This window comes from Seriola lalandi, unplaced genomic scaffold (genome assembly GCF_002814215.2).
Source record: "Seriola lalandi dorsalis isolate HSWRI2012SDOR001 ecotype SW California unplaced genomic scaffold, Sedor1 jcf7180002054285, whole genome shotgun sequence".
In the NCBI taxonomy this organism is placed as follows: Eukaryota; Metazoa; Chordata; class Actinopteri; order Carangiformes; family Carangidae; genus Seriola; species Seriola lalandi.
In genome coordinates this window covers 633248-704366 of record NW_019524838.1, presented here as the reverse complement: position 1 = coordinate 704366, position 71119 = coordinate 633248, and the positions used below count along the sequence as shown (strand labels likewise).

The following is a 71119-nucleotide window of genomic DNA, read 5'->3' as shown; positions in this document are numbered from 1 at the left end:
GGTAACTTTTTGGATCTCAGGAGTTTCCAATCTTTGTGGTAAGCTAAGCTAACCAGCTGTAGCTTCATATTTAACATGAGAGTGGTATCAATCTTCATATTTAACTCTCACCATAAAACTGAATAAGCATAATTCCCACAATGCTAATCTATTCCTGGAATAACTGTTGTTTTCCATTCATTATTTATCAGTGTGTATGGCTTTTGTACCATCACTTTCACAGAACTGCAGCTGTGATCTGAGGATGGAAGATTTTTGGTTCCCTGGCTTGTAATGATAATGTAGCTGCTAAAGTTCAAAAGTCTTCACACATGGGCTGGCGGAGAGGCACGTCGGACATGAACTAGAGACGTTATTTTTTTCTGAGCATCTTATTCCTTTATTAGAGAGCAGACAGTAGAGCTGACAGGAAATGAGTGGAGAGAGATGGGGAATGCAACGAAAGTCCCCAGCCAGACTCGAAAAGGAGGGGTTGCAAGTATTAAATGCATGAGATACGTGAAAAAGTTAAAGTGGGTTTAGAAAATAAAATGGGAAATTGTTTGTTAAAGGATTAACCTTAATTACAACAAAAGCTTAAAGCTTTTTTTTTTTTAGCAGTGCCAATTTCTTTTACCAAAAATACAGTGACTATACAACAGATTCCCACAACACAAAGCATTCATGGTATTACACACATGTCCAGACCACGAAAACATTTTTAGCACTGTTTGCATTACATGGATGTTTGCAGAAATGCTCATTGTTTGGTACCAGTGATTTCCTCCAGATAAAAATATTGGCACACACTTTGTTTTATCTGAGCATGTACAATGGGCCCTGACCCGCCGGCCTTACCCACATTTAAAATCTGAGGGCTCTTTCTTCTAAATGTTTAGTCTGCTGGTTGGGCTGATTATCAAGAAGCAAAGTTCACCAAGTTACCATAATTACATGAAATCCTGCACTCTCTGGCCCCTGATTTTCAATTAGCATATGTATCTCTCCCTCTTGCTGTGCATTGAAGCAATTTTGAAGTAGTATCAGGTGTCTCTGACAGGCCAACGGCCTTGACGTGATCACAGTGTATATTTTGAATATGATAATTCCAATGAACCGCAATCCTGAACCTATAGTTTGAGTCTCTACATAACTAAAACATCTGGTCCTGCTATAAGACCTTGGCTCTTGGGACATTTTCTGACTAAAACACCCCTAGAAAGCTTCCCCTTTACCTCTGTGCCAAGAATAAAATAGTCTATGACCCAAATTGTCCTCAAACCTCAGAAGAATTCCTGCTCATGAGACAATATGTATGCAGTATAACTTCTGCATCAAGCTTTACATTTTTTTAGAGGGTGTATCACCTCTTTGTTAGGGTTAGAATGGCACTGAGGAATTTAAATATGAGTTGTAACACAGAGGAAACAGAAAGGGTCAGTGCTTCCTCATATGGTGGAGGTCAGAGGTCATTAGAGGGTCAGCTGTAGGCCATTTGTTTGGTAACCTGTTGAAATGGTATTCCAGAAAGGATATGACGATTCAGACATTTAAGAGAAATGAGGCTACATGACTATGATTGATTGCTATTGTGTATTTAGCTAGACCTTTGACATCAGCACACACATTTGCTTGCTTATACCCCTCCAGAGGATATTCAAAGGAATAGTTTGACATTTTAGGAAATACGGTCAGGTGCTGTCTTGGTAAATAAATGTCTACATCCAGCAGCTGGTTAGCTTAGCATAAAGACTGGAAACAGGTGGAAACAGCTAGCCTGGCTCTGTCCACTGGTAACCAGCACCTCTGCAGCTGGATTCATGGATACAACAACCAAATTAACCGAAAAAGCAGAAACATGTTATGTTGTGCAGGATTCCAGGGGTTATGTGCTAGCCAGTCTATCTGCCCCCCCCCCCCTTTCCAGTCTTTATGTTATCAGCCTCTTAGCTCCAGCTCAAGAGCTGAGAGTGGTATTGATCTTGTTGTTTTTCTCTCTTTAAGAGAGCGAATGAGCATATTTCCCTAGAAGACAAATTACTGCTTAAAGAAGCTGAAGATGGAATCTAAAAACATTGAGGTGAAACTCAGCCTTGGAAGTTGACGTTATAAATTTATGTTCTTGGATCAAAAATGTAATCCCTTCATCAATCCTGCTTGTTAAGAGCTTCTTTTTTTAATCTTTATGCCTGAGTGAACATGTCCCAACATCAGTCTGGGTACTCTGTTATTACAATTTCAGTATTTCAGCACTCTGCCATCGCAGCCGAGATCAAAGGGAGCCCAGGCCGGTTTGGGCTCAGTCTCTGCAGTGTATATTAACATGTAAGACAATAATGTATTCACGCTCAAGTGCTTCAGAGCACAAATCAATGCACATCTTAAGTGAAACCTGCAGGAGCGACTCAGTAGGCAGACGGACAAACATAATGATAGTGGTTTTGCCATAAAACATGATTACTTAAGTTGGGACTATAATTGACTCATGTTGTTTTAATAAGTCTAGGGCAGAGAGGAAATCCAGCAAAGCACTTAGTCTACAGAGGAGGAGGACTGCTTTATACTCTAAGCTTTTTAGAAGACATTTTAACAGAGCGAAAAAGGAAGAAAGAAAGATTTAGAGTTACTTTGAGCTCTGTACAGTGTGTTAGAAGGTGGTGAGTGATGGTTTACACCCACATCCTTATGAACCCCACACACACACACACACACACACACACACACACACACACACACACACAAAACCCTGTGGACATGCTAGAGATCACAGCCATGTGAGAGATGTCTACAGCTGCACTTTGAGGTTGGGTGAGAGTGCAGGAGGGTCGGTTGGTTTAGTCTCTTCTTTCTTCCACACTTTGTGCAGTGTTTGTGACAGTTGTACACACCACTGAGTTCACAGGTGCAACTGACTCTCATCAAATACTGACCCTCATAAAGCCATAACAGTCTCTTATTTTTACCTAGTAGCTCTCTGTGTTCCTGTGTGATTGATTTTTTTTGTACGGTTTAAAGTGGTGGCTATATAGACAGAGTAGAAGAGAGAAAGAAGGTTGTTTTTTTTTTTCTGGATGAGAGGGATGAAAAGTGAAGGGGTCACCTAAATATCAAGGTTCATTGCCTGGGGACTGCAAATGTCTGACAATTAATTCTGGACCAGTTGTGGATGGGCCAACATTCAGATCCCTGGTTTCAGTTTCTCAAACGTGAGGATTTGTAGCTTTTCATTCTTTTCATATCGTTGTTAATTGAATATCTTTTGGCTCTGAACAAAACTATTTTACAAGTCCATTTCATGGACTAAACAATTGATAAATTTATCAAGAAAATGCACTGGTATAAAGACAAACTCAGAGCAAATGCAGCCATTTTATAAGAATGTGTATTACTGATGTTTTACAGTTATTGTGAGTAGAATAAACATACAAACTTCTGATATTGTGTTAAAGCCCTCTCTGTGTGGCCTGCTTTGCAGAGGAATTTGACTGAAAGCTCCTCAACAGCTACTAAATGGACCTTGTGTTGATATTGTTTTGTCAACAACCATTTCCAAGTCAATAATGGACTTTCAAACTCGTCAAATAGTTTTCTCAAATAGTTTATTAAGGACTTCTCCATGGTTATATATACAGATTTTATGAGGAACATCAACACAAGATATTTGGCTTTTCCCTGGATTCATTTTAATTTTTATACCTCATAAAAGCACCAGCTGTCCGCAATTTCTTTTTTTTTTTTTTTACATTCAGCTTATGTGCACCAGGTTCTTAGCTTTGGACCTAATCTCTAAATGCAGCTTAAATCAGTCCCCATCAAATGATTGGCAGACTTCACCAACATCAAGGCTTATTCTGGCCTGTGATGTGTCACCTGTCACTAAATTAAAACCCAGGCAGCAACTAACTAGGCTATATTAAACCAGGATCTAAATGACCGGAGCTTTGAACTGAAGAAGCAGAACCTGAAAGCCGCTATGGTAATGTGACATCAAAGACGTGTGCAGCATATGACCTTCATTACTGGAGCATGCCGCCAGCAGAGGAGAAAAATACATACTGTTAGTGAGTCAGAAGAGGTTACATGAAGTAACACATGTTCTGATTATAACACGGATATATACATACGTGCAAGCTCTGTTAGGAAGAGCATGCTTCCACTGTTCCCAGTGACCCCTGCTTCAAAGTGATGTAAAGTATGCAGGAAATGCCTCCTGGTGACTTCCTGGTCTGTTTTACAGCTTTGAGAGAGGAAGACGTACAGGAAGGAGAGAGGATGCAGGAGGCAGAGGGAAGGTTTTGTCTAAGAGAGGATGTCACTGTGGTTGCAATATTTAGGACGTGTTGATCGATCTTGAAGTCTATTCATTTTAACAATGCATCACATTACAACTTGCATGTGAAATGTGTCAGTCATAGTGACAAACCCACAGAAAATGATGTCCCAACTTTGCTGTTCCCCTCAGTTCACTATGATTCACTCTCACTGCTATTATCAGCATCATTTCCAGACACAGCAGGCAACTGTTTTCAGCTAAAAGCTCTACAAACCTGATGAACACTACCTGCTCAGCACCAAGCGGCGCACAAACAAAGTCAGTAAGGAGCTGGTGAACACAGTGGAGCATTTAGCAGCTCAAGAGTCAGATATTTCCCTCAGGAGTTGGTGGAGACCAAAAACCGTTCAAAGAGAGTGGTTATTCAGCTTTATCTGGTTCCCAGAAACATTTCCCAAAATTAATGCTAATGTTGTCACAGGATGTTTCCACTCCCTCCATGTGGCCAATAAATCAGTTGCTGCAGGTTCATTGAAATATAGTAAAGGATACTAAAGCAATGGAGGTCTGGTCTGTTGCTGACCTCAGTCTCCTGTGCAAAAAAGTCAGAATGAAGTGGATCGATATACGAAGATAGACCTTTGAGCATTCAGTATTTATTTTGGTTTTTATTTTAAAGCTGATTTCTGTTGCCAAATATATAACTTATGAAAGTAGAATATCTCCTTTAATTATAAATTCAGTTCATGGTGATTTAACAGCACAATATCTTCAGCGATCAGGTTCATCCAACTTACGTGATGTCGAGGTAAATGCCAAATTAAAGTACAGCATCTTACAGAAAGGGAATTAATTAAGCATTCCACTTTAAATGATTAGGCTGGTATCAGTCTAGACTGTTTCCTTTACTGTGAACAAACCCCATGAGAAGACCAAAACCAACAATGTGTTAGTCCTTTAAGCCCCAGCCCATTTGTTCCTACTGAAGACATAAATCTTTAATAGCAGGTCATAGATCTGTTCTTTAATTTAAAAAAGGCCTAATAAGTTTAAGTCTAAAGCAGCTGCTAAAAACTGTATAGGAGTACATGGACTATTTTCACAAGTGGAGGATAATATGCATTTGGCACGCTAGTGAGTATTTACAGCAGGACATTGTATGTTGTGTTCATCATGATGAAGGAGCATGTCACCCAGTGTAACAGTGTGGCTCATTGGTGTGTTGTTAATGGTTTTTGGACAACAATGGAGCTCAATGGCACAGAGGAATCAGAGATATCAGATTTTGGCTATTCATGTACTTGTTGTTGTTAGGAGTAATAGGAATAATTTGGTGGTGGTTTAGTGGGATTAGTTGAAAATTAGAAAAATACTAGATCAGACTTACGTTTGCATGTTCAAACAAACAAAAGTGTCCATTGAGGCGACAATTTTCCTGCCAATAATCGTCTCTTCTCAGGTGGCTACTGAACCTAAATGGACTAAACTTGGATGAGGCTTTTAATCAGATCAGATAATCAAATCATGAGATAAATTAACATGTATCTCAGACAAAGGAAGGATACAAATCAAGCACGGACTGTTAGACATTTGTTACAGATTTTTAAATTAGTTTGAATTCTTGGCCTGCTGAGCCTGCACACCTGCAGCTTTTCAACCGACTGGTAGTTATTGTACCAGCTGGCCTGAATGGAAATGTTTCCTGTGTTTACCACACACACTCACACAGACACACATTGTTGCTCTGTAGATGTTTTGATCCATGTTTGCATGCACCGTGTCAAAGCCAGCTTTGCAATTTTACAATGGAAATGTTTGTTTTTCCAAATTGCAAGCTGGTGCTGGCAATCTTGGGTTCCCACTGTATGATTATCTTATTGAGTGACATACTTTCCTTCAGGGCAGCATGCAGTGGCAATTAGGGAATATCTGCTTTTCCCCCAAAGTGTAGATGCTAAGCCTGGATCAAAGCTGCGCTTTGTGTTACTATTGTTGACTGGTGAAATGTGAAACTTGCTTCAAATTGATGGGAAATGGTGTACAGTTACATTAAAGGGCCATCTGATTTTTCAGCCCTGTAAGTGTCATTCATACCAGTGCTCTGCATTTGAGGATGATACTATAGTAGTGTACTGCCGATGCTCTGCGGGTCCTAATGGTCTTGCGGTGGTCGTCCACACAGCACAGAGGGGAGGCGTTTCTGTGTTCCCAACAGGAGACGCCCCAGTGACACGCTGTTAAAAACAACCGTGGAACTTTCTCACACTGTAACCCAGTATTCCCAGGGAAAGGCCTTTGAGAGGGGGATAGTTTCCTCAACAACTGCACCACTTTGCTGTGCAGCTCCCGAGGAAGCTGGGTTCCTGCGGCTCTAGCTTAATAGTCCCCCCCCCTCACCTCTCTAGCTGGGGCCTGTGCAGGCTACCGTGGAGACAAACAGAGCTGCTCAATGGAGCTTCTCATGTATCAATTACCTGAAATATCAAACAGCACATAAGAGGGCGGTTGACATGTTTGTATGACTTTGGTGGTCAGAAAGATTTCTGGAAAAACTCAGATAGGTGCAATGAGTGAGAAAAAGTTTCTCCACCCCAGAGGATGTGTAAGGGAAGCTGGGTCATTTGTCGTCTGAATGACTTATCTCTCACAATTCATTGCCCAGGAAATTCAATTCTGTGCTGCACAATGAGGCCAGACAATAATAAGCAAAGAATAAATCTTGTACAGTTTTTGAGGTGAAATACAGTTCAGCAAAACAGAGCTCTGTTGCTGCTGTGAATATAAAGAAAACAACTAGTTCAGTTTCTTTAGATTCCTTTTGACTTTGAGGTTAAAATCAATCTCTTTTGGGGCCCAAAAATACCACTATAGATTCATAATACACCATTTTGTTTGGCTACATTCAGGCTTAGACCTGCATTTGTGTCTTATCATGTCACCAACACAGGCAGGATTGTCCAGAAACAATACAGAGAGCTAACAAACAGTGACTCTTGACAGGTTTTGAAAAGCCAACCCATTGGGACTCCACAGGCTGTGTGTGAGGCAAGGGTGGGGGGTGTGGGAGCGCTTTTGTCATGATAACTACGACTCTGAACTTTTAACATGCACATAGGATGGAGGCTGTTAATGGAAAAGAGTGATTTGCTAAAGTGCTGATGAGGGAGAGGGGAGAATTTAAACAAAGCTACAAGCGTATAGGAAAAGTAAGAATTAGTTAAGCTAACAATGAGACCAGTGTAATGTCAAACTACGCAGGGTCCATGAGAGGTCTGATTTACATGAAAAGTGAAGGTGGAAAGTGAGAGGGTGAAAATGGCAATGTGATCAGTTACCAAACCAAACTCCCATTTTACTAACCCTGTCTGCCCCCACCCCTGGAAACTCTGACCTAGCATTGAAACAGCCTGATTGTCAGCAGACTGGCCTGTGAGTGCAGCAGCTCTTTGATACCAGGGTGGGGGGGTGGGGGGTTAAAGAGGAGGGGCAGGGACATGGCCACAAAAGCCTTCTGTCGCAGCCTCGGAGTGGGGTTACCTGCCCTGCTCTTTGCGGTGGGGTCTAATTTCACACATCACATGTGTGCATGAATAAATATAAGCGTGCACATCCAACTGCAAAACCTCTCTCACACACACACACACACACACACACACACACACACACACACACATATATATATACAGCTGCTGCTGTGAGTTTGAAGGGTGAGGAGTGTGCATGTGGTTCCTCAGGGGACAAATGAGGTTTGTTGTCAAGTATTCAGAGCACGATACCAGGACAAAAGCAGCCACATAACCAAAGTACTGGGTGACAGATAGTCATTGTTCTCTAGGAAATGACATAGACAAGCTGGTGGAAACACAGAGATACGTTTCCTGCTATGTAAGGTTTTTTTTTTTAATATGAAGTAGGTCTCAGTCTGGGTGGGAATAAATTTAGCCATCACTTTCACAGCTGCAGCATCTCTCGGAAGTACTGTGTGATATTTGACCAGTGGGATTAAATGAAAACATATGGTAAAATCCTGATTAATCACACTGCAACAAATAGGGTTCAAAATCTGTGAAATACATTTATGAACAGTCTCTATTAAATAAATCAAGACACAAATGTCTCATGAGTTAGAAGCAACTAGATTTGAGATCTGGACAGTGTCTACAACTGCATCCACAACAATATGGCAGAAATCTATGAAGGAAATAGTGTTTATTGAATGACTATGTAATCACTGATTGCAAAACCACATCTTATAAAAGTATGGCAACATGGTGACGGAAAGAGTGTGACGAAAAGTATTGGCTTGTAAAGGGAGTGGTGGGAGAGGAAATGAACCCTGCATTACATTGACAGGAGGTAAGAGAAATCCAGCAGCTGAAACAAAAGCTTCAAAGGTAAATGATCTACAGGAGGCTGAGAGGCAGGACCCTCCCTGTTCTTCAGACAAACTCAATGACAATATAACTCATAATTAATATTCCTTGTCTTAAGTGTATGTGGTCACACCCATAATATTGTTTTTCCAACCACCGCCGGGGATACTATTCCTGATAAACGGTGTGAATTAACTCTTGCTCTCTGACCTTGGCTTCATCATCGTCTTCCCCTTCATGTTTTAGCACTGGGATCTCTGCTTCAGTTGACTTCACTGACTTTTAAACTGATCTGTTTCATGCTTGTTAGGAAGTGAAAGGTCTAGAGCTCTTTTCACCTCCAAAAATCCTACACCTGATGGTGCAGTCACAGGCCGGGAAGAAAGAAGAATGATTTTCTCTCAGTTAAAAAATGCCATGTTTTCTTCAGCAGGTAGAGCTTTGGGAGTGTCCTGTAAATGTAATAGTGTACATGAGCACCTCATACTTAATATCAGAGACGTAGAATTTAGAATATACTGAGGTCATGAATCCAAGTCCCTCATCCCCGAGAACAATTTGACCAGGCACCAATAGTAAAGACTATTTACTGCTTTCAGTTCAGCATAGCTTGTATATTATTTTTTTTCCCCCATGACACCTCTCGGGCTCTTTGAACACCATTTAGGGTTTACATTGAAAAATAAAATTTTCACACAGCATATGTGGACAACAGTCTTCTCCTCACTACCAACAATATATTTGTTTTTTGGCCAAAAAGTAGTAAAAGTCTTACAGCACAGATTTGTACATGAAGGCATATATAACATAAACAAAACAAAGACATTCCCAAATTTACAAAGGATGGGCTTTTAAATTTGATAAATGATCTGACCTCCTAAAATGTTACAACCACATATTGTGTTCAGAGTCATTTCTCTGGTCAAGTACATATAAGTAGATCTAATATTTCATTATCAGTTAAATCTGCTCATTTTTCTTGGTGCCACAGACTCAGTTTTGTTCACCTCATTATTAGCAATTTTCCATATAGACACTTAAGCATAGCAGGAAAAGCACAGGTGAAAATCGTAACATTAATGGCTGCATTGCATTAGGTGTTCAGTATTACGGCTCCCTGGCTTGTCTGGGACACTTAAATATAACAGGGAGTTTAGTTTATGTTATGCTGTTCTCACTATGACAGGTGAAAATGTCTGCTGTAAAAAGTCTCCAGTACTTCAGGCAAATCTCCCAGGAAGAAGAAAATGCAAACAGCAGAAGGTTTCTGAATGTGTGAAGATAATATTGTGTAGGGGTTATTAAGTGTTTTCAATCTAAGCGCTTATGCCAAATGTGTCCAACAGCTATAGACTCTGCTGCCACCTGCTGACAAGAAGTGCTGCATTACAAACAGAAAATACCACAACTGGATAATAATATGACTCCTCAGGATATGCTTTTTCACTGGGTCAGCTGAAAGTCACATTATTTCGTTTCAACCACAAACAACAAGTCTTTTTGTTCCAGGGTCATGTAAATAATAAAATGAAAAATGCAATTTCTGAATAAAAAGTATGAATGGTATTCAAAAGTTGAACACAAACGAAAATGTAAAATTGTTTCTGAACATTTTAAAGTTTGAATAAAGTTTCTATTTGAAAGTATGAATTAGTTGGAAAATCCATGAAAAGATGTGTAAAACTGGACATTTTGAACATTTCATCCATTCATCTTAATGGGAAAAAATGTCAGAAAAATATGAAGGTAGATCCGTACAATCCGTGCATAAATGTGTAATCTGTAAATATAAAACACCTTCCACAAATACAAAAAATAAATTTGCAAATTCACAAGAATATCTTGCAGACATAAAACGAATTTGCAAATTCACTAACAAATTCCACAAACAAAATTATATTATTTTTATTATATTAATACATTCAATTAATTTACAAATAAATGAAAAGCATTTTTGAATAGCATCCTAACATTTACAACTTTCAAACATACATTTGTGAATCAATTTTGTATTTGTGCTGAGAAAAAGCATTTATGAATCTCAATTCTACGCTTGTGTATTTCAATTTTACACACGGAGTTTAGAAACACACTTTTTGCCAGTCTTAACCAAAATCGACTTGTATCACTTGGAAAACAAGTGAGCGTCTGCTAATGACGCCATTTCCGCTTTTCAAAGTAAGAGCACGTAGTCTTCTATGTGTTGTTTTTCAGTCCATTTGCTGTTTACAGCATATTGGCATTTTCTACATGTAGGCTATAATTGGCAGTTATCGTCATTACTCCTGTGCAGTCAGTAGAACAGCCAACTCATCTCTTACAGGTGATAATAGCAAGGCCAGCGCAAGTCATAAGCGAGCTAAATGGCTGATTGGGGCGCCCCTGGCCACCAGGGGGCCCCCAAGAGCGCTTGAAATTACATCGCTTGGGCTCTCGGTTTCACGCTTTGTCAAAGGGTTTCTCCACTGTCTCTGGCTATATCACGTTAGAAATGCCAGACGTTTAGTATTATTGTTTGAATTTTAATTAGCACTATAGCCGTGGCCGATTACCGGGGTTAATTAGACTCATGTTAGGTTTTGTACGCCATCAACCAGCAACAGTCTCCAAGACGCATGCGCGGCAAGCAACGTGGGGGTTTTTTTTATGTGTCAGTGGCGGAAGTCAGTGACAGTTCTCCAGAGATTTATCAGCCTTCCAAAACTTTTTCTACACGCTTTGGTCGGTGATTGTGCATTTTTAAAAAAGCAGGATGTCATTAACTGTATGAGCAACTTATCTCATGGTGCAAAAGTGTCTTACCTCAAAAGTGACAGTAATCTACCAAAATCATGTGTAAAAGAACATTAACGCTAATTACTGCATCTCTGGCAACATTTGAGTGACTCGGAACACATTTAAGCAGTTTCTGCGGCACATGCTCTGCCTCTGCCAAAGAGTGGATGAGGAACGTCCACGACCAGGCTGCAGTAACAAATAGAAGATGGTGACAAGTTCAGGCATACAACTTGATCCAGCTGCAGCACCTCAGCTCGTCTAAAGAAAAAGCCAGAAGAGTATTGGAAATATATGTATATCAATAGTTGTTTCATTTTATGATATCTATTTTTTCCACATTTTTTTTGTCTCAGGGCACTATATCTGAAAAGCTGTGCAATAAAAAGTTTTACATTTTTGAAGGCTACATTCACCTTTTCTTAGTTTTTTTGTTTTTTGAGGTGAAATTGATTCACAAACGCCTGTTCTTGTGCAGCTCTTCAGCGGAGCAAAGTAGGAAAAAAATTAAAAAGAAAATGCAGTAATCCAATTTGCATTTTCATTTTCACATACTCATGGCTGTTCTATGAACATATTAAAATGAAAATTATTAAAATGAAAATTGAAAAGCTGTTGACAATTAATCTTCAAAGACATAACCTGCTCTACAGTGACTATTCAAATAAAATAAGCAAACAGCGCCCACAGTCCATTGCATTTACATTTATGTCTCTACACTCTTTTGGAGTCAGAATCAAAGCAGGATGTCACTTCCTTGCCACTTATTAGTCTGTCTGGGGCAGTGGCAACTGCTTGTTTTACCAGGGCATAAATGACAGTTTTAAGTTGAAGTTGTAAATGTTAGGAATATATTCATAAATGCTTTTCATCTATTTGTATATTAATTGAATTTTAATGGAACTTTGTATTTGCAAATCAGTTTTATATTTTCAAAATATTTTGGTGAATTTGCCAATTTATTTATTGTTTGTGGAAGGTGTTTTATATTTACAGATTACACATTTACACACAAATTCTCGATCTGTTCACAAATAACACAAACAAATCTACCTCCATAGAAAAATCAAAATCAGTATGAAATATATCAAAAAACTGCAGACATCCAATACTGTCCTAATTGAGCTGAACATTTGAAAGTTCGAATGGAGTTTCTGTGTTGAAGCATTTAAGAGATACGAATCAAAAAGACTTTTTGAACCTGAGAACATATAGAGGGATTGCTTTCACAACAATCCCACCTAATGATGGCCATATTCTTCCACTTAATTAACATTAAATCATACAAACGTGGAAAAAAAAATGCAGACACACTTATTGTTAAAATGGACCACTTTACTCTTGCACAAGACATCCATAGAGTACATTTTCAATAGAAAAATAAAATTGCCTGCTTTGGAGCACATTTGAATATAATTGTGGCTCTTTTCTAGAACAACCCAAACCAACATACACAACTCAGAGATGGATTTCAAAATGGTCATGTCTCTGCAGCAAAGATTCCTTCAACAGAACACACATTCATCGAGCTTATTTTTTGGCTCATGTGTAGTTTCCTTTTTCAGAAAATAAGACAGATGCTCGTCACAGTAAAACATGAAGCACAGTTGGTGGCAGCACAGCAGTTGGTGGATACAGTCAGGAGGTGCTGACAGCAAAAAGGTCCAAGAGAGGCAGGAACCATGCATAGCCATGTGTCAAGATGAAAAAACAGCAGAAACCAGTTAAAGTAAGTTAGGCAGAAGGAACTAAATGGGTTTATTTAACACAGTTGTGGTTTAACAGTGGATGAGGACGATTTATAAAGAAATTCTGTCTGAACCACAGAGAACCCCTTCCCACCCTTTTCCATCTAAAATTAGTTTTCTTTTAAATATAGTTTTTGACTGAATTCTCTCACACATAAATAGCATCATTATTGCTCATTAGAAAAACAAAAATCTCTGAAAAGTACAACTCACACATACTGGCATTTAAATCTACAATGTGGCATTTTATTGGCCATAACAAACCTAAAGCAATGGCAAAAGAAAGTTTGCAACCGAATTTAATTTACTTAAAACTATGAAAATAAGCCTTTCAAAGCTTTAAGATAATTAAAGTTATGCAAGGTAAGAAAATTAACTCCTCAGAAACAAATCTATTGTACACAGAAACTGAGGTCAAATTAACACAAGGGAACTAATTCATTAATTTATACATGTACTTGGGAGACAATAGGTCCAAATAAAACAAATTATGATTGTTTAGTGAATATTTACAATTTTTAAGATAATCAGTGTTACAGATTAGCTTCATTTATTTTAAAAGTGTCACTCATTCATCAGCGCCGTTCGTTTGAGACATCCTAATGTGATCACCAGTGACTTCGTCACCAGACTCGTCTACTTCCTGATCCTGAAAGAAAGAAAAAGCAATCAGTGAATGTGAGCTCACTTCCGGCTTCAATGTAAAAATGAAACAGATTAACAGATGTTGTGGTGTTTTTTGAAAATGGTGCACCTTTTTCAGCACTGCCAATAGGCCTTTGACAGTGGACATCAAGGTGTTGGACGTCTTGCTAATGTGGTCGTGGTAGATCGTCCTCTGCTCCTCTGCGGCCTTAAGCGTCTGCTCAGTTTGGCTGAGACTGCTTTTCACCTCCTCCAGCTCCCTGGACAAGGTTTTGTTAGCTTGCTCCAACTGTGCTTTAGCCTTTGCATCTTCATCTGGAATGAAACACAACTAAGTTAAGAGGAAGGGCTACACTCAAGTTAGGTAAACAATAAAGCAGAGTTGACAAGAGGTAGAGTCAGGTCAAAGAAGCTTTTCTACTACTCAAGGATCAGAACGATATACTACACCTAAGGAAAATGGGATTTTCAAGCTGCATAATTTTGGAAATGCTAATCTTATCAACCAAAAGACAAATGAATACAGCCAAATTTAACACGTTTATTAAGTTAGCTTACTAAGTTAAGTGGCAGTGAACAGTTTTAAGTATCTGTGAACATACATTGATCACATTGAATTTCACAGACAATGACATATGAAAGCCTGTCAGAAATAATACTTTTTTTTTTAAAGTATATTTTTTTGGGCTTTTTATGCCTTTAATGGACAGCACAGTGGAGAGTGACAGGAAACAGGGAGGCAGAGAGAGGGGGAATGACATGCAGCGAAAGGCCGTCCGATGCGGGATTCGAACCGGGGCCAACTGCAGCGAGGACTGTAGCCTCTACACATGGGGCGCCTGCTTAAACCACTACGCTACACGACGCCCCGAGAAATAATACTTTTTAAAGAAAGCAAGGAGTTTGAACACCAAATGTCCTGCAAAAATGTAGCTCAGTCTAATAGAGAGCACCTTGGTGTTTGACAATATTAACCTGGTACAGTAACCTGACTACAACAACACAGCCATAAAAATTATAGGCTGCCAACAGAGATCACTGTACAATACTGCTGTACAAGAAACCACTGTCTATTAAAAACATTTTTTTTTTAAAAACCCTCTATTCTGAATTTGAGATGAGGCCTTCTGGATGACTCTATAGAGCATCTCCTGTAAACAAAGACACATACGAGGAATCCTTTGTTTCAAATGCAGCCATAAAAAACAGCCCCATGCTGAGAGATTTGAATTACATAGATTGTAATAACTCCTGCACATACATTGCTGTGATGCCTTTTGTGTTTATTGTGTTAGGATTATTGTGATAATTAGGGAAGGCAAGAAGACATTTAATGTCCCGCAGGGTAATTGAAGTTTAGTATCTTTTCTATTCCATATAAAACACTGTGTTTCTGGACTGAACATTTTAGCTGGTTTCTTTATCACTATCCCTGACTTTTATTATCAAAAACAATATTTCTGAATCCTGTTTTATACACTGTATGTGGCAGTTTGTGGCAATGTGCCAGTCAACGTCCCAACAGAAATCACAGAGGGAAGAATGCTGAATGAAGTGAGACTGGGCTTCTTTGTAGCAAAGCTCAAATTGAGCCAGATCATTGTCCTGATGGACTACTGACACAGAGTGTGGCTTGCAACTCAAGACACAATATCATTTTCAAAGACAACATATGAAGTATAATACAGTTAGGATCATACCCATTTTGGCATCCTGCACCATGAGTTTCTGTTCTATTTCCTCTCTTGCCTTCTCACTCTTCTCCAGTTTCTGCATCATGCTGCCGACGTCGACCATGGCTCCATTATAGACGATCAGATTACCAGACTCACTGGCCTCCGACTGAGCACGAACTTTGGGAGCAGGAAGTAGTCCTCGGTTACCTGACGGAATAAGAGAGAAAAATTTCATAAAGGAAAGAGTTTGCCATATGGTCGCCATTTATTTTATGATGCTTCCGATGTCATGATAGATTTGAAGGTGGGGTATGCAGTAGTTTTTTGGCTTCACTGAGCAAAAATTCCATAACCTCCTTTCAGCATATTGCAGTTCTCCTAGACTAAACACTAGACGTCTGCACCTCCTCTTGGCTCCGTTCTCGGGCTTTAGAAAATCGAGCCGGGAGACGGGAGTCGTGTGTGTGTGTGTGTGTGTGTGTGTGTGTGTGTGTGTGTGTGTGTGGTGGGAGGGATGGGGAGACAGGAGAGTTGCAGGAGTAAGGATATATTTTCAAATTCATTGTTTTTTGGGGTTTTTTTGCCTATTCTAGATTTCTGCCTACCCCAACTTCAAAAATTGTGCCTTTAGCAACATGGTGTTACCTAAGAGGTTTTCTATCTGGGCTTCATTAAAGGAGGGAATAGGTTCATCCTTTCCCCTGTCTGTCAATTTACGGTAGTAACAAGACTCTCTGACCACCGGTTTGTTCAACAGCTTCTTTGTCTGCAAATAGACAAAAAACAACAAGACAGTTTATTTGAGTTGATTTGCACATCCACAGAGAAAAAAACACAAAAGCTCCAGCAGGCAGTGAGTGAGTGGGTAAACAAAGTAAATAAGACAGACTAAGAATCAGGGATGCACAGATCCAGAAACAGACCATGGATATGATTTGGTTTATGTGTGTATGTGTTTTCACCTGAGCACGAGACAAGTGTAGTCCGAGTGTGTACAAGATCTCCTCCAAGTCCCTCTCCAGCAAATAGCCACAGTGGCTCTGGTCAAAGTACACAAACGCCATCAACAGCTCCCTGTTGTGTGTGACCATCTGCTTCTTCTCCTGGTGTAACAAGAACCACATTTACACCAACAACCATGCTGACATGACACCCGTGTCTTAATAATAGGCCTACAACAGAAACTAACCAACCTTGTCTTTAGAGGACCTCTCTTTTGATGACTTGCGGTCGTCCTTGCGGTCTTTCCTGTCTCTGTCATTAGAGTCATCATCATCCTTGTCTAAGAAATAGCAAAAGAAATGTGAATGGGACAGAGTGGGGACAAATAGTGCACGTTAGACAGGTATCTATCAGTGAAATGAAAAGGTTGTTGACTCAACAAGATGTTTGTCAATACTTTTTAAAATCCTATTATTACTTTGAGTGTTTTAGCAGTGTGACCACAAGAAAAAAATAAATATCAAAAACAGAAAGCAATGTTTTTCCCCACATAAGGCCTCAGAAACTGTGGAAATGTTATCCATCACAGGTTCAGCGTGGTGCATGGTTTCTCATCACTGACCAACTCATATTGTGGGAAATTCAAAAATAATCTGTATTTTAAAAAAAAATAAAATAAAAAGGAAGAATGCAGTACCATCATCATCGTCATCATCTGCATCTTCAGCCTCCATGGGGTCGTATTCTTCAGCATTGGCTGCACTGCCATCATCTTCGTTCTCCTCTTCATCACGAGACTCCTCCTTTTTCACAGCCTTTTCATCGCACTGGTTAAAAACAAGTCACACAACTGCATGAAAACACATCATTTGTTGAGCAAATGACAAGACTGAAATCACTTGACAGGTGTGAATGGCTTACCTTCCTCCTATCATCATCATCCTCTTTGGTCTTCTTCACTGCTGGTTCTTCATTTTCCTCTTCTTTTTCCTTCTTTATTTCACGCTTCTCAACCTCTTTCTTTTCTGCCTCTTTTTTGGCTTTCTTCTCCTTTTCCTTCTTGTCATCTTTGGCAGGAAAAGCAGCAAGGGCTTTATATATGCGATAGCCAAAGTCTCTCTGTAGCATCTCGTTAAACAGCTCAGCAAATAGGGAGACCTGGAAAGAAAAAGATAATGGTGTATTACAAACCTGCATGGGCAAAAATGTTGGGTTTATGGCAGTCAAAACCGAGGCTATTGGCCTCACACACCAATTAAGAACATGCACACTGTAATTTCTTAAATTTTTGTTGTGAAGCAGCGTAAAAAAGTTTCACCTCAAAAGAGTGCTCCTTGTTGTCTTCCAGTCTGTAGTCCAGCAGCACACTCAGGGACATGACACTACAGTCAAATTTGCCATTTTTGGCTGCCCAGTTAGGGTGTACGAGGATGGTGGGCTCATCAGGGAGGATGTAGCGCCTTTCTCTCCGCTGGCGTTCAATCTCCTCCAGCCTCTTCCTTTCCTCCTCCTAACAGAAAATAACACTTGAGTTAGAGGAACACTTCATGTGAAATTTAAGACAAATCATAATACTGAAAAGATTGCCAAAACTATTTAATTGTTTTGTACAGTATAAAAAGAGACATCCACATTAGTCCAGCAACATTAACCAAAATGTTGCTTCTACTATATTCTCTCATCTTACCAAATCTTTTCCACAGAAATATTTAGTTAAAGAATTTCTCTGTACCTCTCTGTCTTCCTCAGTGCGAGATGGCTCCTCTTCCTCAGCAACTTTGGTCTCTGGTTTCTCGGGCTCCTTGGACTCCTCCACCTGCTCCTCCACCTTCAGCTGCTTTGTGAGGCGAGCAATCAGCTGCGACTTTAACCCCTTAGAACTTAGAGAGCGACAATCAAGTTCCTTCCGCAGGTCATTTACCTACAAGGAGAAAACAGGAAACAGAAAAAAATATTTAACCTCGGCAAGAGAAGTAGCCGATTCCAACTGATGTGAACTAATTTCTACACATAAATGAATCAATCAAATTTTTATGATGTTACAGGTCCACAGTCAATTTTAACAAGTCTGCCTTGTCTGTTCTCCAGATTCAGCTACACATCTACCTGTCATCTGTACCGAGATGCTCTTATTGAATCTTACCTTCATTGATTTCGGGTCAAGTTTAGCCCAGTGAGTGGGATTACTGACGTCCTTCGATTCATCATCATCCTTCTCCTCTTCCTCCTTGACAGGAAATCATTAAGATAGAGACAGGCAGAGAGAGAGAAAGAGGAGGGATAGGAAACAGTCAGAACAAAACTCATGGCCTTAGTGAGCTTTAAAGTAGATCCGTGCAAGAAGCAAGGTCACATCTGTCTTTCATTGTCTCGTCCTAGTGAGCTCTCGACTGTGTTTAAGTCCACTGCTACTGAAGCGTACACAGGGAAGCTCTCTAGCTCTTATGAAAACCAACAGAAATGCCCCCCAGCTGCCAATCAATCAATCTGTGGAACACAAAAAAGGTAAAAATCAATGAGAGGTGTGTCCAAAAGGTGTGTAGGTACATCAGGTGAACTGAAGGGCTCCAAACGGAGTGAGGATAGGGTGGCCCTACCATGGTCTATGGCTGGGGTATTGGGTATTGCCATTTATGGGTTTTATACACCTACGTCAGATAGGAGCCATCTGTCCTTCTGTCCAACCAACTGCCCTGGAAAAACCAAATTCTACATATAGTCCAAATGAGAATGTAGAATCCAACAACAAGAACAGACAAGAAACAGGACTTAGGGGGAGGTTCTCTTTTCGAAGTCAGACGATATCAAATTGATGTGAAAAATCATAGAAATACACATTTCTACAACAAACACATTATTTACATGCAGCTGACTCCACAGATTCCAGTTTTAAGAAGAATTATGGATTCCAGTGTTAAAAAAAGCACCACTGGTTAAAATCTGGGAAACTATTTGAGATCATTGCTAAACCAATTCGCAAGCACCAAAAATGAAATCAGGTTTTGCAAGCATTTTTTTCAAGTAATGCTCAACAAAATGTCAGGATTAACATGAATGATTACACCCAGATTAGCACCCAATTATGAGGTGTCTAAGGAACTGGAAGCTGTTTTATCAGTTGCAATCGGGGCCTACACAACACAACCTAGTCTCACTGCTTCCACTGTATGTGTCTGCTCGATGTGAGGGAAGATGGGAGTGCTGATGGAGGAATGGAGGAGTTGGAGCAGAGGAGAAGGGATAAGGTGGAGGAGTAAACAGAAGAAGCCTAGGTGAGGTTTGGTGGAACAATAATCTGCCTGTGTTTGTGTGCGTGAATGGTGAGGTGTGCTTTGTGTCTGATGTGTATCTGGGGTTTGTTTTTTGTAATTCCTGTGCCTTCCTGTGAGAAGCGGAAATGAGAAGAGAGGGATTAGCGGTTCAGTGCCTGTTCTCCATCCGCCTCCTTTCGCTCGGCCGACAGCTTCTCAGCCAGCTGCTCCCGGAGTCGCCGTGACAGCACCTCCCACTCTGAGCGGGTAGGAAGACAATGCCAAACATCCGGAAGAAACAAAACCACTGTCTCCACATGAGCAGGGACTGTCCGCCCCTTGTGTGTCTCCTCCGGCCGATGATAGCGAATCTCTGCAAAACGATACCTGTCGCAAAGGAAGAGGGTGCATTGGAAAGAAACATTCTGGTCAGGGCACAGTATAAAGGCATGCCTTGCTAAGGCGAGCCTTCTACAGCTACTCCCTCCCATTAGGTCACTGAATGATCGTACACATCATTACAGTGACCCTCCCATACAACACACAGCATAGACAAATGGACCCAGTCTGCTGCTCTCCAACTGTTGTCACAGGTTACGCCAGCCATTTTGAGAAAGTTGACAGACAATCACATAAAATAAATCACACCCCCAAATTCATCCCCATTATAGCTTCAGCCAATTGTGGATGAGTGTTCTGCATTTAACCTAGGATACACTTAACGCACTACATTAGGGTTGTGAGAGAGAGAGACAGAATCAACAAGACAGTGAAAGCCAGTTAAATATGTAAGATATTTAACAGAAAGAACAGAAAAATAAATAAATAAAAATTAATGGCAGTGTCTTCTGGTCCAGGCTACTGCTTCCAGCCACAATGTCCATGCGTTTGGTTTTTCATCACAATGAAATATGCATATATATGTATAGTGTGACAGAAAGAGAGGGCCAAGACGACAACACACAAAAGGCCAAAAGAACATTGCACAACACAATAAATAATAGGTAGCAAATTAACAACACAATAATCATTGATATAAAAAGGAAACAAAAAATATCACCCAAAATGTTCAGAATGAGATTTAGTATAGAGGTAGTAAAATAAACAGCATATTATAGATGCTCAATTTGGAATTTTAGTACCAGCAGAGTTAATAGGTTTAAAAAGAAACACAATCAATAAGACAAATAAATACTGATGAGAATAGCAGCTCTTACCACTGAGTGCACAGACTAAGGTCTATTCCTGTGAGTGCCTTGCAACAGCGTATGGCTGTCTTTATGAGGACTGAGGGATCCTTCTCTGGGTCAGCTCCATCCAGAGAGGGAGACCAGTGACCGCCAATGGCCATGGCCTCATCTTTACCTCTCATTCCCACCAAAAACTGAAGGAGAAAGACAGACGGTACAAAGGAGAGCCACAGAGTACAGGTTAGGTGGAAATGGGGAATATGGACAAAGGAGTGTGGAGAGTAAAAAGAGCAAAAAAAAAGGATAGAGACAGAAACAAACAGCTCAGCAACATGTCCAAATAACCATACCTCTGAGGAACCAAAACCAAAAAAGATAAAACCGCCAGGGTCATTTACACATGGCAGCCAACATCAGTCAAGAAGCTTCCACACTGCAATTGCTCAGCAATGGAATAGGATCATTACATCACTGTCAGCTCATGTGCATGTTACTAGCAGGAAAAGGATGTGATGTACCTTAATAAGTCTAGCAGGATGTTGGAAGGAGTCTCTCATTTCCTGGGGGTCTTCTGCCAGAGCACAGGACTTGTGGTAGAGCTCCTCTATACTGGGATTAGCCAGCAGCATCACCTGAACCATGTAGACACCACATTAACTGTTTAGTAACCATCTGAACTGGAGACATACTTCTCCCAAATGTATATAAACATCCTGGTGTAGGGATAAAGAGAGGTGGTTCTTGGGTAACTGAAGCAGACCTAGCACCACAATCCCTAGCATATACACCTCAATCACCTCAGCTACATGTTGTGCATTACTTTTTTTGTTATTTTGCTTATTTAAAAAGGAGTGAAAATAATTAATAAAGGCTCTTACAACTTTATTTGTAAGATATAAAAACATGGGACTCCTCCTCTTGACATCTGCAGTTTGTTGTTGCCCACTGCATTGTACCGGAGGCACCATAGTGTAGTGTATTTATTTATCATACCTTAGCACTGTAGGTGTGGTTGGCATCAGGAGGGTCAAGCACAGCTGTATTCTTGACTAGAGGATCCACCTCTTTGTGCATGATGTGGAAATTACAGGCATTACTAAACAGGAAGGGGCGTGTCAGAGGAAAGGCATCCACCCAGGTGAAGACAGCATCAAAGAAGTCACTGGGAATGTAGAGGCTCTGATAGCGCCTCCTCAGCTCCATCATGTCACAGCTGGAGCTGGAGAATACACAGAGGACAGCCACTACCTCAGCAATACATACTAGCCATATTGTACAGTGCCTGACATTTTACACCACTATGATCTATTTCCAGCTACGCAGCATGAATCACTGAAAAGATTGTACTCACCCATCTAAGCTGAACTTGGAAAACTGGACAGTATAGCGAGGCACAACCCTGCGAGGCCGTCTTGGTGAGCGGTCACGTCTCGGTGAGCGGTCCCTGGAGCGTTTGCGTGTAGGTGAGCGCTCTCTCGATCGCCTGCGTTCACGGTCTCTGTCTCGGCTAATGAATTAAGTAAAAACATTAAGATGACTAATGACTACTTACTAGTAGCAAGCAGAATTATACACGACAGTGACACAAGTAGCACCTAAATGCAAAAGGTAGTGGAAAGTATCAGATGTTCTTGAGTGTTATCTATCGCCGTCTCACCTGCGTTCTTCTTTAGTCCTGAGGATGAGCTCAGGGCCTCGATCATTGCGACTGGGGAAACGAGGTGGAGGTTCAATCCGTCGGACAGGCTGCGGCTGTGGCATCATCCTCACTGGGGGCTGAAGCAGACCCCCCGTAAACACATCTACAGACAAAAGACATAAAGCAAAGCACCCGCTTGTTTAAAACCACTCAAAGAAAACACACAGACAGCTTTGATTTTGTGATCCACGTTGTACCAAAGTGATAATCACAACTTGTCTGACTGCTTTATATCCAACAACAGAAAAATGCAATCAACAAATTTTTAACCTTTGGGCGGAGGCTGTGGCAGCAGAGGCTGAGGAGGGTTTTGGAGGAGAGGGGCCAGAGAGGCAGCAGACAGCTGGGCCTGCAGGAGGGAAGGAGGGGGAGCCTGGGCCGGAACACTGAATGTGGTTGGGGGAGGTAGCGACTGCAGCATGGTGGGGGCTGCTTTCATCATGTTAGGAGCTTGAGGTTGGCTCTAGAGAAAAGGAGAAAAGTAAAAATAAAAAAGGTTAGCACACGTTGAGAGGTAGACCTGAAACAATCTTTAGATAACATGCCATTGACTGCACAACAGTTAAGATGATGAATTCTACAAAATCTTGGCCAGTGGCTGCTTGAAAGAAAGAAGCTGGGAGAAGGTCTGAAAGTCTGCTTGGATGAAACAATTGTAGAAATCGTATCAGAAGTGCCCTGTTAGGTCGTCCTAATCAAAGAAAACCTGGTGTGAAACAAAATCTCAAGCCAGAGGGCGTCTGGGTCATCTTAGTTTTGCTATGGGACACAGCCCTAATCTCAGAATGACTTCAGATGAATCTGCCGAAAAATAATAATCAAAGTTTTAACCTGTTTGGAGCAAAAAACAAACCTTTACATTTGTTTATCAAACTTTTTGCATGAAGAAAATAAGAGGCATCAAGAAAAAGTGAGGGATAAAGATACATTCTCATTACTTAGTATTGACTTCTATACTTGTGTCATATGAGATTATTTTACCTGAAGCCAGATACAAGCTTCTGTATATTAATGTGTCATCTTCCTAAAATAGTATGTCTTGTCATCATTTTAATATTTGTCAGCTCACATATTTTAACAGAAGTTAAACAGTTGATGCCTGGCTAACATTTAACTTGTCAACACAGGAATGTGTGAACGTCTCTGTGCCTGAGTTGGAGATAAATATTGTATCACAGTATTAGCATTTCACAGTGTACTCCATGTCATTTTAAGGTCATTGTGACAATATTTCTTTTCATTTTTGCTCAGTCACAATGAAGTAGCATCTGCTATTTTGAGTTTCATGTCCAGTCTATAACCTGTATCAAGACAATAGGAAACATATACATGGTATTAAAACTATATATATCCCACTGCCTGGTAAGGCACTGATTCAGTTGGTAAAGTACTGATTTGTGTTGCATTTCAAAACAAACTGTGACAACCAGGATTACTGCAAACCAACACAGTTTCTTGAAATGTATTTTTGAGAACCACTCCGCATTTACAGTGCAGTGTTACAATGCAGTTCTACAAATTCACTGCATACTGTTCCTGGCATTACTTAAAATATGGTGAAATTTAATTTGTATTTATAGCAGCTTTTTCTGAAGTCCCTGTCATCTGCAATGTCCCCTGTAGAGAAATTTACTGATTTTAGCATTAAGACGCCAAAAGTGCAAAAACACCTCTGAAACAAAAATAATAGCTCAAGCAATATTAGTTTTTTTTCCCAAACAACATAAATATAATCTGGGTAAAAAGACTCATCTACCACAAAAGTACATTCAAAAATGTATAATGAAGCAATAGTATAAAAATGTTTCTCTGTAAGACACATTAATGTACCTTAAAATAAAGCAATGTATCGTTAAACCACAAAAAAATCTGGTTCTATCCATTTGGAAACAACAGCAAACTAAAATAAGCAAAAACTGGAGTTAAGAATAGATGTAACTGCATAAATTTCACCATGAATATGTTAAGCAAGAAAGCCAAGCAGCAAAGAAACCAACTGAGTAAGGAGAAGGACCAAAACAGCATGTGATTCAGGGCTTGGGGGTTACATTTTGTCTGTTGTCCGCAGTGGAGTGCATGTCTGAGTAGCGCAGCTGCATCCCTGGCTCATTGTAAAGGCTGCCGAGCTGTGGGGAAGCTTGAGGTAAAGGCTGAGGCTGCTGCTGATGCTAGGAGGGATTGAAAACACAACAGTCAATAAAAGACAGAGAGGTACGGAGATAAGATTAAATCTGAAAAAACTTAATATATTAGGACTCTCCTCAGACTAAGACAGATGAGTTGTCCAGGGTTTAATTTGAACCTGTGAATTCCATTTTTGAATATTCACAATTCAAATAGATGTGTTATCATTTTCACCATTTAGCCTCTGTCACAGAAGCAAGTCAAGAAATGTTCCAATGTTTACTCAGATCAGTAAAGGCAAAGGCTAAAATTAACTGACACAAACAGACAAACATAAAGAACAGAGAGATTTTCAGATTAGAAGACACTTCCTGTCTTTTTGAAGTACTAAATTGGGGAACATTTTTAGGTCACATTTTGTCTGACCTAGTATCAGTGGGACTCAAATCATCACGTACATGCAACTACATAGTAACTATGGATGAATTAAATCATTGAAAGACAAGTGTGTTTTTCCATTTCTTGTAGCAGACAGGGCAACTTTAACACAGTGAAGTAAAAACACTAATGCTGCGCTGACTGCAGTCATAATGATACCAAAAATCAATCAAGTCAGCAATAATTTAAGCAAAAACCCCCAAGTTGTTGTTTAATGTACAAAACAATGTTAATCTTGAGCAAATTTGTGAAACATCCGAGTGTTCTCACCGACTGGTTTGCTAGCTGAGGTAAGGTCTGGATGCGTTGGGCGTTCCACTTGAAGGGCATATTTGGGTTGTACACGGCTTCCACTAGGACCCTGTCACCCACCTGGGGGGTCTTCCCCTTTACAGCACTGAAAAAATATATTTTAAAAAAGCATTTGCACATGAATGGACATCTCTATATGTCAGGTCACATCAGTTTCAAATTGAAAAAGCTGCCTGTATACAAATAACACTGCCAAATAATGGCCTGGGAAATGACTTGGGCTGGGTAACACTGGCATATGAAAAAGACAGTATCAGTGTAATGCATACAGTGAAAAATTTATAGCCAATGACACTGAGCATTTAACTTGTCATTCCAACTACAAAATCATTTCCACAAGATATACAGTCTGAGAGATGCCAAGGGACATAATCTATTTCACCTTAGCTGAAAGAAGACATCTTCATCTACAAAGCCAAATGTGTCATGTAGCTTGTTGACAACACCAGTGAAGACTCGCTGCTTTTGTGGCTGCGTCTGCTGTTGGTGACTTGAACGTGGTGTTGGGTAGGACACAGTAATCTGGGCTGTCTGCTGGGGATTGGAGAGGCTCAAGCTGGTGGGCAGAGCGACAGGGGGCTGAGGGTAAGGAATAGAGAGAAGGATTTAAAAAAACTGCCATTCTGAACACACTTTGGCTGCATGTCTAAACCCAGTCACTGAATACCATAGTCACTCTGCAAGAATGCAAAAGAAGACTTTCTGATGGCAAATCAAAATCTTGGTCTTATTAACAAAATACAAAAGCATTAACAAAACTGGTATAACCCTCCCTCTTGCTCAAGGCATGCTGGGATAGACTTCATCCTCTTGTGACTCTGAACATAAGGCACGCATATAAATGGATATACAGAGAAGAAAGATACATATGAGCTCACTGAGTAACGCAGTTAATTCAACCCCAACTGCAAGCCTGAGTTGGCATCTTTGAAAAGACAAACAATACACAGAATGTGGCAAATAGATGTGTGTTTTTGCACATTACCTGAGAAAGCAGTGCCTGTTGAGGCTGTGGGAGCTATGAAGAAAAAAGGAAAACAGAAAATACCAACAGTAAATATTTTGTTGACTTTATACAACAGATTTGCTCACATTACAGCACCCCACCTTGTGCTGTTCTGACTGTCCCTTACAGACGACTGTTGTGTGTTCACTAATGGATTTTGCTGGTTGAAACAAGATCTATTTAGTGCTGCATAAAAAAAACTTGAGTAGTTGTATCAAATTACATTTACACAGCATTTTACCTTCAAATTTTTGCTGCAAGAGAAAACTGCTTAGTTATCAAAAAATATGTAACACTAAAGGACAGGGAAAACTTGATAATGATGATTTCAGCAGTGAATTTAATCTCAATTTAAAAGCCTGCAAAGGGACATTATCAACAGGCAAATCAACGCTTGGGGAATTTTGAATCTAGTGCTGTATGAACTCACCTGTGCTCATTTTCCCAACAACACTTTAATCTTGTATTTTGCTGACACATCACAATACAAAGCCACCATAGAAATCTAAATAATGGTTTCCAAATAAATCAAGAGTGTGACACAAAGCAAAATGAGCCTATGTCTCACCTGATGAGGTACATTGTACAGTTGCTGTTGAGGGGGTTGCTGGGGAGGTTGCTGCTGTTGCTGTTGTTGCTGCTGTTGTTGCTGCTGCTGCTGATACTGCTGGAGAGCTGTATTGATCTGAGACTATAGACATTAAAAAGAACATGGAAGAGATAATAGATGATCAAACAGTGTTAGATGTGACCATGCCAAGATGCATAGATTGCTGACCATGCTGCTGAGTACCTTACTGTGACTGACCTGCTGTAGTGCCGCTGCAGCAGCTGCTGCAGCTTGCTGCTGCAAGGCAGCAGTTTGCTGAGACAGCTGATAGTTTGCAGCAGACTGGTTGCTGAGAGAGGCTGCAGCTAAGGCTGACTGCTGAGAGTAAACAGAGGGAGATGCTCCCAGAATAGATGGCTGCTGCACACCCAGAGCTGCAGAGAAGGAAAATAAGGCATGAAATTCAGAGATGTGTGGAGAAATTGGGAACAATTGTGTAAAACAACATGGGGGAAATATGGTGGCAGGTGTAAGAGTCAGTGAGATTAAGTCCTTCTAACCAAAAGAGTCTTTATGAGTGTAATGTGCGCCTGGTAAAAAAGTAAATGAAATAGCCCAGACCCTCTGGTTTGGTATACTTACAGTGCAGGCTGTTGAGGTCAAGAGACTGTCCTGAGTGACCCGGCTGGGACACCGCTGTGGTGGCAAACTGAGTCGCCCAGGGCGGATTCTTCTGTCCCCCAAACTGGGCCATGACTCATGTAAATTGAGAGCAGTCTCTACTCACCAGACCAATGCTAGTTACTAAAAACAAAACAAATTATAAAATGAGGTATATTATAAGGAAGTCCACCAGATAATAAGGGTCAGAGAATTTTGATCATTTGTGCACCTAAATCAACATAACAAAAACATTATATTATGACATAGAGAAGGTTTGGGGTATCAAATTCGATGAATCCCTAGCAACCCCTTTTTTTTTTTTTTTTGCCTTGTCCTGTCACTGTCTACTTGACAATGCAAAGGTGCACAGTGAGACGTGTATGCCTTTGCAGCCAAAGATAGCCATCACTGAATAAACAAAGACCAACATCCAAGTCAGCATAAAAACGAGGCAGTACCAAGGGGAAAGGACATAACTTTAGGTTATGAATGCGACAGCTCCCCCCTGATTTTAATGAATTTATATTTAGAAGAATTTATGCACTTTAGTAAAAGAAATATATTTTACTGCTTCACGGCTAGCATGTTGTTAACACTGACTGGAAAAGCCACAACAACCTTTAACTTTAGCTAGCTCCTACCGTTATCTTACAATAACTCAACGATATTAGCCTAACAAGAGGAACTAAAATAACTGAGCCATTTTAGGGAACGAGATAGTACTTGGGAAGAACAAATGTTTCATTTGTAGACACGAAGTATCAGGACATAATACCCTTAATTTCTGCAGTGCTCCGTAGATTAGTGAGATAACCGCTGACACAGCAGGCTGGCTAACGTTAGCCACTTCAATTGACAGTAGGCTAACGCTAGCTAATGCTGTTATTGTTGTGGTTAACAGCGACTGACAAACATTCTTTTAAGCTAGGTTATTGGGTCTTCGTCAACACTGTTAAAACGTTTCTTGTTTAACTACAGTCGCGTTAAAGCACAGCATGGCTGCTGTAACACACAGGTGCTATATACACAGCTAGCTAAAAATTAGCATCTGCACGTCGTTAGCTTTGTTGCCAGATTAGCCTCGTGCTGGATTTATTATCGAGTGAGGCCCAAATTAACGTTGGCTGCCAGTTAGCGCTGAATGTTTTAAACGCATAAAATAAACTGTCATCAGTGGTAGCAAGTCTCTTGCATGCAAATGATAATTGCACTTTAAATGAACATTAAATTTTCAGATTAACCAACGTAGAACGATATTCAGCTTACCGCTGTCCCCTGCACCGGCCGATGTACACACACTCTGCGCATGCGCAAGATGCAGAGCCGGCCCACGCTCAAGGCGTAGATGATTAGAAACTATTGGTTTATCTGTCTAACCTGTCAAATAAACTGTCCCTGTGTGCCCGTACCTCCAGAACAGGAGTGAAAGAAGATTAAGATTTTGTGTCGCAGTCCTTTGCCTACAACTTATATTTAAATATAAAACTAAGCAGGCTGTGTATTGCCCTGTATCCTGTAAACATGCATATACTGTACATAAACCGCCTCTAGTATGTATATTAAGTAAATTAATACATACAATATTTATTCCAGCCTAACTAAAATTAATGGAGTGTAATACAACAGTGCTTCACTGAATCATCCCTTCATGAAGGTTATGTTTTTGCTGTTTTTTTGTTGACACTGTGTTTAAAAGGTGCTAAATCAACTGTATGATCATTTTAGAGGCTTCAACTTGTGGTGCTGTTGATCTGTATTGCTTTTTACAACGGTGTGTCTTTTTTTTCAGCCTGCGTTCATTGATTTGAATGGGGTGGACAAAACAATAGGACCACATGTCAACAGAATGCAATGCAGGGCAACAGCACCACAGACTAAATCCACCAAAATAATCATGCAGTTGAATCAACACCTCTTTAACAGTTACAACAAAAACTGCACATTGAAACCTTCATGAAGGAAAATTCTGTCTGAATGCATATTATTGTATGTATGTATTTACAGAGGAACCAGAGTATATCTTCTAGGCATAAACATACTTGGACAATAAAGCTTTTTCTGAATCTTCCTGTACCTATGAGTACCAATTCATTGTATTTTTCTCTACCCACATAGAACATAATGATACAAGTCACACTTGCAAGAAAATAACAATAGCAACAATGATATAAAAAGGGAATCAACAACAAATATTTGCTTTCATACTGTTAACTTTGTTTAATGTGATACAGTAAATCTTGTGAGTGGAGCACAAAGCACATAAATAGCATACAGATCTTTTAGGATGCAAAACTTACTTCTGCATGATGAATAACTGCAGACTTGATAACACTTTATTTCAATTATTGGTAATGCATTAACAAGAAAAAACTCTTAAGTTCTCTTTCCTTTAGAATATGATGAGGACAACTGTTACACCTTATCAAATCTCCATTCTGAATGACCAGAACCAAAAACTCTCCATCCTATGAAAATATTATTTCAAAATATACAGTATCTTTAAGAAATAAATACAACAAAACATTTACAGCGATCACAGCAGTCCATTTTTGTTTGCATACAAAAATGACTGCATCTTCTGTATACAGGTATACAGCATATCTTCTTTCCTTGGTAACAGGGGCATACAGTAAATTACATTTTGAACTCTAAACAGTATATGCACACAAAATAGCAGGAAATAATTTTGTGTCTTCATTCTCCCTTATAATGATAATTAGTGGAAGTAATGCATAGCTGTGTTTTTATACAGTGAAACATGTTTCTTCTAACAAAGTTCATGAGTGTGTTGGTCGAGGAAGTTTTTATTCTTGTAATTTACGTTCCAGCTCTGAGAAAACCTTTGCATTGACTTCATCCACTTCATCTTCCACCTGGGCAAATAAAGACATTTGACAAAATGTTAAACGTGACATAAAAGTCTGGAAAGACTATTATATTCTATACTATATTCTAGTATGCATGACAAAAACCCAACTCAGTAAATTAGCAAGTAAGTAAATCATCTTTTCTTTCATCATTTTCCTCAACTCCAGTCACTGAAGCTGGAAAACTGCACCCACAGATTGAAAAATTCCTGTTGGGTTAGATTGCTCAGCCTTGATGGTCCAAAACTAAAAATTAAAACGAGATCCTGTATATGCTTATTTAAATATCCACATGCTAACTTCTGGAACCAATCCAAGCTTGAGACAGTGAAGCCTGATTTCAAAACAAAAATCTACACCAATCTCTGCTGAGCTACAAAAACTAATCAGCTCCAACTCAAAAACTATACAGCCTGTCTCACATTGCACAACAGATCTTGATAATCACCTGTTCCACATTGTCTACTTCTGGGATATAAAACTGCAGCATGTTCTGAATCCCATTCCTCAGGGTGACTGTAGAGCTAGGACACCCTGTGCAGGAACCAACCAGCTTCAGCTTGACTGTACCGTCCTCAAAACCCTTATAAATTACATCACCTCCGTCCTCCTGCACTGTAGGCCTTGTTAAGTGAGAGAAACCATATCATGTTGTACAGAACAAAACAACAAAAAGCACAGACAGATTAAGAGTGTTATCGCAGTACAGTACAATTAACATCACTTCAATGAGTGCTGAGTAGAGCAATATGATAGAGGAAATATTTGATTAGGACTGAAATAATAACTAAAACACATGAACTATCAAACAATGAGCTTTCCATTTGGAACAGACAAACATAGAATACAATGATTACATACACTGTTCTCAAAGTTACTAGTTTTGTACCTGATTCTTGTGTCCAGAAGCTCCTTTATCATGGATACAATATCGTCATCATCTTCAGAGAGACCTACAGTACAGAAAATGTACAGTGTGGAGATTTGCATGTCACGATATACAATGAAGCAGCTGCATAACTTATGGATGGTCAAAATGGCCACGTTGTATACTCACTGCTTTCATTGTGAACTGCCCCTGTTGTTATCGGGTCACCACTCTCAAAGAACTTAGCAATGGCGTCCAAAGCATGGCGTTTTATGTCTGTCCATTCCACATCTTCATCTGTCTGATGGGACACCAAAGATCTCATGCATGTTTTATCTCTCCACAAAAATTTCAAAGCAATAAAAATCAAAGTGACAAGGTATAAACGTGCATTTAGTACTTACTTTAGTGACTGTGATGAAGTCAGGTCCAAAGAACACACTTTTTACTCCTTCGATTTCAAACAAGACCCTGGAACAAAGACCTTATCATGTTATTGTTCAACAAAAATTTCAAACATACCATGACAGTGTGAAGTCTGTGTTCATTTTAGTTCATTTAATGATAACAACATCCACTTGTGCTGTCTTTTATCCCTAATGATTGCACTGTTTTACGATGTTTTCAGTGTAGTCGTGACAAGACAAAAAGTATCTGCAAAAGTATCATGTAGTGTAATTGTCAAAGTGTACATTCATCACATCTCCTGTATGTACTCTTCAACCAAGCAACCTCATCACTTTCAGAACCTGGAGACACAAACATGAATAGCTCAATGAAGATAATATCCATTGTCTAACTATTGCTCGTTGAATAAAAGGGAATTAGAGAGCTGCACACTTCTAATTGTGAAGTATTTATCTAAAAAAATTAATTCATCTGTTGGAAACATGGATCTTCATAAGTTCAAATAAATGGAGTTATGAATGTGAATATGTGCCTGGGTGAAAGGAGTGTGCCTTTTACCTCAGTTTTTTTTTTTTTTTTTTTTACACTAAGATTTCTAACATGACACATGCAATTAATGTGTAAAATACACACATATTTCTTGTCCTGGTGTTGAGTCCAAATCTGTAATAGGGATTCCTGCCTCACAGGGACTGGAAACAGGGTGTAACCCTCCTTTTAAAATGTCTATTTTGTCAAATTAGAAACAGTTTCTATGTAAATATGACAAAGTACAGTAAACTTGTCACCCAACCTGGCTAAAGATGAACATTCAGCTGAGCTTGGAGAGGGAAAGTCAATTGTCCCACTTCCAAGGACAGGTTTACCAGGGAGAAACTTCAAGCTTCTGGGGTTTGGAGTGTCTTGAGTCTGGATGGACAGGTGTCTTACTGAAAGATATCATGAAAATCATTTCTTAGTAAAGTTCTATGTTGTTTTTTTTATTTTCTACATAGCAGTATCATTGAAAGACGAGTTGACAGAGGTGAGTGAATTTATTATGGTCATGGTCTGATTAACCTCATATTGGTCACCTATTGACCACCACTCTACATGACAGTTTCATTATTTACCCAGGTACCCAGAAAACCAGGCAGTACTCTACAGTTGAAAATACAATACATTCAATTAGTTGACCGATTTTAGTCAATTTCTTGGCAGCAATTCTGATAATCAAATAAGTGTTTAAGCCCAAACAATGGATTCTCACTTGAGAAGTGTGTGGTTCCTCTCCCAAGCTGAGTCTGAACTTTTCTGGAGCTCTTGGTCGTGCACTGTGAGTGGTAGGAGCTCCTGGTCTTGTCTGGAAACCTTACAACGTAAAGAGTATTGCACAATGTCTGTCAGTGAAAACAGGACTTCAACTCGTTCAATGCTTAAGTCAGGATTAAATAGTAATGTCGTGTTGATGGATGAAAGCAAATGTTTGTCAGCTCAGGGTTTTGACGTATATACACACCTACTGACTAACCAGACGTTTAATCATTTTATTGACAATGAAGCTTACAACTGGCTAACGCTAGCGGCTAACAGATATACATGGGATTAGGAGAGACACACATACAAAACCGAAGACGATAAAAGGTGGAAACAGCTCAACTAAACTAGCCGTATCGATATATCCTCCTGTACACGGGTGGATGGGATTAGTGACAAACCGTTGCTTAGTGTCGCACTTTGCTTGTTAGCTGATAAGCTAGCTATAAGCATCATCTCAACCACACGCCGGCACGCCAAGTTTAAAACTAACACAAGCATTAAAACTTGTCATATCAGCAGGACAAAATAATACGTGACAGATGTAGAAGTTCAAACCTTAAGTGAGTCGTATTTCTTGCTCGTAACAACTGGTGAAGACCCCATCTCAAGTGTGCCGCCATTTTGTTTGTTTTGAAAATGAGGACCCCGTGTGGTCGATAGAAAATCATCCTGATCACATCCTCATCTGACTCTGGTACTGACCTTTATTTAACTTTTCGCTGAAACACTAATTTATCAGTTATATTACGAAAAAATAAGTAAAACTATAATAAACTAAAATAGTTAATTATTGTGTTGTCATTAACAGTGCCTTATTGGCTTTTTTTTTTTTTTATTCTCTTAACTGATGCATGTGGAGCTGGCCTAGCCTGACACTCCATCTTGCCACAAACTGCTCTGTGTTGGTGAATAATAAAAGATAAAATGAGGACAGCTGTTGCCTTACCAGCCAGGGTGGGATTTATTATCCCAGCGCTCCTTGTGTAAACATAGTATAAAAAAAGAAAAAATTGCCAAAAACTCTGTGTTGTGTTGGTGAATAATAAAAGATGAAACTAGGACAGCTGTTGTTTTGGCAAATTCTTGGCTTATTCTCCCAGCACTCTGTGTGTAATACAATCAGTACAGCAACTTCTCATGACCAGGTTTCTACATGCACACCTCTCATCACCGGAGCCTGACGAAAGTGACAGGCCAAAATGCCAAAAGGTCACACAACAAGAATACAATTAATAAAATAAAAGCTCCTCAAAAGAAATATATACAAAATGAAATATATACAAAGAAAATAATAACTCCTGCTCAGAAACAGATTTTTGGTGATAAATCTATTACATAAATACATGGGTTACTTATGGTGGCGAATGAAGTACCTAGAGCTACTTAAGTATACCACAGTGTAGAAATACCCTGTGACAAGTAAAAGTCATGAATTCATAATTTTACTTTATTAAAAGTACAAAAGTACTAACACCAACCTATACCTTAAGTACCACTAGTAAAAGTACGCATTGTGCAGAATGGCCCATTGCAGAATATTGTATATTGTATTGTATTATTGGTTTATAATTCATGAACCTCATTTTATTACTGCAGTTGGTAAAGGTGGGAGTCATTTAAATTACTTTATACAGGGCTGGATGGCTTGTGAATTTGTTCCCAGGTATCTTATAATAATAATAAATTAACAATGAAATCATAATGTACTGTATTTGTTGAGTAAATATTGTATTATAAAGTTTACAAAGTAACTGGTAACTAATGTTATCAAATAAATTGAGTGAAAAGTAGAATATTTCCACATGAACCATTGTGGTTTATATACTCAAACGACAAGTATTTAAAAATTTCAGAAAGTACAGCGCTTGACTAATGTACTAGGTTCCTTTCCACCACTGAGACTATATCCCAGGGTTGTTTTTCTCACAATAACAGCACTTTCACTAAATTACAACTAACTGTCCTACATTAGAAATTTTACCAATTATATTTTACACACATATAACCTTAATCTGCAAAGTAACCAGTAATTATAGTTGTTTAATGAATGTAGTTATAGGAGTGGAAACTAGTTATTTCCCTGTATGTATTTCAGAAATATAACCCAGCATAAAATAGAAATACTCAAATAAAATACAATTATCTCTGGTATGAATGTACTTACTTTCCACCAACAAAGTATGTTTCTCAAGTCATTCAAAGCATTTCTTATGTAACTGTGATTATAGAACTAACAGAACTACTGTTTTGTCAAAAAAAACCTCTTTAAACCAATGTCTGTGCACACAAACACATACATCTGAAAGAGTTCATATTTCAAATGCAGAGCTTCCTGGTAGTAAAACAGTGCAGTATCTGTCTTAAGATGAGTCTGTTTGAAATGAAAAAACAATATCGCTCAGCTTTAAGAAGGCCAACCCCATGTTTCCCAACATGTGCTCTGATAGAGCAAGGTGGTGCTCCTAAGGAGTGGCAGAGAAAGAGAGACTCTCCCATAAGGGGGCTGTACTCTGAATGGTGGAAGGTTATAACCACCAACAGGAGCACATTTGTCTGAAGAACCTGAAACTGAACTATACATACATCATATATTATACAGGGTTTTATTTTTAGTTCTAATATTAATCTTGCTATGTTGGTATGAGGCTGACTCCATGAGGACTCTATGAACACCTGAAGAGATCTACTGCTGAGTGAGTGAAAAGGCACCAGGACTTAAGAAAAACCCATTTTAATTTGTTGTTTGTCTTCCTCGACATGGTGTTCTGGATTCTCTTTCCCATCACCCTCGCCCTGGTGTCCTTCATTGGAACATGGACTATGTAAGTTAACCAGAAAATCATACTTTCTCATTTGTTTTCACAACCTGTAGAAAATATTAGAACTTTTGTTTTCACAAGTACAACTTTTATTCTGCGTCTCCTATGTGTTGTCATGCTGATGCCAAGTTTACATTAATTCTAGACCTATTGAACTTCATATATGAGCTAGTTAACACATCTGTTCATAAGTATTATTCACATCTTTAAGCTGTTTGTAAGGTTTCATGATTATGTAACTCCTGCCAGACACTGTTGACAGCAATGCATCTGGACTACTCCATGATTAATTATCAAGATTTGTCGTTTGCTTTTCACATGCTTTTATTATCATGTTTTAGAGCTATACATGCTGTCTGTGAAAAGTGTGGGAAAATCCACTTCAGATGAGCATAAAAAAAGCACAAGAAAAATTCCCTGTCAACATTTGACATTCAATGTAAAAGCAACATTTGAAATATGTGATCTGACTAGTTTTGTGTGTTGCAAGGTGTGTACACCAGACAGTCAAGAAATTAATCGCTTCTTCAATCAAAGCTCTGTTAGACATCAGTGACTTATCCATGCAGTGACTCTTTTGACTAATTTTTGCTCTGCCATTCAGTTTCCATTTAGTCTTTGACTTCTTATATTGACATACATGACACTGTTTAATTATACTGTATATATAAATGAATGTTGAAGTTACTCAGTGTAACTTTTTGCCAGTTGCAAGAGCTCATTCTTCAGACTGCCGTCAGGTGTTCCCTCGTTTCAATTTCAGAAATATTTGTGGTGGTTTATTGATCAATCAGCATGAGTTGTATAGTGATCATTGGACACCAAAACAATGTTAGTGGTACAATAAAACCATTGGACAGTTGTGTTCTCATCTACCTATGATCATTTATTGCTGCCATAGGTTTTATAGAGTTGGAAAATATTTATTTAACTTCTCAGACATCATAAATCATACATTGATGCAGTCAACAGGAATATGCTGTTAATGATCGACTTTTATTCTGAAAAAGTGGAAGATAATGCTTTTTTGATTCTATATTACAATATGTCAATGATACAAAAAATAATACAATACTGTAATTTGAATGTTCAATGATCAAATCAATGATGTCACAAATTTAATGTTATTGAAATTGTGTCACAGTAATTATTTTGTTTTATATATATATCCAGATATGGCCTAGCCCTCTCCAACAATCATGTGTGCTCCCTCAGTGACTGGTAAGTTGTGTGTCACTATTATAAAAAAAAAAATGTAATCATCAACACTTGGATGTGACAGATTCCCCAAAACTTAATTAATTTGTTCTCAGGGGAGTTGGGAACTACTGCCATTGGAATTCTTCCTCTGGATGTTGCTATGTTCCCACCATAAGGTAAAAATACAGTTTACTAAAGTTAATCTTTTGCTTATCCTTTCCACTGGAATTAAATACTGAGGCTAGTTACTAGTTAACTGAACAAATTATGTGATTCCAGCGCCAGTGGAAGCTTTGCACCAGAAAATTCACTTTTTACTGCAACAATCAACGCCGGATCCTTTCTGTGTGAGTTTACCTGCTTCAGGCCTAACACATGTTATGCAACATATACTGTACATGATGTGAGTGACATGTGTTTCACCAACTATGATCTCCTCTTTAGTTCTGCTGTTCTGTATACTCCACCATGGCCATGTGATGGAGAGACATGCATGTCATGCCATGCTGAGCAAGTTTGCGCTGGTCTTTGGTGTGGTGGCAGCCCTTGGGGCTTTCGCAGCAGGAAACTGCAATGTAAGTACTGGACTTCCTGCTGAGTGTGTTTGAATAGGTTTACTTTGCATCATTAAATTGCTGCTTCAGATTCACAATGCCCAGGGCACATACTGTATAACTGTGAGAAATTAATCTGAGAGAGAAAACAGTGAGCTTTGTCTTCATCATGAAATGTTAACAACAAAGCAGACCTACCAGTCAAGAAGCTGTTTTTTGAATGATACATTTTGATATTACCAGACAACAAAACCAGTGAGTAAAATGAATGGGAACCAGTTGCTACAAAATTTAAACAAAGCAAATGTTTTTCCCCTCATATAACTGGGGACATTTGCATGAATGCTTAGGAAGTCTCTCCAATTAATGTCAGGTGACAGTTATTTTTATTTTACCCCAACTCCAGGAAGTCATCATGGTTTTGATCAGTTAAAAATTCAGTAGTATAGATAATACACATCCATATATATAACAATCTATATAACAATATCTGTCCTGATTTCAACCATCTCTTCATGTATTGACCCTGGAAACTGCTGACTGTCCTCCACAGCCACATCACCTGTCACTCCTTCACTACCTCGGAGCTGCCATCAGCTTCTTGTGCATCTGCTTCTATACTGTCCTGCTCACTGCGCTGACCAGGAAATGTGTGCTGACAGGATATGAAAAGGTTCTCTACCCATTACGCATCACCTCCACTGTAATTCAAACCATTGTCACCATCTGCTGTATCCTTTTATAAACCTTGGGGCTTATTTAATTGTCTTCTTGTGGCTGGATCATGGTAAACTTTATAAGGTTCATTTGGAGTGGTTTCAAACAGGCCATGTCAACAGCTGACTTCAGCAGTGACGCTTGAGTAACTCACTCTCCAGCTGCAGTACAGCACCATAGTTCCTTCGTGCTTTATTTGGATCCGGCCTGCTGCTCTGTTTACAAAGTGGGACTGGCCATTACAGTCCATCTGACAGAAGTAGATATCAGTGGAATTTTTTGCCATCAATCTTTGACCATTGTTTTCCTGTAACACTTAGCTTCACATTTTACACTCTCACATCTAGAAGGTACACAGCGACACAACACTCCTCTACTGGAGGAGTTTAGAGTTTAATGTTGGCCCAGAAGCACTTTGACACCAGCTGTTGATGGACAGATCCATGTTTTAAGTTGCACAAGTCAGTATTGAATACAGTATCCATATACACACTAGCCTTTGTGTGCAAGAGGGTGAGGTACTGTATTATAGGATGATAAGAGATGGCACTGTGTAGCACACCCTTCCTTGTGTATGAAAAATAATGGTAAATGAGCATATACTTACTGCAATGTCTGTGGAGACTTATCCAGGTAAAATATCTAGAAGTGTTAAACCAAAGGCAGGCAGATTCATTAAATTACTGAAGATACTCGACTTGCACCCAAAAGGCTGCTTCGAACTGGAGAAACCTAAAGCAAGTCCAGCTGCCTTTGACTTAGCACCTCTAGACATACAATGAGAGTGTATTTGTCTGATATGTCGTCATACAAGTGCTTAGCCTGCAGACCAACGTCTTCAACAGTTTTAATGTGATCTTTAATCTGTTTGATAGCAATTTTGAATGAAATGTTTTTATGGGCGATCATTCACCAGTGACACACCTGACCTCCACTAACTGGTTCCATACATCCTTAACTTGAAAACCCTCAGATACTATTTTGTTTGCCCAAAAGGACTACTTTTACATTCACCTGTCTGCTATATTTGAGTGGATGCTCAGTGTCAACTTGGAGTTGTTTGAGCTCAGCTACGCCGTGGAGTTTTACTTCTTCTCGTCCTTCATGATTTCGAATCTGTTGAGCAAACGAGAGGAAGAAAAGCCTTTGATGTTGACAATGTCCTGATATGAGGCTGCCAGGGTCCAGCTGACGCACAGAGAAAATGAGGATGGACTTACTAATACATCTGTAAAGACAGTGGCTGGACCGTGGCTGGAGGACCAATAATTTTTTTTTTTTTCAATCACTCAGCTGAGATGGATTTACTCTATAGCAATTTAAGGATTATGACCACTTATCCTCCCTCTCGATACTGTTGCCTAAATTTGTGATTTGCTTTAATGGGCATTTCTGTTCCTTTGGTAAAACTTCCTGTATTTATTGTAACAAACCAGGTTATACAGCAAATGAACAAACCATATCAGCTATATTGTACTTTACTACAAGTGACGTTGATACTCTGCCACAGAACAATTAACCTGGGGTGTCATACTCTGATACACCTCATTGACAGTATGTTGATCAGTTTTTTTTGTGCAATAACTTCTTGTTGGACATTGGCATAATCAGCAATGAACTAAGAATTTCTCATCAGCTATGCTAGTATGGATCAAAAGTCGTGGAAATGTCCCAACTTGTCTCTTATCTTCTCTTAACATTAAGGTTCTTTAATGGATGTAAGCACTTACATCTAGCCTTGGCACTTTAATAAAATCATGACCATTACATAAGCTGACAAGTCCTGATACACAGACTTGGCTGTGGAACTCTATCAGAAGAGTAGAGAACATTTCTAAACACCTAGTCATTTATTTTAAGTTCCTGTGACACAAGATCCTGTTTGACTGGAAGAGTAAGAGAAAATTAGTTTGACAGTTTTGTCACAGTGAATACTGAAAACAAGGAGAGCAACACCTCATCAGCTTAAAATGCACAAGTATTTATAAGTCCAATGTTGGTTACGCACAGAACAGTGGGTGTCGTCTGTATCCTTTCCATTACAATGGTCTTAGGTGTGGTCTATTATTCTGTTTAAGTGTATTTGAGCGTCAAAATAGTGTGAAGATACCTGAAATTCTTTGTCTGAAGTCTAGTGTGTGTTGTTAGACAGTCTTGGCAGAGGACTGCACTCTACTGAGCACATTTTGGTGTTCACTTTCGTAAAACAGCTTAAAAGCTGTGAAAGTATATTTTGTCTCACTTTCTTCAGCGACAGAGTCCAACATGAATACATTATTTTGAGCAGGTTTGGTTATGTCTCTTGGGATATTTCTGTATTTGTGGTCTTGTCCTTGTTCCTCTCACCACCAAAGTTAGAGCTAAAAGAGAGTGAATATTAGACTTAGATTCACCAGGTAGAGAGAAACATGGCTCCAGATGAGTAGTAATGCTACTGGATGTATACATAGACCATTTACCAACAAGTTCCACTGCATCACCTTTAAAGGTGATATATATCTCCCTTCAAGTGGCCAAAAAACAAAACAAAATCAAAATTCAGCTAGTGCAGGTTTACGTCTTATATTTTCACGATTCGGTGCAATACCTGAGACACCGAAATCATAAATTCTCACAAATCAAGGCAACATAGTTCTGGTTTTAATGCAAAGCACTTAACCTTTACTTGAAAGAAGGTAATATACATCCTGGAATTACAGATAATAAAGATACATTATGACCAAAGTCATTTCACAATGAATATCATCTTTCCTTCGCATCAACCGAGAGAGGAGTGCGACATTATCTACAGTTTTTGTTAGGAAGAAAACAGTGAAAAGCACACCTAAGTCTGTCAGCATCTTTACTGTATGGTACACTGTAAAAAATGTCATCTATATGTAGTAGTCCACATTATTAACCTTATAACAAAAAAGAGAGAAAAAAAAGGAAAAAAAAACAATTTGATAAACACGAATTTCATGGTTGTGTTTCAACTAAGTAGTTCAACTGCAATGCATACATTATAAATAAATGTAAGGGGAAGAGGGAAAAAAAAGTTCAAAAAGTACTACAAGCAATATTTCATAATTCCAGCATGGCTGAAACAATTAGTGGCCTTACATCCAAACCCTACACTTTGGAGTGTGACCACAGCTTTTACAAACCTTTAAGATACTGTAGATTCTTCAAACTGCTGTGTCTGAAAGTCCAACTCATGCTTAACACTTCCGGATAAATCAGGTTAAAATTGCCCTTAAAATTTGTTCTGTGAAAGGATAAGTTGCCTACCATCTTTTCCTGTGAGGTGAGAAACACTTTTTTTAAGGAGTGAGAACTCAGCATGAGAAGAACAAGGCCTTATCATTAAGAAATGTTTTTTTTTTTGCAACTCAAAGCCATTAAGTACTGAAAAAAGCTTGTTCTCAGCTAAGCTAGGGGAGGTCACTGGTATTATCACAGAACTCTTCAACTCTAAAAATGAAATCATTTGTGTTCTCTTGCTCACGTATGACATTTCATCCTAATGCTCCTCTCCTTTTTGGCCTCCTCCTATTTATAGCTATAGCTCCACTGATTTCTCATGTTGGGGGAAGCTCCAACTGTACACACTATGAACAATTGTCTTTTCAGGTAAAAGGAAAGGACACTACAGTAGTTGACAACTCAAAAAAATTATTAATGTCATGATGCGGGTTGGTAATTGTTTAAATCTACAACAAGGTGAAATGGTGGGGGGGTTTCAAACGGAGTACATGTTCTTGGTGGTGGATCCGCTCTTGCTGGACGTGTCGTCATGTGACTGGTAGCCAATCATTGCTTTGATGGGGAGGTTCAGGCGCTCTTTATAAAGTTGCCTGTGGAAACAAGATGGAAGTTGAATGCTGTGTGAAGACTAATGCTAATATAGTGTCACCATCTAGTGTCCAGCTGCAGTATCTAGTCTAATTTTTTTCCTATTAACAAGGTGAGATTACCACTTACCCTATCGTCATGATGGCGTCCCTGTTTTGGCAGTTGCTCGTCCAGATGGCTATTTTGTCACCCTTGGGTCTGACGTTGACCACAGCTCCACACACATCTTCACTTGCCTCATCAAATGACTCACCGACTAAACACAAGAGCTGAAGAATACAGAATGTCACACACTACATGAATGACACTGTTCCTTTTTTCATTCATGACTCAACCATCATTTGGTTGGAGAAGCACATGACTATGATGGTTCACTTGGTTTACTTGCTCAATGAAAACTGGTCTTACTGTCTCCATCCAGTAACGGTCAAGGTCATTGTGTCTCTGTTGCTTATTGAGAGTCATCAGCCATCGACCCCCCAGCTTGTTCCTGTCGTCCTCCCACATAGGCTTAATCCCATCCTAGCACACAAAGTGAAACAGTTACAAAATGGTTTTGTAGCACTACTATGGATTAGCACTGAGACATTTAACTGCTGCTCAAATGAGTCTAATTTTACATGCAAACATCCCAATAGTTTGTATTTTCCTAAAAAAAAAAAAGATTTTAAAAGAAAAAAAAGTCTTACCTTAAATAAGCAATAATCACAGCCAAAGCCAAGTTTGCTTGGTTGCTGTATGTGGTTGTATAATCTGTAAGAAACACAGAACAACCAAAATTATGACTTCAGTGATGAGCTTAATCTGCTACGGGTGAGATTAAACATAGCAGAATGACCATATAATATATTTATATTGTTGTACTTTATATTTCAGGTATGTTTTTTTTTTTATAACATATAATTATATTATTGCATTTTATGTTTCAGGTAGAAGCGATGCTGCCACATGCCAGGGTACAGGGCAGTACAAGGCAAGAAATACTGCAATATCTGATAGTCGAAAATCAGCCCAACCCTATCTCAGAAATCTGAACCTTCTGTCCTGTCGAGAGAACAATACCATATATTGTTTATGCACATACATTTTCCTCGGTTCAGACAGAGGAAAATTAACGCATGAACAAAAGCGTTGCCCCAATGTTATTTTAATGTACTGTAGCTTCACATCACTATTTCAGTGATCTATGCCTCTGTCAGTGTTAGATATAATTTAATGAGAGAATAATTGATCTAAATCTGCATACTTAAGTGTTTTGTTTAAGAAATCCCTTCGTCTCCAGATGTGTCATTGAATGAAAGACAATTACTTTTACAAACAGTACAGTCCACTTATACCTCCATAAAGCGAGAAAACCATAACAACACTACAGATTATTAGAGAAAACTTACGCCCAAAAGTCTTCCACTGTGTCAAACTTGGAAATGAGACGCAGGTTCTCTGTCCAGCTTTTGCTCTTGTCATTTTTGAAATACCACAGGGCCCATCTGAGAGAGGGAAAGACAAGAATCAAAACACTCAGTACTCATAGGACTGTGGGAAAATGACTTGAGTAAAATAACAGAATTACAATCATTTCTTTATTTTACAGAAATCATGTCACAGGAAAAACAAACCATGAACATTTCTAGTAAGTCTCAGTAGAAGGACAAAACATCTAAAAATGCATTTGCTAGAAATGCTTTCGTATGAAAAATAAACTTGAGCCAAAGTCCTGATAACACAGATACACACACCCAATTTCACAACAAAACACAACAGCTAGTCACAAAAGCATGCATATCAATGCAAAAGAACAGAGAAAGCCGGCCATCAGAAGCACTACAAATGCAGCCTTTGTTTATGATGGGTGCTGTTATTCTTTCATCTATTCCCAGGACGGGTGGGGCTAGCAGGGGAGGGATGAGGGCAATGAGAGGACATCAACTGAACCCCGTGCCCCCCACCACCACAACAGTAACTGAACAAAGCCAAATCAGAGGATAAGACTGTAATTGTGCCATATAGCGACTCCACTGACAGACATTATTACACAACACAGGAGGAGAGACAACACCCCTCTGGTGAACCCAGCCAAGGATACAGTTTGTATACATGCCTTGTCATGCCATGTAAAAAAAACATGGCAGACAACAGATCAAGTCAGTGATGCTCCTCATGTCACTAAATTCTGTTAGACTAATATGTGGTGAACAGATTCAAATAGTTTTAAGTCCTAATCCAGCTAACCCTTTCCCTCAGGTGTGGGCAGTGAACTCGATTGCCAAACTCAGGTGTAACCACTTTAGCTTACTGTGGGCACCTATTTTGAAATAAAGGCAACACAAGTGGAGAGACTTAAAATGATCAATGGATTGGCTGAAAGCATCAGTGAGGTTTTTAGTGTTCAGACTGTGTAATTTTTATGAATAAAAAAAAGGTATAAAAGAGCATGTCTCATCTAACAAGACGAGGTCAAAGCCTAGAGAATGGCTGAACTGTGTATGGTCAATGTGCGGAATTGAGGACATAGTTGAAAACTGTTGTGGAAAAGCTGTAAACAACTACTTTCAATGGAAAGAAGCTCAAAAAGTTGCTAGATGACATTGAGCCAAAAACATACTGTACTACATTTCAACTTGATTCAAATATTCTTTACTATATAAAATATTGTTTAGAATCACTTGAAATGGAAAAATAAACAGAATTAATACAAATGGTAATATTTTGACAAATATCTGAACAAAACTGTACTTGGCTATAAAGAGAGAGAAAAAAGGTATTGATAAAGAAATCCTCCAGTAACTTGGTTGGTGAATTCCATGAAATTGTGGGAAACTGAACAAAATTGAAGATGCAAAGTCAAAGATATCTTAACTTTTTATATCTGCATGAGTCTACCCCCAATGAACACTGGATCCTAGAGTAATTTTCTCAGACTTTCCCAGAGCCAGACAAGACATTATACAGCTCTTTTACTCCTTGTGATGAGTAAGCTGAATTTCATGTGTGAAAGAGGGTTGATGTTATGTAATGAACAGTTTAGATATTTGAGACTCTTCATAGCAGAAATCATTTTCTGTTCTGAAGACTGTAGGTTCAACTTTTTAAGACCAGTGGATCTTGGCATCGTCTTCTAAAAGTCTAATTTCTACAGCACCTTCATTCACTGAGTTCTCTAAACAAAGCCATGTCCAAAGTTCAAGGGAGCGCGAGCATAAAGAATATGGGTGTTTTTCATTTTAAGCCCACTGACTACAGACTGTATATTAATACAGAACATTTTCTACAGAAGAATACAGGGTTTTCTGAATATGTTTTTTTTCCTATTTATCAGCAGCTGTTGGTTCCCCTTTATTTCAGTGCCAAGTGAAAATCACGTTGCATGACTTGAAACCTGAAAGTGATCATCACGTCTACTTATGTTACAGCGAGCTGTGCAGCCTGTTCAAATCCATCTGTGCATTCACCTTCACAGAACACAGAGTGATTTCCAAGCTTTTGACAAAAACAAAAGTGAACATGATATCAATACTGTTGCATTACCTATTCCAAGCAAGTTTCATCTAGTTGCGTTACCCCTGAGGTCAGTTCCTTCTACTGTCCAGACAACTCAGACTAAACCTGTTTTTTACTGGTTTGAGTTGAATGCAAGTCAGACTAAACTTCACCTTGCTTTAAGGAATGAAAGCCGTTATGGCAAGCTGATACTACATTTATCCGGCTAAGTCAGCCGTTCATTGAGCAAAAGGACCATTTCTGCTGACTGCTGGAGCAGGGATTTGAGAGACTGCGTGAGTCAGGTGAATTATCAGGTGAGTTAGAAAATGTTGTAAATAATATTTCATAACAAATTCCAAATAATTCAACAGGACTTCCTTGTGGTTAAAAACAGTAAGTGAAGCAAGATAGAAGTGGCAGCACCATCCACCATAAAGGGTGTCACAGTGGAGGCATCACATTACAATAACCCCACTAATATTCAAGTAAAATCTGGGCACCTAAAACCAGTATTGCAGGATAATGCGGGCCAGACAGGAGCAGCAGAGGTCAAGGTTGTTCCACCTCGACCTCTGAAGCTGGGCTGAACAAGCAGAATGGCCTAGAAAGTGACTTACTAAGTGAACTATTCAGCATTTCCCAAACCAACTGTACAATGCTCCTGAATGGGTCATCACCACCACAGAACTGTTATAACACTTCTAAAAGGACAATAGTGAACAACAATTGCAACACAAACATGCAGGATAGAAAGCAGAATAATTCAATCTATGCCTCTGATTTAAACTTAAAACCCCCCATTTACTATATACCTATAAATGATTTACACTAATGTTTTTTTGTGACTTTTACCTATGACATACTTCAACAAAATGCAAATACCCACCAAATGTTACAAAACTTAACTTTTGGACCATATTGTCTTACTACGGCATCCAAATCATTTCATTAGAAATACAATTGTTAAAACACATTGATACAGAACCCAGGTTTACAAAGCACTTATCAGTTAAAAAATCCTTAGTCACTGCAGAGACGCCTTTTGACTTTGTTCTCTACTCACAGAGTATCAAAACTAGCAGTTTCACTTACCCAAACTCTATAAGGAGTAAGTCTAAGAACTAAAAGTTAAAATTCCTCAGCAGTGACTAATATTCAAGGATTGCAAAAAAGGAAAATTACCTTTATGTGTGTGATCAAAGAGCAAGAACCAAAGTGAGGACCTTGCCCCAAACAAGAGATAGATGAAATGCACTCTACAGTGCAAAGGGGATGCAATGTCTGTTTAATTTGCCAGTTGTTAAATAAATATGTCAACATGGACCGGAATAAGTAGATTATTGACCTTATTCTAAAGGGGATTTTTTTTTTTTTTTTTTTTTAACAGTACAATTCAGTTTTACTGCCTTTGACATGTTACATACCATAGCTTGATTTAGGCTGAAGGTCTCTCCATGTTAAGTGACATAAGTCAAGACATCTAGTAAATAACCTCAGTCCCATTATTTATATGATTTTATTTCTGTTGTGACTGACATAAATTCTTGAGTTTATCTTTAACCAAAATTCGCAAAACAACACATTTTAATGCCATTTTTAACGGCAGTAGAGCATCTGTTATCAAGGAGCTGGATTCTGGTATCTGTTGCAAAATGCCAGAAAATCTTCTTCAATAATGTACTTTTGATACTCAGAGAATGTTGATAACACGTCACATTCAGTACTGCAGTTGATGTCTTAAACTCTATGAATATCAGAACGCTATAGTTAACGTAGGCACAGACACCTTTCGGTTGCAACATCCTGTCAAACACAACAGCTGTTTTATTCTCACCTGTTTTGCAAGGGGTGTTTGATATACTGCTCGGGATTTGCAATGACTTGGGTCTCAGTCGGTTGATCTTCAGTTTCAGCTGCTTTCTGAGGAGAGAAAAGAACAAACCCATGATGTACTTTGTTTGAAAAAAACACAAATATGATTTTATGTCAATCTCACCCCTGTATGTCCACTGATCTCCGTCATAAAAGTGTGGAGTTAGCGCAGGATTTACACAATTGTCTTTTTGATTAATCAATTTACCATTTAGTCTGCAAAACATCGTAAAATCATGAATATATTAACCTATAAACTTTTCGGGAGGCATAGATGATGTATTTAATTGTCAAAGCAACTGTCCAAAAAGTAATTTTATTATTATATTCCATTTGAAGTATGACAATGAAAAGCAGCAAATGCTCTCATTTGAGAAGCTGAGGGGCGTCTGACCTTTTTTCACTATTCTTACTTGAAAAATGAAATGATTAATCGAATATTAAAAGAGCTGCCATTTACTAATGGCTTCAGCTCTAGTTATATCACAATGCAGCTAATTAGGGTCTTGTTTCTAATCTTAAAGTCATTATTACTAGTAAGCTACATGTATAAATGGTCCAGTTAAATAAAATAAACTCTTGATGCGCCATCATGTCCACAATACAGTCATTGATTTATACCAGTGACAGACTATTAAACATCATATTACACTGTCACATTATCGAAACGTATTCATTTTAAAGTGTGCTTTTAACTTAAATATTTAACAATCGTGTCCAACTCTGCAACGTCAACATTTTTAATCATTATGCGCAACAGCCCACAGAAAACAGCTAGCTTTAGGTTGGTAAAGTAAATAAAAAATAAAAGGACTGAGTAAAAGCTAAGCTAACCTTACAGTTAGGTAAGTTAGCGTTTGCTAGCATTAGTTTTAACAGACGTGCTATGCTAGCTACGAGCTAGATACACACGTGTCCAGATTGTGAGAAATTAAATCTATAAAATGACAATATGAACATTTAAATGTACTGACGATTGATTAAAACCACCATAGGATATTAACTCTGATATCGAAGCAAATGGCAAATAGCAAATCAACATCATTGACTGGAGTTTGAATGAACGACGTTCAGTCAGTCAGTCCCTCCCTGCCAACAAAGTCTCATGCATCACATTGCTGTGCATGCTAACGCTAACTGTGATCCACGCCAACCGACGTATCTCTCAACTGAAACTCTATTACTTCATAAAAAATACCGGGTGCCTTTTCAAGAAAGCGCAATTGTATGACCAACTCGCACGACACAGCGAAGATGTGGCTAATCTTTCCGTGCTCATTGGTCGATTTTTTCAAGTCTCTCTTGTCTCTCTTACCGGCTCCGATGTCGCCATCTTGACAGTAGAAATGTTCTGCCCGTTCAGCGCTCCCTGCGTCACTCCCCAACCACTCACACTCCTACGGAAGCCGCTTCAGTCCAGTTTAGGGTGTGTGACATGAAATCAAGAAGGGCAGTGGTGTATAAACTCTATAATTGCCCTAAAGGTTAAATCACAGTCCTTGTGTTCAGCACTAGATCATTTCTACTCTTCAAATTAAGATACTAAAATATTTTGAATGAACACCTTCACCTCACCTCACTCCGTGAACCAGTTTAAATGTGTCATCATGATAAACAAGGACACTGTCACAGCAGAGTATGAGTAACTGCATTGTTGGACCCCAAGTTTCTGAGCGCCAATAATGAAAAATGAAACAGTAATCTTACATTGTGGTATTGCTGTTTTACTTAAGTAATGAATCTGTGCAGAAGTACATTTTCTACCATTACCAATTCAATGACATAGAGGACATTTAATCTGGCCACTTAACTGTCTCCCACCTGAGCAGGACATGGACCTTACAAGAATGGCAGACGCATACACATACAGTACATTAACATCCAATCTGGCGTCCCATGCTCTCCTGTAGTACTTCTTAATTTCTGCTGGCTATTCAGTCACACTAAATGGAGACACATCCAGCCACTGCTTCTGTCAGGTGTCCTTTCAACAGCTGTGCCCTCAGGATGTTTGGCTCTGATGTGCTCTACTCTTGGGGGTCAATGACGCAGTTACTCATACTCAATAGTGACACAGTGTCCTAGTTTATTCTGATGACACCTTTTAACTGGTACACTGGGTGAAGTGAAGGTGTTCATTCCAAATATTTTAGTATCATGTATTTGAACAGTAGAAGGGATCCAGGGCTGAACACAAGACCTGCGATCTAGCCTTTGAGCAATTATAGAGGTTGAATGTACACTCACCGTGTTCTTTATTAGGAACACCATACTATTACTGGGTATGTCCTTACAGGGTGGGGTAACAGCCTCGCTTCGGCTTTGCAATAACTGCTTAAGTATGATCAAGGTGATACTTCCTTAAGCCGAGATTTGGGAGGTTTAACCATGATGATATTGTAGCTGTTTGAGCATTGAGCAATGCCCTTAGCTTTTGCACATGTAATATACAAAGTGTGTGGTGTGGACTGCCCAACAAATGCATTGCCTTGGCATGTCTTCAGAGTGGTCAGAATGAATTCCTTTCCTTTTATGGCCTAAAATTGTTTGTAGTTTCACTATAGTTAACTACACAAAACAGCAAAAAGGCTATTTAACTACTTAAATGACTGTGCACATGTGAATGTAGATGAGCTGCTGTACTCCCCAACACTGGTGGATATGGAGACAGTAAGAAAGTTTGAGGACATCTGGTGGGTGAATGGAGTATGACAGATGAATGTACTGTATAAAACAAGAAAGCCCAGGGATGAATTGTGACACTGTTGCCATATAATTGACTAATTAGATAATTGAATTCACAAGCAGGTGTACAGTTGTTCCTAATACAATGCTTGGTGAATGAATGAACAGCTTGTTGCCATGAGTTGAAGCATCACAATCGGCATCAATAGAGAAAACATTAAATGGTGCATCTTTCCTTCTCAACAGTTCTTATCCAACTACGATGGTGTGCATAGTTTTATCTAAAAACTGACTTGTGTGGTAAATGGCAATAATTATAGTGCAGATTTTCTTTAGATTTGACCAAACTGCTGCTCTGTTGTGTTTTTTGAAAGTAAGTCATCTCACTGAGTCAGGAGCAAATGAATTTTACATCCTCAATGTCATCTGAGAGAGAGAAAAAACACATCATATTAATAGTTCTGGAGAGAAATTGTATAAAAACAAGAAGTGATTCATCTCAAAGCACTAAGAAGGCAAAGTCTAACTTACTGACTACACTGAAATTCCTTAGAAGTGAGTCATACAGTATGCTAGTGTGGGATATTCAGACAGAAGAATTCATTTTGAACAAAAATGAGCCAATAGAATGTGTTCAGTTTGGCTTGTTAAAAACGGGTCTACTGCATATGTCAGTTATTATATGATTCAAGCTGTCAGAGAATAAGTGCTTTAAAAAGACATCACATGTAACTGAACTAAACTGTTAAATCATCTTTATCACACACATTTTGTATATAAACATTAACAACAAATCAAGACACAGGAAATCATGTTCAGGTCCAAAATATAAATATGACTTTATTTCACAATCCCGAAAGAGATCAGCCATCCATAAAAGGAATGCTAAATTTAGTCTCTTCTCAAGTCTAAACTGTATATACTTTCAGCAACGTACAGTAATTCAGTTTCAAAATAAGCAAGATCATCCATTGTCTAAACACCATTAACAGTACAGTAAAAACAATATGGTTCACCTACATATTTACACATTTTCTACTAATAAAAGTTTTTTTTTTTTTTCAGATTTCTGAATGCTGGTGCTAGTTGTTAGTTCCTTGTTGATACAAAGACTTTCACTGTGGACTGAGAATGTGTTCCACAGTAAATCAAAAGAAACATTTAAAAGAGTAACTTTGTCAAGTGATGTTCAAAACTGTTCCTTCTAAATCAGCTGATTTAAAAAACTGTATACATTCATTTCATTCTGTGTGTACGTTGTGATTTTTGAGAGTTGCTGGAGAGTTGGGTTATCTGTGGAAGACATTTGAGCTCTAGATGCACATCTGCACAATAATTTGCTTTTTTTTTTTACTGATACTTGAAAGAAATCATGATTAATGGTGGGATACCAACGCTGCTCAGTCTATTGTCACCCAGTAATCATCCAGAGAAATTATACAAACTAGCTTTGTATTGAGTCATATATCAGCTCAGTGTGTGCAGAGTTTCAAAAAAAAGCACCATGCCATCACTGTTCAGCATATAACCAGGTTAAGTCAATGCATGTACCTTGACATCTTGTCCTATTAGCACCAAAAGGAAGTCAAAGTGTGTAAAAGACCAAAAATAATGTTTCTCATAGGAAATGTTATTCCACCAGTGTTAGTGTGAACATCAGTGAAAGGTTTTTATCGGTTGTGCTGGAATTTCATTGATGAAAAGCTTCTCTTTAATGGGTAAAATAAAAATAAAACAAATAAAAATCCTGATCCACCAGGAGTTGACACCAACCCCCTTATTCAGACCCTGTAAAAAAAGCTATCTGTAAACAAAGTCTTCACAGGGGTCGAGCACCCGAAATCGTCTTAGGCATTTGTCTGAGTGGGATCTGAGTGGTTTTCCAACAAAAGCAGAGAGGAGGCAAAAAAAAAAAAAGAAATAGTTTGATTATTCAGCATTGGCTAACACAGTTTCATATTCAAATCCAGAGTATGGACATAAAAACTGGCAATATTTTGTTAACATGTCTGACACTGTGAGTTATGAAAAAAATAGAGGTCTCATTAGCACCATTAAAATGTACAGTAGATTTTTGAAATCCTATTATCACTCGTGCCCTATGAAACTTTTTGAATTCCTTTTCCAGAAGGTGAATACAAGTTAAGTGCCAGTAATGATAAGCACTCCATTGTTGCAGCATTTTCTGATTCCTCATTCTGCTAAGTTTTGAATTTCCTTAGATATGTATGCCATTTTCACTGAAATGAATGAAAATCAAATAAATGCAAACAACTGTAAAAATAAAGCAAGGTTCATGCTAAACTGTCATATATATCTCTATCTGTACATACATATTCAGGCCTATGGGTTGGGACCTTTTTCAAGTTAAGTTTAGGAAAATAAAAAAAGTGCTTCTTTATATGCCATACATATCTGTGAATAAAAGACAAACCATCCAGACGCAGAGAAAATAAACAAAACAACAAACCAAAGAAGTACATTTCTTTCATCAACTGCCAACAGAAGTCAGAGGCAGCAGAAGGAAAAGCACAATGCTACATGTAACAATCTGTAGTAAATATATGCACAATATTAGTCTTGTTTTCTACATTGTGTGATGTAATGAGTTTGCTTAACAAAGGTTACAGTGAGAATGGCACCAATGTAAAAGCCAATAAGATTCCTCTTATGAAAAGAGAAGTATTGGCTGAAATAAAGAGCATAGTCCTACTGTACAACATAAATTCGTCAACACATAATGCAGGTTATCATAGAAATCTTGCAGTAAACAGGCTTACACCAGGAATTAAATAGAAATCGTTATGATCACAATAAATAATCACATCTTTTTTGTTCTTAATCATGTATATAAAACCAGTTTAAAAACGTCTTTAAAATGCTTCAAAGCACCATCTCTTTACAATAAAAACCAACACCGAAAACTCACAGTTAAAAAGCCAATAAACTTTGGTCTTCCTCATCACTTTGAAGGCAGAGACGAAGAAGGACAAAGTGAACAAACGGATATTAGAAAAGCACAATGAAAATGACATAAAAATGAGAGTAGCAGTTTGAAGTTGGTTGAGGTAAGGCAGAAGCACAGGATGTAGGAGTTTTCTGTGTGTGTGTGTGTGTGTGTGTGTGTGTGTGTGTGTGTGTGTGTGTGTGTGTGTGTGTGTAAATCATGTTGACTAAGTCCAGCGATTGTAAGGGCCCGTCACTTGAGTAAGAGCATAAGGGGACACGGTGATGACACCATCCCTCGGGAGGGTCCATGCTTGGCGTGTGGGGACATTCATGACCCTCCTTGTCTCCTCTGTCTCCTCCCCTGTCTCCTCCTCTAGCTCCACACCTCCCATTCCTTTGCCATTCTTCCCCACACTGCTCGGGCTGTCCCCCATCCTTAGTCTCTCAGCCTCCTCCTCCCTATCCCGTTCCCTCTTAGCCATTTTGGCGTCCCACATAGCCATCCCGTGGCCTGGCTCATTTAGAGACTTGTGCTGGTAGAAGACCAGGGAGATGCGGGTGGGGTGGCTGCGGTTTGGCCTGAGGATAGGGGTGGTGGCATGGAGCTCCCGCCGTGCACACTCTATCAGGATGGAACCGTGTGATGGTGCCACAGCGACTCCGCCTATGTCGCGGTCCAGGAAGTTGTGCTCGCTGTCTGACCACACCTCTTCCTGTTTAACTTCCTCTGGCTCAAGATGGGGAGTTTGTGGGGGAAGCTGAAGAGATGAGAACGGAGGGAGGCCATGACCCCTGACCTCTGCCGTGACATCTCCTGCAGCCCTGTGGAGTCCATTGAGCCTGCTGAAGAGGCCCTCAGAGGTAGGTCTCGGGGAGAAGGAGGAGGGAGGAGGAGCACTCCCACTGGGGGTGGGTCTGCGCAGAGGAGAGCAGTGATCCTCGTTGGGCTCAGTTTTAAAAGTACAGGGGTAGTCACTAAGGGCATTATGTGGAGGTATACGTTCTGACTGAACACTCTGGTCACCAGATGCTGGAGAATAACCATTCACACTGTCACTCATTGTCTTATAACAGAGAGCTGAGCCATTCTGTCCAAACTGGAGGCCGTGGTGGTTGGGGGAAACGATCTCCCTCTGTGGGGTGACTCCGGGACCCGGAGTGGGGTAGCTGCTGGTGCTCTGGCTGTAAGTGCTGTGTTGGTTCCTCTCTGGTGGAAACCTTCCAACGCTGGCAGGTCTGGGTGGTATCCTGTATGAGCTGTAGCAGCCCTGTGGATCTGTGGATGAAGAAAATACTGACGTAATAATCAAAACACATTTATACATTTTGACCTCAGTATATTACTTGTTTAAATATATTAACAGCATGACCAGAGACTTGGATTGACTACCTTTGTTGGGGGTTTCGTTTTTCACTTTCCCAGGAGTGAGAGTCAGCCCGAGCTTCTTCTCCAGTCTCTCTGCTTGAGCCCTTGCCTTAGCTTCTTGCCTTATCTTACGGGCTGATTTCACTGGCTCAGCCAGTAGACGCACCTGATAAATACAGAAAAAAAAAAAAAAAAATCAGTCATTTAAAACATGATACATGTTTTAATTTTCTTTTGCATTTTTGCAAAAAGGACACAAAGCACTGACATTGCAGTTAGGAAAAAAAGAAAAACAACATAATAGCGAATAGCAAAGCTGCCCGTCTGTTCACTCACCTCTCGGGGAAAGGAAGACAGAACTTGCAGAGCACCACTCTGGATTTTAGCCCACTGGCCCTCAACCTGACCAAACTCATCCCTGTCAGAGATCTTGTAAAGTGGCAGAACATGGAGCTGCTCATCTTCTGGTATGTTACGCACTGCACGGTTATCTTCCTTGGTTAGAGTGCAAACCTGGACAAGGACACAGGACAAAAGGCAAGTTGTTCAACCAAACAGTAGGTCATTTCCAATCAATAAAAGAGACTGAACCAAGTCTAGAAGCAATGACCTTTGAAATAGGTTGGGGGTGCGTTTAGACACATGATGTAGAAGTAGACTGCATGATGTCACACTCATTGCTTGCTTACCACAGTGCTGCCATTATTCATGTTGTGAGTGTCCTTGTGAGCGTGAGCACAAAAATCCACACAGGCCGTGACCCCAGAAAACGGACGTCCCATCCTTGATCCCAGCCGGCACCCCTCCCCTGTCTCCTCATGTTCCACCTATGAGAGGTGAAAGGACATGACATGAGAAGAGTCTGGTTTGTGGTGGAAACGGTAAAAGACATGAGGAAAGTTTTCTTGAACAAAATGAAGCTTCACCCAACAAGTAATGTGATAGTTAGTGGAAATTCTTTTTTGAAATTCATTAATACTGGGCTAAGAAAGCTAGGTATTATCAGAGGTAAGTGTGACTGAATGTTTCATACCTGGTTTTGAAAGGCCTCAGGAGCCAGTCTTTTGTAGAGTGGTGAGAGGTCAGTGGCGAGACTCTGAAGGTTATTCTCTATTTTCTCCTCCTAAAATTAATAGATAAATGTTGTTTGGGGGTGAGTAATAGCTGTAATAAACTGTTCTGAAGACAGCTTTGATAGTCATAAGCCACTTGGAGGCAAATGTTTGGCAAAGATTTGATCAACTAGGTCTGCCTTATGGCACATAAAATGCAGAGAAGCAACAGAACTTCCAAAATAAACATCACTATAACACCACAAATAGGAGGGATTGTAATAGATGATTTCCTCCAGGATTTTTGCAAGCTGACCACTCCCTCACCTCCTCCCGGTAGTCTCCAAGCAGGCGAAACTTGCGGGGCACTTTGCTGCGGGCAAACTTACAGCCATTGAAGTACATACTCCAGGAGCAGCCAAAGGAAAACGAAGCTCCACATGTGTCTGGATCCAGACCCTGGCATGCACATGTACGACTGTGAAGATGGAGAGGAGGGGTTGTTAGATAAAGAAGCAAACAAAGCTGGGAAGAAGTAGTGTCACTGCCTAACAAGACAAGAGGCACCCACTCTTCATTCAGGGCACAGCGACGGCTGGTGGGGGAACCGTATTTAAAAAGTGTCTCTGTGAGCTCCTGGTAGAGGTGGTCCGCCACCGGCCGAGAGATTCCCTCCCAAGCCAGGATGAGGATCACCAACACAGCAGTGTCACAGTAGTGCCCTGGCCTCTGGCGGACCAAACACAGCAGCTTCTCCTCTTCGCTACCACGCCGGATCACCTGTCAGATGATTGTGCGCACATACAAACAGAAAACAAGCAGGTTGTAACAGACGAACAACAGCACTGTAACAAATATAGCAAAAACAAACATTTTAAAACAATATCACAAAATTATGGATCCCTTTGACCTGAAAGATCGGGGTGGTGGTATCGAAAATGGTAATGTTTACATGTAGACATTGACATATATTCACATATATTTAGGGATATTTAGGGATGGGAGAGAATTTCATCTTTGCCCTTAATTATACCACGGTGGGATCCACAAAAATACAGCACTAGCATGAACATGAGCCACATACCCATTTAGCTATTGGACACCCCTGGGAGCTCTTTCCTTCCTTCCCAGTATAAACGACAACTTCCACCCTTACTGCATTTCCTTTGGTACCGTACCTGTGACGTATACACAACACAAAGGCAAACCATACATGTGTGCCATAAATCACAGTGAAACAAATCACTGACAACACATATCATAAAACATTTGATTGCTACCCATAACTGATGACACATTAACAAATTAGCATCACATTATTTTAAGTCCCCCTATTTAGCATGTATAAGAACTTAATACATGGTTACATGGTTAAATACATAACACACTATAATGTAGTTAAGCAGATAAAACTGTTTATTAATGTAACTGTCAACAACTGTAACTCCTCCAGCTTCACTTATAAGTGGATAATTAATGACAATATAGTAAAACGCAGTTGTAATAATATCATCATAATTTCTTTATAATTAATTAATAAATAATAATAATTAATATAAAATAGGAGAGGTTATAATTGTTGACAAATACAGTACATTAATAAACACTTAAAATGACATTAAAGCTGCTAACAACTTCGTTATGGTGTGTTATAAACCATTTATTAAGGTTCATCTACTGCTTATAAATGCTACACAGGGAAACTGAAGTGATTAAATATTTGTGCCCACACCTGCAATAATATATTACAAAAAAAAATGCATTTGTGAGTGAAAAACCCATTAACTGCATGATTCAATTTTTCAGTTAAGAGTCGCTGTCAGATGAAGTGTGATGGACCTGAAGTTGTGTTAAACAGGCTGTCGTCTCGGTTTACGGGCCCCTCGTCTCAGCTCAGGGAGTTTCCTGTTTCAACATGCTGTGTGTGTTGTGTGTAGTCATGACAGAGCGTGCACGTGTTGAACTAGATCAGCAACGCTTCCTTTTAATGACAGACTCTTTGGTGTGTGACCCTGCCCCATTCCACCAAGCCTGTGGTTGACTAGCAGGTTCTCATGTTTGATAGTAAGCACACCCACAAAAACACACGCAGTGTAAACAGAATGGTAGTAGTAAGATACTCTACCGGTTTTCCATCAATTCCCTCACTGCAGCAACACTAGGTCCTGCCCCAAGGTGAGTGTAGTAAGGGCCTTCCTCCTTTTCAATGATTTGATCTGCGGAAAAAAACATAATGATCTATTGGATCTGTGATGCTGGTATAGTTTGGAGAAAAAGTGGTGATATATGATATGATGACATATATGATTACGCATATTCTTTATAAGGGAGTCAGATTAATATCAATGTGATGTGCACAGTAAGTGTAGCTGGAATCAGTTCAGGAGCCACCACCTTGGAAGTCCACATTTTAAGACCAAACACATCATAATGGGTCAACAAGGCTGCACAAAGCCTCCCAAAGCCTCCTCCAAATATGGCAGAGAAATGCGGCCTTCTTTTGCTTGAATTGGCCCTTGAATTAGGGCACAGCTAGTGTGTGTGTGTGTGTGTGTGTGTGTGTGTGTCTGTGGGTTTGCATCAGAGAAAGAGAGGAAATGAAAGTCAGTTTGAGGTCAAAGAACAGCAGATTTACTCATTAAGTGGAGTACATCCAATGTGACACCAATGTACAGTAGATGTAACAGACTTGACTTCTTCTGAAAAATCTTAGGGAGCAGCAACTCACCCATGCATTGACAGGATGGAAGATCAGCCACTTTTTTGGAAGGTGTATTGAGCAGGTTCTTGGTAGGGGTATCCAAAAAACTCATTGGAGACTCCAGAAAGCTGTTGATGCTGTTCTTGGATGGAGTTGACTCTGCAGAGTGGCCCACATCCCCATCAGTAGCCGTGGACAGGACAGTGACAGGTCCTGCCTTCTCCAGCTTGTAGTAGCCCTGCTGGCTTGGAGGGGGGGACTGCCGAGCCCCTGAGAAGCCATTAGCCAGACCATGGTGCCCGGCGGTGTGGCTAAGGAAAGCGGCATGGGCTGGGCTGTTGTTAGGATCAGCACCGTGTTGCAGCCCACCAGAGGGCTGCGCTACCTGAGTTAACAAATGCCTTTCGCACTCCTGCTCTGGTCCCGCAGGATAACCATTGCATGGATTGTGTTGGTGGAGTGGGCCGTTTGCAAGGGACCATGGCTGGTTTTCTTGACCACAAGTGTAGTTGATCCTTGTGAGAGTGCTGTAGTTCTGTGGCCCTACAAGGGCTGTATTGTGTGTGTTACTGTGATGGATGAGTTGCCTCCTTTCCTCCTGAGCCTCAGCCAAGTATCTCTTCAGGTCAATTTGAGCCTGAGGCAGAAACAGGTTCCTCGTGTGGTGAAGGCCTGATTTCCCCTGTGGGAGAATCTTCTGGCCTTTGCCCCTGTGGGGTGTCTCTCCATTTGGCATGCGTTTCGAGAGGGGGGTCCTGCGGCTGACTCCCTCATTTAGTCCATCACTTGTCTTCTTCTTTCTGGGCTTGGAGGGTGTAGCTTTTGCTTTTTTTATGAGGGTCTTTTTCTGACTAGATGGTAGCTGGGAGTTGTAGGTGTATTTGATGGCTGATACAGGTGTTCCTTTTGGAGGGTTGTTCTCTGACTGCTGGCTGTGTCGCGCCTCGATGATGAAGGCCAGGTCTGCCAGCTGAGCTGCCACTTCCTCCTCATCTCTGTTTCTCCTGCACCTCATGTCACTGGGATCTTTGTAGCTGCATTCTGACTTGATGACATGAGAACCAAAGCCCTGCTCTGTCCTCCTGCAGGGTGCTCTATCACTGTCGGAGCTGGCCTCTAAGAGATCCTGCAGAGATGGTTTTGTGTCAGAGTTTGACCCCCGGGAACACTGGATGACATTCCCTTGTCTGGCCACAGGAGGGCGTATGACTGATGTCTGGTGTAGTGGTGAGCTTATGACCGAGACTTTGTTGTAGCGGATAGCCGCTGTGGGTTTGGCTTCTTGCAGGGATGTATTTGTGTTGGAGGTTGAAAATGGGGCAGCAGTAGAAATGGGATGTTCACACTTACTTTCAGCTTTAATGGACCCTGGGGTGCTTTCAGGTATAGCTGCCAGCTGAGTCAAGGCCTCAATAGCAATAGCCTGATCAAAACTAAGATTTCTCTTCTCTGCCAAAGACTGCACACTTGGTAGCAAGCTACTTGGAGGAGGTTCACTTTTCATAGGCTGGGGAGTCCTTTGGGGAGTGCTTTTCTGACACAAGTCAATCTTTAAGTCCTCTGGCTCTTTTTTGACGAAGTGCAAATCTGGCGGCTCTGTTTTGATGAAGCGAAGAATGGAAGAACTTGAGCAGAAGAGTTCCTCCTCCAATCCCTTCCTCTCTGTGACAGAAAGACACACCACGGCAGCCAGTGTGGATAGTGGGTCTTCGCAGACCTCATCTTCATCCCTCCGCTGTGTGGTGGGATGTTCAGTGATCCACGTCCACGGCTCCTTCAGCTTGATCTTCTTCAGTGGAACAGACATGTCATTTGGAGGAGTCTTAGGTCTGTTCTCAGAGCAGTCCTTAGGAATTGCAGCTATTATAGTCCTTTGAGGCTCTGATGTCATCACAGTTCTTTTAAATGCAGACTTCAGATTAGAGTGTGACCCAGTGGTCATATTAGCACCATTAGGTTTTGTCAGGTTCTCAGCAGAACCATTCTGTAAAGTCACAGAAGAGCATACTTGTTGGTGAAGTGCAATGCTGGTCAGCTCCAGCCCGGGCTCTCTTTTAAGTGCTGGCTGTCCGACTTGGTCCGAGACCGGGTTATGGGTGAGCGAGTCGTCGATGGGGGGAGGTTGTGTGTAAGGTATGTGGCCTTCCTCCCCCTCATCCTCCTCTGCTGCCGTGTGGGTGTCATCCATCTGTGCCTTGCCTTTGCCATTTACCGACCCACTCTCTGGAACCACCTGAGACAGAGAGAGAAACAAGAGGAGAGAGGTGACTCAACAAGCTCTGGCAGTATACAGTGATTCAGCTTGTTCTAAACAGTCACGGCACACAGCACAACAGATTGCCTCCCAGCATGGCATGAGCATCTGCTGCAGCCACTGTCAGGCCTGTGGAAAATATTATGACATGTGAAAACAAAGAATCTGCTTTCTACAAATCTCGCTGAAACCGATCTTTAGACAGAGTTTAAAAAAAAACGTAAACTACGTTAGATCAGTCGAGGCTTCAATCAAGACTACATTGCTGCCTGGGCTGTGGAGTGTTGAGAGCAACAGACCCACAGGTAGCAGAGAGCCAATGAGTAAACATTTGGAGTCACGCACAGTTCAAGATTGCGTCACTACTGGTGGGTCACTGAGGGCATCTGTGCAACGTGCATGTACATGTCTTGTTTGTGCTGAGTTTGTAGGTGTGTTCCTGAGCATGCATGCATGTGCATGCAAGCACATGTGATTATTCACAGCTGCCTTAGTGATTAACCCACTAGGGTTCTTATCCACATAGAGCTTCACTATAGCACTGCTTGACCCCTCAGCTAAGACGGATTCTGACTGCCAGTAGAGCTACGACCATGTAAAGGTCCAGAGTACTGACATATTGATTGCCCCCAAAAGCAGTGCTGAATACACAATATCATAGACTATTTTGAGTGCAGACAATAATAGTGATTAATCTATAAGCAGGAAGAAAATCAATTTGGGGAGAGAAAGAGGTTAAGGCAGTTTTATCAAAGCAAAGTCTTTTCGCCACTGCAGTGTGCCAGAGTAGCAGTAGTTTACATGCTATCTTAGAAACTAAAAGGGCACTAAAGGACACCCATTTTGACAAACCATGAATTAATGAATGAATTCAGTATTTCTGCAACTGCAACTGAATACGTAAAAGCCCTCATTATTTTTCATCATCTTGACTAATCATATGATCAACTGAAGTTAAGTCAAGCTGTGTCTTATTTTAGGATTTAACCCAACATCACATTTACAACTAAAGCCTTCAGCAGTGAAAGACTGATTAAAAACGTTGCAGCGTGACAAAGATAAACTAGAATTACCGCCTTGTGGTTGTATGCCTATGCTTATCAGTCAAGTTGCAGTTTACATGTACTACTGTCCAGACTCATAAAATTTATGCAGTGAAAACTTCAATAAAAAAGGTACTAAGTAAATTTTCGATGTGTGATAAATGGATATGTAAGTAAAATAATTTGACTTAACTTTGCTAAGCTTTTTGATTCTTGTTCTGCTGCATATCTGCTGTCTCCATGTAAATTCATTGAGAGAAACAAAAAACAGACTCAAATTCCTTGTATGTGTTCACATGTTTCCGATAGAACACAAAGCCATGACAGTAGACAATGCTTCATATATGGATGTTGCTGCAAAGAAGCTACAAATTCTAAAACATGTATGCTTCACACACAGCACACAGGATCTATACAGTCAAGGTGGGCACCCAAGATTAGTGTCATCAGTTCAGTATCCATCCAAATGTGAAATTTGGTCACTATGTCCCCTTCTGTTCTATTCTGAATTACAGTGTTGAACAATGGCCAGAAAAGTGTTTTTGCAGAACATGACATCACAGTGAGGTTGACCCTATCATCACTTCATCATTTTATCCTATCCTTTAGACATTTGTGTGAAATTTTGCCATCATTTGGACAAATTCTTGAGATATCTCGTTGATGAGACCGGGACATACAGACGGACCGACAGATGGAAAATCCAAAAACATAATGGCTTTGGCCACAACATAACAAAACTGCATCATGTGCAAAGACTCAGCTGACAAAAGGATCTTAAACCTGTTTGCAGGACCTGCAGGGTATATGTGCATTACTGTGAGCTGTGTGTACTGCATGTTTATGTGTGATGTGTGTGTGTGTGTTTATGTGTGTGTGTGTGAGAGGCATCCCAGTTTTCCTCTAATGAACAAGAGCGACTGCAGGGGAGCTGGAGATATGTTCTTTATCACTGTTTACCTGGCATAAACACTCATTAAACTCCATCACTGCCACTGTTTTAATGCACTTTACAGCAGGAGGCGTGCACTCCAAGCTGACAGATCAAGAGCAGCAACAGTACCTCAATATAAACCAGACTCCTATGAATGCACCGACCAAACACTTGAGTTCATGAGTTACATGTTCTCTGTTCAACTGACAGACCTGCTCTACCCCCTGAGCAACATCTGTCCATGTATTTACTGTGATAAAATAAACTAATCCTTCTGCTTTCTACAAAACAAGTGGTATGAAATCACAAAAATCAACCCAAAGCTGGAGCTGGGGTTTGTTCAAAGTTCTGACACATCTTAGATAAAAAAGTGATTGAATTTCAAGCATGTACATTGAAAAAAAAAGAATTGAGCCTTGTGACACCCCACATCTGATGGCTGTTGATGAACTGTCATTCATGAAGAACAAGGCATTGAAAAATGAGAGATGAAGTCGTCGTCAGAGCTAAAAGCACTCAATTGAAGTTGGAAAATAAAAGGTGTTGAAGGCAGCGCTAAGGTCTAAGAGGATTAATACTGAGCAATCTCCTGACTCTAGACCTAGACTGTATTTCTAAGACAAGAAAGAATTGACAGAAGCAGCTGTGTGAATTGTTCTGCGTTTAGAGTTTGATTATGAATGTGGTGACAAAAGAGAATGAAAAAGTAAGGTTTTGTTGCAAAGGAAAGAGTAAAAAAACAATATTTGTTCAAGCTCTTAAGACACTTAAAGCCAATGTTATTGGGAGAAAAATATATATATATGCTTCTTCAACAATATTTTTCTCCCAGTCCATCTGCTGACATGGAAACCCCTTTTCTTTGCCTATGTGGGACTTGTAATGGTGAACCTGTTGTTTACCAGTGATGGCTAAATGTGATAACTGGAAGCTGTGCTGGAAATATTTCAACATGGCACCACCTTGTGTATGTTCTTGGCCAGTTATCCACAGGAATTCAAGGCACACTGCCAAAAGCTGTTTATTAAAATAATGTTATGGGAGGATTTTTCTTGTAAGCTGACATTGAACTGTTGTTTGACAATGCAAAAGAGAGTTGCAGTGACCACAGAGCTGTTCCTGATTCATAATAAAATGTTGAGATCAGACATGATTAATATGGTGGAGCTGATTTATCACCAAGTCTTTTCATGGATGTGATCCCTCTCTGATCCATTGCGCTTTCTCCCCAGCCCTCTGCACTCTGTCAGGACTGTGGCTCACTACTAGAAACGCACTGCTGATGCAACAGATAGCTGGAGCTCAGGCTGAGGCAATACCGAAACTGCCAATGCAACAGGGTGAGATACCTGCTCCGCACAACACGTGGAAATGGTCCACGGCACCATTCACATGAGGCAGTGAGAAAAAGAGGGAGAAAGATGGGGAGCAGGGAGAGAGCGAGAGAGGGAGAGGGGGGAAAAGGCAGTGTGTCTGCCACAATAAACTGCTTTCAATGACAAAGCAGCACTGGCCAGCTTCCAGCACTGCACCAGACACACGCGTGTCTCTATGCATGTGTATGTGTGTGCCTGACTGTGCATCCATTTGTGCATCCAAGTGTTCATGATTTGAAGCTGACATCAAAGTACAGCCCCTGTTTTTAATTATGTTGCATTTAGCCTTGTGATAACAAAAAGCCTAATTCAGGATGTAAATGCGGAGTCATGTGCTCTCATTTAGCCACTGGGTCTCTGGAGAGAGCTGGGTCTGTGATGTGTTAGGGCTGTGTCTTTGTGTTGTGCATGTTGTGTCTGCCTCGGGGTGTCTCAAGCCACTCGCACTGTACTGTGCTGTTTTAAATGCAAACACAGTCTTCTTCCTTTGTGTTAGACAAACACTTACCCAACTGCCGCGCCTGTCAAGGCTTTTAAAATCAACAAAACTTGCAAGAAAGTGTAGCTAAACATTCAGAGACCAACCCTAACAACAGAAGTGTGACCGCCGCTTGAATCCTAACAACCCTCTCTCAAGAGATGAGTCTCTAGGGAGGTTTGGAAGTGGTGTTTATCCATTCTTACCTCAACACAAACAAACTCGCATAATCAGCGGTACATATAAACATGTTCACATTTATGAAAACAATTCAACTGAACAACTCAGACAGCAAAGAGACAGCCCCAAATTTGCAGGTAACTTTTAGCTTTGTTCCTTTTGTTCACTTTGTGCAGAACTCATACATCTCCTCCTCACAACGCTCTTCACAATGAAACATTGAAAAAGCACGCTTCCTTCCTGGCTGAGAGTTTAAGTAGTGGTTTATATGTGTTTCTCTCAACACGTGAAAATTTCCTTCATTCATTAAGAGCGTTTCCTGTGTGCTTTCAGCTCTATGTCACGTAGTCAACACACAAAACATAATACATAAAAGGAAGAGTGACAAAGAAGGCGTTATAGGTGGCAATGAACCTAATAAAACTTGAAAGAACTGGCTCCACAGTACAGCGTGAATCAACAATAAAATTATAAAGATTAAGACGGCATCAGTAACAGAGCGACCTTCTCTACAAACCGCACAATAATAATACCATTACTACTGCAGCCAAACAAGTAAAGCCTGCCAAATTACAAGTTACGACCCAGGGCTTACAAGCACTCCACTTCTCTGCTAAGCAGTTGGAAAACAGCAGGTGTAGAAATATGGCTGTCCAAAACACTGCAAGAAAGAAAAGGGGAAGCAAAGGGGCTTCTCATACAACGCAACGGCTAAAAAAGACATGCAACGGGGAAAGAGAAGAGGGGTGTCTGTTACCGTGGAAACTGACCTCTTTGTTGCTGACTTTGTTGTCACATCCTTTAAACCCACCTGGAAAAGACAAGCCAAACACACAGAAGCCCAGATCCTCAGTGATTCAGTAGGAACAATAACAACACCAGCTTCCAAATAAAGCGCTCCAATCAGCTAAATCCAGGGTGGCAGAGAGAGAGAGAGACAACAGATGATAACCTCTAGATGAGCTCCACTGTAGCTGACCCATCTGCAGCGAGACAATAGACCCCAGGGTGAACACTCCGGCTGCCTTTACCTTGTCTGTCCTCGGAGGAAGCCCCTCCGGTTTAGGCAGCATATCCCTAAAAGGTATTGGTGGCCATCTTGCTTTGCCTTCCTCCAGCCTCAAAAGAAAACGCTGGCTACAGTAGCCGTGCGCAGGGCAAGCTCCTGGGTGTCATGACTAGGGCGACTGTGAGCTGCTGTAGCAAAGTGCTGCTACAGCAGACATGCACACATTCGCTGCACACACACAGACATATAGACACACACACATACGGGATGCCTTTCGCAGACGCAGACAGAGCCTCATCAGCCAATGGCGTGAGGACCTTAGCGGCTTGTAAATTACCTTCCATGCCTAGACTCTCCTAAACAAAGGATCCCCTATGTGGGCTTTTTACTCCAGCCTTACGCACATGGATTGGACGCAAGCTGTGGAACGGATACTGCACACATGCTGGATCTGGATCAGAGGAAAACAAATCCATCACCACTGAGACATTAACCCCTGAGGCAGTTTACCAACACTCCTTTTGTGCTCATGGTGATTTTCACTGAATTCTTTACCCAACTGGTCCATTAAATGATTAGTTAATAGTATATCTACAACTGGTACTCACTGATTCATTGCCTAAGTGCCATGATCAAGGAAAAATGCCAAAAATGTGCTGCTCCCAGCTTATCACATGCTTCGTTTCCCTTGTTTATATCAACCTAAACCGTGTGTCTCTGGGTTTTAGACTGGTGGTCAGGCAAACAAACGAAAAACAATTTGAGCTCTGGAAAATTTTGACCTTCAGAATTTCATAGACAAAACAATCCATTAGCTAATCAAAAAAAGTCAATTGATTTATCCATAATTGAAATAAAATTCACCATGAGTAAAATACTTATTCTGTTAAGCAGAGGCTGACATCACATGACAATGACATTGGCCAGCTTGCCGATGTTTTGAGTCATGTGATCTATTATATTATGAGGAAGTTGTGCAGTGCGTTGCATTAGACACAGTATTTAGCGTATTACATCATGCCATGCCTTTTAAACAATTACAGTGTCATCCGCATTGGACACATAATTTTCTGCAGCACCACAAATTCCCACATGATCTTGCAGGAGAGAGGACGTTCACAGCATCCATACTCTTCTTTCTCTCAGTGTCTCAACAAACCCTTCTCATTCACTCATCCACCCTAATGTCCTTTTCTCATTCTAAACAATTCCCTGAGGAAAAGCTGTGGTTAGAGAAAAAACAAGGAGACAGAGAGCAAAAAGACAAAGAGAGAAAAATGTTATGAGAGAGTAAAGCACTCCCCCCTTTTAAAGGCAACCATGTGGCCAAGACGCTGAGGTCACACCAGGACACTGAAACATGAAGGCAGCCTGAGCCAGAGCCTGTCGGTAACTCACTAGTAATCAACCTCAGACGTGTGTTTGATTGTGGAAGCAGAGAGCATGCAGCTACATGCAGACACAACAATGAAAACTATATCAGTGTAGTGTCAAGCATGTAATAAACATTCAAACATCAGGATGAAACAAATACACAAGCAGGTCACAGTTGAAGATGCAGTCATATTGACGGATTTAGCAGTAAGCCATGTCAAAATCTCAAAAAGGTAATCACGGGCACATTACACCTGGTAGTTCAGTGAAAGTCAAAGAAAAATATGCAATGTGTGCACAACCATGAACGCATTCATTTATGACCCGATATTAACAATTAACTGCAATGTTTTAAACATTATGGTGCAGTTTGAAATGAAAATGAAAAGTATACTGAAGATTTGTGTTCCTAGTCCCATTGTTGCAAGCCTGTTTTTATCACACTACAGAGTTCAAGAGTCAGTCAGTTAGGCAGTTGTGCCTAATAACTTATCATAGTCAAACTCCTGCATGGTGTGGCTTTGTGCATATGTGCCTTGGAACAATGCCTGACAGTCAATGTCAATGTCAATATTTATGGAGGTGGCTACTGGGTGCAATTCTTTTTCTCTCATTACTTAGATTTATTTTGATGAATGGATAGCTTCAAAGATATCATCTTAAGCAGGTAGGTGGTGACAATTTAGTGTAAATCTATGAATGCACAATCACCATCAAAAACAAGTCATGTTCAACCTGAGTTATTTTTCCCAAACTGATTTCCAGCACACTGTAAAACAACTACAGATGTAGATGAAACACTTTAAATATAAACAAGGCATGTGTGTGGTTTGGTGGAGCAAACTTCATTCCTAAAAGTAATATTTCTCTAGCACTGTCAGAAACCTCAGTCCACTTTACAACAACTGTTATTCTCAGCTGTTAAATCACTATGTGGATTAGTGCCTGCATATGTAGAATGTACACTGCCTAATCCATGAGGGCATACCGTAGCTTTTCAAAGTTTATCTCTGAAATAGACAAAATGTGTATGCACGTAACAGCATTTCACTGCTATTTACAGCTGCCAACATATGCATAATTCAGTATTTCACCGCTGCATGGCTCAAGAATAACTTCCTGACTAACAGTAATGGATATGACCCACCTTATATCTGGACAGGTTTATGATGTTAACTAGTTTATCCCAATTTCCATGCTTTCCAAATTGGTGCGAGCCTTGTCCTAGTTATTATCAATGTTTTCAGATTTATTGTTGCAGTTATTGGTGAGCTCTCCTCTGAATGAGAATGTGACAGGTAGGTGGTCTGACAGGTTTGACATTTATGGAGACTACAAACTACTGTAAAACAGGTTACACCGACCTAAACAATAAAAGAACCCTGTGTATGAGACACACCTACAAACTGCTGTAAAGTCAACTATTACCTGGCATGTGCAGCTGAAGCCTTTCAGCAGTTACAGTACGGACTTTACATTAAATTAAACATTTACTCATTTGGCTTTAATCCACAGTGACTAACAAGAAAGGATTTTAAAAAAACATAAAATTCAACAATTAGATTAAATTAAATGATACAGAGAAACTGTAACTCCACTTCCCCTATGATGTATGACATAAAGAAAACTAAACAAAAATAATTTGTTTTCCTTCTGGCTGTAACATTACTTTTAACATAAAGTGTTTCTCTGATTCGCTCACAATATGGCTACAAATCAACCAACCAATCACAATAGAGCTGGAACCAACTAACCAATCAGAATAGAGCCGCAAATGAACCAATCAAAATACAGCTACAAACCAATTAACCAACCAGAACACAGCTACAAATCATCCATTCAGAATATGGCTACAAACCAACCGATCAAAATAGAGCTGCAAACCAGCTAACTTATCAGAATATAGCTACAAATCAATTATTCACAATACAGCTACAAAACAACCAACCATTCAGAATACAGCCACAAATCAATCAATCAATCAGGATATGTAGTTATTATATTATTCCACTATGTTAAACTGTTGATATCACAATATTTTTTGCATGGGACTTCTCTATCTTTAAATATAAATGGTTTGAAGTGTAAGTGAAGTGTTGGCTGTACAGTGCATGTCAGCCTTCAAACCATTCCTCCCCCTACAGCCACTCCATTCCTTTATCCGAAAATACTCCACAACTACCAACAATATTCCACCGCACCCTTAATTTGCAGTGCTAGTGTCCCATATGTTTTTCCCCTTTAACGAGCTGCCCAGCTCTCGTTAGGAACAAGTAGTCTGGACATTAATCAGCCTAAGCTACAGCACATGAGCATGCAAGCTAGGTAAAGAAAGTTGTTCTGCGAGAGTCGTAAACTGCCTCTAACACATCTGGAGGCTGACCCAATGGAGACCAGCCAGGTGATGGAGCTGTGCCAAACGCAAATGTTGCCCATAGTTGTCATTACTGCAGACACTAATGTAAACTTGTCTCTCATTTGCATGGCAGAGCTACAGATCTCTGAAGGAAGTTACTCCTCGTTGTTCTCTAGTAAAATTGTGACTTTCTTCATATCATGGTGTGTGTGTGTGTGTGTGTGTGTGTGTGTGTGTGTGTGTGTGTGTGTGTGTGTGTGTGTGTGTGCATGCGAGGGTAGGAGCATGTGTGGGCTGATTTTATCGACTGATTTAAGCTGATTGCAATTGAAATCGTTATTGTGATTGTTATTTTGTATCGTAATTTATAATGGCCAATAAATAACTAAAAAATGTAAGTAATGGGAAGCCATAGATAGGTTCTAATTTATTGTTTGTTCACTAGAAAGTGCTCTGAGTGAGAACTCTGTCAAGAGGGCACAGATGTCTGACTTTTGCAGATCTGTGCCTTCATGGTAAGAATTTCAGGTGTGATACATTACTGGAGTGATAATAGATCCCCACTTCTCATTTTGTATGAACTAAATAAGCCTTACAGCAGTCATGTCATCCAAGCCTGGTTTTACTGCAGTAAGTCACTAAAATGATGGCCCTATGGTAGTTGAGTGGTGAAGGCTAAAGCCTGTTGACAAACATGATTTAATGTTTATTTATCAATCCCATAAGTTTCAGTGTGGCGCTAGGCTATAAAAGACATGCTGCAGTTTATCTGATGCTAAACTACTTAACTACAAAGCTAACTATTGTTATGCAATTACAGTGAAAGACATGAGTCGCTGAAGTGTAACATCATACTCATCCTGCTTAAGTAACATAATGGTAAATGCATTGTAAATATGAGAATATAATAGGTTTAAAAAGCATTGTGTTATATTTGAGGAATCAAAAATTATGTGTTTACAACATCAGATATTGTTTTTGAATGGAATGTAACTACATTAGTTTACAGAGTGTTGTATTATGGGTTGTTTGTAGCCTTAATGTTTGTGTTTTCAGAATGAACACTAGCTTCCTTGGCTAAAATTTGTCCATCACATTAAAAACCAAATAGCTGGCTATTATAGTGAAAATGAAAAATCAGAAGAAATAAACATCTGCCCTAAAGTAAATAACAGTAAAATCTGATTCAGACACCTTCCATATCCCTTTCACTTTCGTTTTTTGTCTTGCTGTGCCATGTTTTTAAACTGTGACATGAATAACAGTTGTTTTTGACAATAGAATAAGTTTCAGCTGCATAATGTACTGCTCAGTCTTTGTTAGAACACTTCAATAATCACTTTCAAAAATCTTTGCTAATGTTATATCTTTCTGTTAAAATGAATATCAGTCAATGTATCATTATCAGATTTTTTAAACCCTCAAGTATTGAAATCAGTATCGGCCTTAAAAATCCTGTTACTTTTTGAGCTTTAGCTGGAGGTACTGAAGTGAGCGGTAACAAACACGTGAAAATGGGAAAACATGACTCAGTATTTAAACCGTGCCCATGCTGCACATCCACTCCACACATGCACAACGTCTCACACAACAACACACACTCAATAACATCTTTGTACAGGTCAAAGCACAAAAGACCAACACAGACAAGTACTAATATATATGCAAACACCTCCATTTGCATTTGGATTTCGTGAAGCCAGACCTAGGCCATATGAAAGCTGATCTTCCTCGCAAAGAACCTTGAAACCATAAAGTTCTGTGTTACCTGAGAGGAGGCAGCACCATGGCTCATATTTA

General features: G+C 39.8%; 5 protein-coding genes across 5 annotated transcripts in view; 1 reads left to right on the top strand and 4 right to left on the bottom strand.

Moving 5' to 3' along the window:
- Positions 1–12714: 12714 nt before the first annotated feature.
- ccar1 (cell division cycle and apoptosis regulator 1) lies at positions 12715–28965 on the bottom strand. Its single transcript, XM_023405737.2, has 26 exons — positions 28911–28965; positions 27624–27785; positions 27240–27415; positions 27000–27122; positions 26411–26443; positions 25808–26004; positions 25384–25510; positions 24600–24719; positions 22822–23014; positions 22510–22654; positions 22204–22359; positions 21846–22071; positions 21371–21484; positions 20880–21046; positions 19839–20049; positions 18555–18638; positions 18144–18332; positions 17730–17921; positions 17333–17569; positions 17109–17238; positions 16663–16751; positions 16432–16572; positions 16115–16235; positions 15494–15676; positions 13903–14108; positions 12715–13797 (listed from the first exon to the last, which is right to left on the bottom strand). Exons 2-26 carry the CDS (start codon positions 27733–27735, stop codon positions 13717–13719), a joined length of 3753 nt encoding a protein of 1250 aa, XP_023261505.1. The 5' UTR covers positions 27736–27785; positions 28911–28965; the 3' UTR covers positions 12715–13716.
- Positions 28966–29836: 871 nt separating this feature from the next.
- Positions 29837–33753, bottom strand: LOC111654631 (NFU1 iron-sulfur cluster scaffold homolog, mitochondrial). The gene is made up of 8 exons (XM_023405717.2): positions 33642–33753; positions 33037–33137; positions 32581–32716; positions 31784–31850; positions 31569–31680; positions 31401–31464; positions 30960–31134; positions 29837–30517 (listed from the first exon to the last, which is right to left on the bottom strand). Exons 1-8 carry the CDS (start codon positions 33704–33706, stop codon positions 30449–30451), a joined length of 789 nt encoding a protein of 262 aa, XP_023261485.1. The 5' UTR covers positions 33707–33753; the 3' UTR covers positions 29837–30448.
- Positions 33754–35636: 1883 nt separating this feature from the next.
- LOC111654675 (transmembrane protein 150A) lies at positions 35637–41104 on the top strand. Its single transcript, XM_023405781.2, has 7 exons — positions 35637–35908; positions 37079–37126; positions 37219–37281; positions 37385–37452; positions 37550–37680; positions 38213–38390; positions 39350–41104. The coding sequence occupies exons 1-7, from the start codon at positions 35844–35846 to the stop codon at positions 39541–39543; spliced, it is 747 nt and encodes a 248-aa protein (XP_023261549.1). The 5' UTR covers positions 35637–35843; the 3' UTR covers positions 39544–41104.
- eif4e1c (eukaryotic translation initiation factor 4E family member 1c) lies at positions 40995–48930 on the bottom strand. The gene is made up of 7 exons (XM_023405782.2): positions 48878–48930; positions 47525–47610; positions 43602–43697; positions 42900–42963; positions 42619–42732; positions 42340–42479; positions 40995–42212 (listed from the first exon to the last, which is right to left on the bottom strand). The coding sequence occupies exons 1-7, from the start codon at positions 48893–48895 to the stop codon at positions 42098–42100; spliced, it is 633 nt and encodes a 210-aa protein (XP_023261550.1). The 5' UTR covers positions 48896–48930; the 3' UTR covers positions 40995–42097.
- A 2131-nt stretch (positions 48931–51061) lies between these two features.
- The window catches only part of tet1 (tet methylcytosine dioxygenase 1), a 30927-nt gene continuing 10869 nt past the window's right edge, over positions 51062–71119 (bottom strand). Inside the window, exons 3-12 of the mRNA XM_023405743.2 lie at positions 58343–60548; positions 57740–57830; positions 56699–56792; positions 56186–56394; positions 55942–56092; positions 55596–55685; positions 55252–55389; positions 54899–55075; positions 54587–54728; positions 51062–54472 (exon numbers count right to left, since the gene is read on the bottom strand). Of these exons, the coding sequence (XP_023261511.1) occupies positions 53421–54472; positions 54587–54728; positions 54899–55075; positions 55252–55389; positions 55596–55685; positions 55942–56092; positions 56186–56394; positions 56699–56792; positions 57740–57830; positions 58343–60548 (4350 nt within the window). The 3' untranslated portion in view covers positions 51062–53420. The remainder of the gene's footprint in view (positions 54473–54586; positions 54729–54898; positions 55076–55251; positions 55390–55595; positions 55686–55941; positions 56093–56185; positions 56395–56698; positions 56793–57739; positions 57831–58342; positions 60549–71119) is intronic.

Excerpts from the sequence above, each read along its gene's own strand:
- ccar1 (XM_023405737.2), bottom strand. The coding sequence starts at position 27,735 with ATGGCCCAGTTTGGGGGACAGAAGAATCCGCCCTGGGCGACTCAGTTT. Across the intron at positions 21,485-21,845 it reads ACCACACCTACAGTGCTAAG|GTGATGCTGCTGGCTAATCC; the intron begins GTATGATAAATA and ends TACATGGTTCAG. Across the intron at positions 18,639-19,838 it reads AGGAGGCGGATGGAGAACAG|GAGGAAGAGGAGAAGGATGA; the intron begins GCACTGAACCGC and ends TTTCCTGTCAAG.
- LOC111654631 (XM_023405717.2), bottom strand. The coding sequence starts at position 33,706 with ATGGCGGCACACTTGAGATGGGGTCTTCACCAGTTGTTACGAGCAAGA. Across the intron at positions 33,138-33,641 it reads AGAAATACGACTCACTTAAG|GTTTCCAGACAAGACCAGGA; the intron begins GTTTGAACTTCT and ends TTACGTTGTAAG. Across the intron at positions 31,465-31,568 it reads GGCAGTTCACAATGAAAGCA|GTCTCTCTGAAGATGATGAC; the intron begins GTGAGTATACAA and ends TCTGTACTGTAG.
- LOC111654675 (XM_023405781.2), top strand. The coding sequence starts at position 35,844 with ATGGTGTTCTGGATTCTCTTTCCCATCACCCTCGCCCTGGTGTCCTTC. Across the intron at positions 37,282-37,384 it reads TGCTATGTTCCCACCATAAG|CGCCAGTGGAAGCTTTGCAC; the intron begins GTAAAAATACAG and ends ATGTGATTCCAG. Across the intron at positions 37,453-37,549 it reads CAACGCCGGATCCTTTCTGT|TTCTGCTGTTCTGTATACTC; the intron begins GTGAGTTTACCT and ends TCTCCTCTTTAG.
- eif4e1c (XM_023405782.2), bottom strand. Across the intron at positions 42,964-43,601 it reads ACAGTGGAAGACTTTTGGGC|ATTATACAACCACATACAGC; the intron begins GTAAGTTTTCTC and ends TGTTTCTTACAG. Across the intron at positions 42,733-42,899 it reads GTGATTATTGCTTATTTAAG|GATGGGATTAAGCCTATGTG; the intron begins GTAAGACTTTTT and ends TTTGTGTGCTAG.